The following is a 67,595-nucleotide window of genomic DNA, read 5'->3' on the forward strand; positions in this document are numbered from 1 at the left end:
AACAGCTGAGACAGACAAATTTTGGTATTTTCTTTTCATTTCAACTCTGCACAATCAGTTTGGAGAGAGGAAGTCTACAGATTGCAGTCTTGTTGTTATTTTCTACTGTGCTGGGTGGCAAAATGATAATGTGAGGCAGGCTGGCCTTACCAGGGTGGCAGCTGGTGTCAGAGTTCTATAATAACACTTCTCCCCAGCACTGAAAAGCATTCAAGACATTTCCCTTTTGTTTACAGCCCTTCCCATAAATGATATTAATCTGAAGTAGGGCTTGTGAGGCAAAGAGCACTTCAGTGTAAACCTTCCAAGGGTGATAGCAGCAGCAGAGCTGCACACAGGCAGCCTTGTTAGGAATTGTTTGCCTCTTTGCTTTTCAGTGCTTGAGCCACTTCCAGACTGTTCTCTAAAGAGCATTTGCACACAGAGTCAGCACAAGGCAGGGAGAGTTCTTTAACTCTGCTGTTCTCCCCCAGGTTATCATTGCTCCAGGTCAGCACAAGGCTGAATTTCCACAGGAGATTTGGCCCGTGGGCACACTCATTTTGGATTAGTTCTATTTGCTGCAAATTTTCCCAATGTATATCATCCCTTATGCTATGCTAAACACATTAGTGCTTTCCTTAAAAACTGTTGCATAAATTAGGCTATTACAGTTTTGATATGATGAGCTAAAAAGATTTTTTTTCATGAGAGAAACAGCTGCAATGAATTACTTGTTTGTCACTCGAGAAAATACACATATTTAAATCAACAAGAGCGTAGTGTTTGCATAGGAAGTGCTTGTATTATCTCCACATTGAAACAACTGAGGAGTTTTAACTCTATGGCATCTTCACCTTCAGTGCATGTACACCTCGCATGTTCACTTAAAAAATATTAGTCCAAGGTGCAACTCCTATATTTGCACTCATGATTCAATTATTTGGCCATTTTGTTGAAAGAAATGAGATCAAGATGTACATTTCTATAAAACTGAAGAGCTAATAATGTTGTTACAACACAGCCCCTCTGCCTATCAGCAGCATTTCAGTTCAGAGATGTTCAATGTCCAAATCAGTCAAACTGGATTTAATTCAGACATCCAACTCCCTCAGGCCTGGTTGGAAAATGTCAGCCTAAAATAGCTTGTGCCTGAGTAGAACAAACGAGAAAGGCCCTTCTGCTGGATGTATTCACATGTCCAAATGTCACAGCGTGCTGCAGCAGTGCCCGACCCTTCCTGCAGACCCCAAGAGCCTCGCTCAGCACTGGGAGAGCTCCCAGGAGCTGCAGGAGCTCCTTCCACCCACACAGAACCTCCTGAAATGAGGGAAAGACTCCTTGGCTTCACCAGGTGGAGAGCAGAGATTACAGGAGAGGCTAAAACAGCTGCCCCTGTTACAGGCTGGCCCAAATGCCAAGGCTTTGCAAGGTGAGCTAATGCTCTAAACACGACTCTGGATCTTGGGTGCCTTATGAGTCAAGAACACAATTTAATGCTCCTCAGCAACATGAACACAGAACCATCCCTTGTCTGCTTTTGAACAGCACAAAATTAAATGTTTCTCACCTTCGTTTTCAGTTAGAGGAATAGGACATCAGAGGTAAATCCACAGATAATTGAATTTTGTTTGTGTTTCAGCAAATGAAGCACAGAATTTACAAACACCTCTTTCAAGGGTCAGTTGTTAATTATCTGCTGCCCTTAAACTCTCCTGGAAGGAAGGGAAAAGCTGACCTGAAAGGTGCTGAAAGGTAAATAAAGCATTTAACATTCCACAGAAAACATAGCATAGCCACAATTTTGCTGGCACAGGGCCAGCACACAGTAGAAAGGAAAAATCCCAAAACTTTAATGGGCATTGCTGAGCAAAATCACAAATTTATACGGGAAATGTCTTTGATTTTTTTTTCACTTAACAGAAGGAAATCAGTTACTCTGGGTTTTGTCATCCTGAAGTCATTTTAAAGCAGCATGACAAAAATGTTCTAGTAGAAATAAAGAATTCAGCATTATCACCTTGATCTAATGAGCTCATTAAATATTCAGAAGCTCTTAAATATTTTTTAACTTGCTCGTCATGTTTATTTATAGATTTATTATTAAAAGCTAAGTCTCCGGACTTTCTTTTTTTCCTTTGCAATAGGTAATTTATACCATTTATACTGATGAACAGCAAATTCCTTTATTTTTCACTGTTATGAAGAGCTACACTGTATTTCACTCAGATTCCTAGCAAAGCTACTTGTAAACAATATTTGAATTAACAATTCAGGTATAAATGTACAATTCAAATTAAAATAAAATTCAAACAATCCACAGTAAAATCAGAAAACAGATTATTGAAATTAGAATTTTTTTTACTATAGGTTTGTTAAATATGTATCTGAGAAAAAAAACACCTTTTAGCTTTAAAGATTATTACCCGATATTTAGTTAACTACTAATGGATGCTTTTTTATATAATTCAAGAATTGAACTGGCTATCTCCATTCTTTTTTTTTTTTGCTATAGTTTTTCCATAGAACACCCTGGTTCTACTCAGCTTAACATGAACAGCAAAAAAGAAAATACAAAGAAAAGGACAGTAATTTGGCAGTAATTTGGTTTTTTTTCTCACACTGAATTGGAGAGAGCCCTTCCACAGCAGCAAAGTTTCACAGTTAGGTACTGGTTTTGTCAGTCCCAGTTTGCTTCTCTTGTTCCTAAGAGAGACTTTAGCTCCATTTTCCCAAATTCTGGATTTTGCAAATATTAGCACAGAAAATATAAAGACAAAAACTCTACAAATGTGAATACATTTGGATTATGTTTAAGGATAATAAGGACAGTCCCAAAGTGGGACTCAGAAGACAATGGCCAGCTCTTCACTCTACTCAGCCAGTTTGGGATGAGGCAGTTTTCAAAAGCAAGTTGGCAGAGACACAGGAAACTATCACCTATGCAAGTTAAATGGCAGAAAGTGAACTTTTAGGGGGTTTTGTTGGGTTTTTTTGTTTGTTTGTTCAGTTGTTTCCTTGGTTTTGTGGAGTTTTTTTTAATGGTTCCTGTATTAAAATGAAGAAATTGAGGTGTCATCACCTGATGTTGTCCTGCACATCTCATTTAGGTACTCATGTCCTGTCTTAATTTAGATCATTTAAGATGCAGGGAAGACCTGAATTCTGTAATAAGTAGGATTTATTTTCACTTTCTCTCACAACAAAAATTGAAGCTAAAGAGCTGAAGTAAGAGTTGGCATTTCCCCCTCTCCTCTCTGACCACCCCTTGAGTGTTTTGGTCACAGTTTCTCTCACAAAAAAGCAACTGTTCTGCTGAAAGCAGGGAACGGGGCTGGCTCCCTGCAGGCTCTCAGCCCAGGACAGAGGGGCGCCGGGGAGCAGGGAGGGGCTGCAAGGACACACAAATAGAGCACACATGAAACCCAAGCAGGTACAGCCATGAGCTGCAGAGCTGGCAGCGCCCTGAAGATGCTTTTCAGACAGGAATTTTATACCCTGGCACATCTGACTGTGGCTGCCTCTGTAATGAGCCAGGGTCCTTCATCTCAGTAACAGGAACTTGGCTCATCCGAGTCAGCCCCAGAAGCAGGGAGGTGCAAAAGCAGGCAGGGAGGATAAATCTGGATTTGTAGCTGCTGCTGACTCTGCTGGAGGATCCAACACTGGCATCTGCAGGCCGTAACTCATGGAAAAAGTTACACTTTTCAGCCCTGCCATCTGATATTAACCTGTGTGCAGCTTATTCCCTATTCCCTCAGCACTTGGGAAGGCTCTGCCCTGGGGGAGGCAGCTGCTCCTCTCGCAGAGGGGCACTGCTGTCAGTCAGGGCACGGTGGCCACCAGCAGAGCCTGGGACAGCAGGGAAGGTCCCATCCACTGGGACCCAGGACTCCAGCCAGCTCCATGGCTTGAACAGGAATTCAGCATTCCCTGTGTCACTCTGAGCTCGTCCTGACCCTCGTGACCGACCTGCAGAAGCTGAAGGAGCTCAGTTTGTCCCCTTCTGGTGTCCTTGATGCAGGAGGGCTGTTGGCAGATCACTGGGGACACGCTCCTCAGGGGACAGAGCCCATCTGCCAGAGTCTCCTACACTCCTGGGAATCTCCCTTCCAGCCCAGCCTGTTCCATGGCTCTGTGATTCTGTGAGTTTGCCTGGTGGCTCACAGCACTGATAACAGGGGGTTCCTCCCTCCCCTGCCCCCTTGCTGGCAGTAAGGGCTTCATCTGTGGTATCACAAAATATTTGCTCTGTTTCAAGACAAAAGGAGAGGGGACATCTCTGCTTGCTCTCCAAAAATAATCTTCGCAATCGTATTCAAGCCCTAAAAGGGAGTTGCTGAGTTCCTTGGTGATGGTGATGTGCTTGATCATCTCCTGTATGAAGTTAATGCCCCACTTATTTATTTTAATGACATGAGACCAGGGCCCAAGTATGAGCCCTTCTTTATTAGTCACACCCTATTAAAACAACTGCTCAGAAACCTGCTTTGCCTTTTCCCCAGGCAGAAAGGAACTTGTGTCAGGATCAGTAAATCATCAATACATTGACTGGACTGCCAGCAACTGCTTTACATGTAACATTATACTCAAATTCAGCAACTCAGAGCATTGATTGTAGTAAGAAGCAGGTCCTTCCTAAATTTCCAGAAAAGAGAGAACAAATACATTCACTACAGAACCTTATGGCTTTGTTTTGACAGAGAACTAGATCCACTGAGAAATCCTAGCACAGTTTTACTGCCTTTTTTTCCCTCTAGCATTAATGCACACTAAAAGTGAATCGATTTTCAGCTACAAGTATGCAAAGTAGCAATCACTGGTTACAAATATTAAGGTAGCTTGATGGATTTTATGGAAGTGCAGTCTTTATCTTCAAAACAGAAGCATCTACAGCATCTAAGAGATGTTATGGCTCACTTCATTTTTAAAATACACAACGGTGTAATTATTTTTTTTCCCCCATTACACTGCTCAGCAGCTGATTTTTTCCTATTCTACTATCCTACACAATAATGTGCTGCTACTGGTCTAACTGGAAAAGATTTATTAAACTCACCAAATTTCAAGAAGGATTTTTCAATGAGAATTGTGCAATAACTCATCTGATGCTGAGCAGCAGCATCTAACAAAGAGCCAGAACTTGCAAAGCAGAGTCCACGCCCCAAAAGTTGCCCAATTCAGGACTCAAAGAGCGAGGCTGGTCTCTCAGCATGGGCTGCTTTTGTGGCTGCTGTAAGAGCCCGTTCTGCTTTGTACCAGCAGCTGCTGGGGCAGTTTCCAGCAGAGCTCTTTGGAAACCATTTCAATGGAAGCTTTTCCAGATGTAGGTGTGAGCACGCCAAACGCTCTGGCTCTTCAGTGGAAAAAGCAAACTGGGAGCTCACCCTGGGGTCTGAGCAGAGAGCAGCTCCAGGCAGTGCCCAGCTCCAACATCCTGCTCTGAAACACTGCTCACCCTAACCCTAAACCTAACCCTAATCCCAACCCTAATTCCTAACCCTAACCCCTAACCCTAAACCTAACTCCAACCCCTAACCCTAAACCTAACCCTAACCCCAACTCACTTTGGAGAGGGGCACAAAAATGGGGCAAAGTCTTCCTACCCCTCTTTCTCAAGTTTTTTCTTTTTCTCCCTCCCAGTATACAAATTATTTAATAATCTGCATAGAGTGATTTTATTAAGGCTTCAGAAAAATGATTTAACAGCCATAATGAAGAAAAAGTACCTGCTAATACTGTGCATTAAATGTAATTACTCTCTCACACCAGGACAGAATAGACTGCCAGCTATCCAAGCCACCAAATTATTTACCATGCAATGAGACAGGCTCTTATGGAATAAATAAACTCTGCAAAGGTGCAGCTTACCTAGCATTAAAGCATCTTTATAACGTTGGCAGTCCTTAGGTTACAGGAATTCCAAACTTTAACTCTTCCTCTCTTCAAAGAAACAGATGTTTAGCAAGGACTGATGTCAAGGCATAACTGTACAATTACAGGGCTATGCTAGAGTAACATCATGATGTCATCTGTAAATACTAGTGGGAAATACATATTTTTGAATTTTCTCTATCAGTTTACTGATAGAGAGTCTAAGAAATCTGTATTATAGAATTGCACATTGTATTACCTTCACTGCCAGATCTCATTTGGCACCCACAACAAAAAAAAAAAAAAAGGACTGACAGCAACTCAAGAACCCACTGACATATTCAGAGCAAGGTTTTAATTAGATCCCTTCTTGGCTGAGCATCTCCTTGCATCCTGTTAGAATCTCTATTCCTTTGCAGTTCTCAGAGATATTTAGGCCCAGGCAGTCACACAAATGCCTGACAGAAAAGACAGATGAGTCAAAGTGTTGGAAGGTTCCCCGGGCAGCAGCTCAGATTGCTCACTCCCTCCTCAGGCTTTTTCCTCCACTAAATGTCAGATGTGTCACCGATTTAGCAGCCACTGCCTGAAGAGATTTGATTATGTGCCACCATTGCCATCACTGATTTTCTTGGTTAATTCTTCTGCTTAAGTGATAACAGCAAATAGTGGCAGAGGTAGTCACAGAGCATCTCTGTGTTTTCACAGGATGAAGAGATGGCATTAAGTGAAAGCAAAGCCAAAATTAAGAGAAAATGCAACCAATCTAAAGCAGCACTTTCCAATTATGCAGAGAAGTTGTCTTTTAAAAAATTTGTATCAAGTAGCTGGGTCTCTTACAGGCACTCGACAAAATTAAAGTGGCAAACAACCTTGGGCTGACAATAATCAACAGCCTGCACCTCCCTGCTGGCTCTGCAGGGCCACAAAAAGGCTGACAAAGCAGAGGTCAAATAAAACAGACTGAAACATCAACCCACCATGAGTCTCCCTCTGACTATTGACCCAAATCACATCATGACAAATATAAGGAAAAGGAAAATAGACGTTGCAGCATGTCAGAAGCATTTTGGTTACAGTGTATTGCTCTTCCTATCAGGTTTATAAAATGTGAAGCAAATTCTAGAATCTGCACTTCCCCAGTGTTAGGGTTCAGCATCTCTTAACTTTCTCATCTTTAACAAGCAGGTTTGATTCCAGCAGTAAATTCCTGCCACACCAACCTCACGTTATGATTTGGAAAAGGAAATCAAAACCAATACCAGTGGTTTGGGAAAACCCAATAGCTGGAGATAACATCTTTCAAAACCCAGAGTTTTTCCTAGCTGAAAAAAAATTTGTTCATTAGGCAGGTTGCTTGTTGTTGGTTGCAGAGATACTTCAGGAAAAAGAGTTTTTACACCTTTTAAACTATTTAAATTTTGAGTATGACCAAACATCTTCTATTCCCATTTAATTTTAAACTCTCCTTTGTGGAATTTAATATTGAGACACCCCCATATTTGCATCTTTATCAAGTTATCACAACTGAGAAGTGTGTAAAAACCAGGAAACTGAAATTCTGATGTATTGAAAACCAACCCATTTTGAGTCCCATTCCTCACTGCTCAGAAAAACAGTTCAAGTTTCAGAGAAATCAGAACTTCACCACTGAGAGTTTTAACAGCAATCCTGCTTCACTTAATAGCCTGAAAACATCTTCTGACAGAGGCCATTTTCAGTGGAAACTATTTTGCTGATCACTTAACCATCTTCAAATTATGCTGTGATTTAGACAGTGCTTTCAGATACTTTCTTCCCTGTTTTGCAAGATATGGAGAAGTGTGTGCTTTTTTTTTTCAGTGTATTAAAAATGGAGGATCTCTTCAGAAAGTCTCACTCTTTCACATGAAGAACTCATTCTGACCCATTTAATTAAGAGAAAACTGGGTTAAAGGTATGATGTTTTCATTACAAATCAAGTGTGTGGTTAAAGAGAAGAATGAACTTTACAGTACATTGAGAGGTGCCATTTAAATATATATATGTTGTGTATATATATAGATATATATATATACACACACATATTATTTTCCATTAAAGATGTAAATGGGTGTAAAACGGTTTTCTTTGCTAGAAAAGGATAAAAGTAGAGACGTACCTTGGTCAGGTGCCAGGCTCCAAGGGCAATTATGCTGCTGACAACTCAGGGAATTCCACCTTCTGTGTTGCTTTAAACTCTGCCTCTCTCACTACCTGTGGCACCCCACAAGCACTGCTGGTCCACACGTGCTGTGTGCAGCTGGAATAAGGAATGTGCCTTGTCCTGCCACCATTTCCATTATCAGCCTGAAAGAGGTGAATCTTTGCTGGAATGAAAAATCAGGTTCATTCTTTGAACCAAAATTAGCCCAGCCTGGCAGCAAGGTATTTACAGACATCAAGTCCTTTTTTTTGGACAGTGCAGCCTTTAAAACATCAGACAGGAAGACAGAGAAACGTCTGCATTGATTTTTCATTGTTTAATACTCAAGAGTGAAAAAGTGTAAAATCACAAAGCTTATACCACCACAAAAAAAAACGCAGTTTCATTGCAAATGACCAGAACACAAGCTGCCTGCAAAGTTTCAACAGCTGACATCAACAAACCCAGGTTCAACATTCTGACCGTCTTTTGAAACACCTGCTGTTCACAAACATCACAGCACAGAGCTCTCGCTAGCTCACACACCTTTCTTCATGTTCTATGCTCTGTTTGCTTCCTAGACCAGTGGTTTACACATTTGAAAAAAAGTGCCCCACTTCTGATCCATACCAGCATAGAAACACACAGTTTTTACCCGCCTCAAAATAACTAATTATATTTGAAAAGCGTTTTGTTTAACCCAAACACAGCGGTAAAGTTTATATTTCTATTTAATGAAAAGCGTAATAGGAGTAAGCTTCAGAAGTGATGCTGACTGAGGGTGTGTCACCAGCCTGCTCAGCCACAGGATATAATTCTGATGCAGAGTGATCACCTCGGGTGAGTTAGTGCACCTAGGAGTAGGTCATGTTTGCTCTCATTACTAATTCGTGTACCTACAGCCCCACTTGTGCTCATGCAGCCACGGGGCCTGCTGGGTACCACTGTCCACCTAAATACACTTTGTTGTCTGAAGGTAGAATTATCCAAAAGTTATCACTGTGTCTAAATGTCTCAGGTTAATAACAACTAAGCTGCTTATATTAAACAGGTTGCTTATATTAAAACCTTTTTAAAACTTAAACCCTTTTATGTGAGGCACCTTTGTTTTCACAGCCTTTCTCTATGCAAAGGAACTGTGCCTATAATGTAAAAATCTTTTTAATGTCATGCTAATGCACATTTCCAGTTCTCTACAATAAGCTAGCTTCCCAATAATTGATTAAAATTCTGCTCTTAAATAGAAATAAAGGATGCTGAACAGATTTTTCCTCCAGACTATCAAAACAGAAATGTATCTTGCATAACCTACTGCATCTGACAGTGATGTGCAAAGGAGATTCTGAAGAGCTGTTGTTGCCTCAGTGGAAACTATACTGATTTTTCATTTTTTTTTCATCCTTCAGTGCTAAGGGCACCTGCATTTTATGAGTCACTTGCTCCTCACTGGTTTATCCCCTCACCTGACATTATAATCCTCTCGGCAGGTGAAGATAAACAGAACAGTTTTGGCATCACTGTTCCTGGGGAGCACCTCTGTCAAAGACTCCACCATGTATCAATAAGTGGGCTTGACATTGTAAGTAGCTTTTTGTTGGTTGCTAAATACATTTTCTGCAGATATCCTTGTATCTGTTTTACAAAGAATGGTAAGTCTTGAATAAAATTTCAAGAAAACTTACACTCATTATTTTTACCTCTGCTGCTTACTACAGATCTGACTTCTTCCTTCATTCAGTTATTTGATACTTGAAGTACAGAATCTGGTTGCTGGCAGTCTGGCATCCAGCTGGAAAATTCTGGCTTATACATGATTATTAAACACAGAGATGTTGCCACCTTTAAAATCCTACAGTCAACTAAGGAAACAAAAGTATAGGATGAGATTAGAAGTATTACAATAATTAACATCCTATTTATAAATGGAAGCACAACATCTTTTTTGAGCATATTGGAATAATTCTGAAAAAAATATTCTCTATTACACAGTGAACAGTATAAATAAGCTTAGATTACATGCCTTTAGTGCTTCCACACAGCTCAGGTTCCTATTCATTTTCCAGCTGCTGGTGGAACTCCCAATTTCAACAAAAGATTCCAGAAAAAATAAGGAACACATTCAGGAAATTTTGCAGTGCGGACCAACCTCACGAGTTAATGGTTGGAACATTGATATCTTTGTGCAGGTTCAGTCTTAGGAACTAAGGCACACATGGATGACACTGTCCCTGTGTCTGAAAGAGCAGGATGTGTCAGTCAGCACGGAGCTCCTCAGCCTTGCGTTTATGTTCAGAGCATAAAGCAGCAGTCAGCTTTGAGAAATCTACTTCTGTTAATAGTAAGGAATCTGAAAAGTGACTAGTCATGCCAGCCTAAGATAGTCTCGCTGGACTCTAATATGGAGCAGCACACACAAAACTAGGCTTACATAACCACAGGAAAAATAAAAGTGTGGGATTCAGCCCTCGCTGCTCACCACCCCCAGCCAGGTGTGTGTCTGCTCTGCAGAGGTGGGACACGGGGAGTGAGGGTGTGCTTGTGTCTGTGAGCCTGTGTGTGCACAAATAGCAGCTTCTCACCTCTCTTTGTTGCTTCCATACGTGCCCAGGATGGCATTTCTTACCCCAGTGACGATATTTTGGCTGCTATTTTTGCTCCTGCCAGCACTGCCCAGGTCAGGCCAGCCAGTGGTGCTGTGCTGGCTTCCAAACTGAACTTATAAAGTCACTGGATTATAAAGTGAAATGATGGCCTTCATTCAGCCAGTGTGCAATCCAAGTGAAATTAGCTTATTCGCAAATGATTTAAGTAGAAGGCAACTTTGGCCTGAGGCACGTGTTACATTCAGAGGAAAAAAAAAAGGAAGAAAAACATAAATCCAAACCTCAGGTTGGGTTTGCAGGGGGAGTGGCTGAAAAGGACATCTTGTTTGTAAACAAAGCATTGTCTGGGAATGAGCTGACACACAATGATCATAAGTGTCACCGATGTCATTTGTAAAAGTTTCCTTCTAGCAGGACACACATCAGCTAATTTCACTGTGTTAGGAAATTAGGCACTGTGGAATCATGTTTGACACTTCACACTTACCTTTGGCAATACCTAGTATCAGGTAACCCATAAACTGCAAAATAAGTTGAGGTTACTAATGTACACAGCCACTGAACCTGTAAGGAGTTCTCCTTACCTCAGTGGGAACACTATCCAGTCTAGTTTTTAAATCTCTTTTCTTTTTAGAGATATTAAATTACTGTCTAACCATAAAATTCACTATTTCTCACCTGGGAACTGTGAGAAAGTCTTACCTCAGTTAAGTTACCTCTTTCTTTTTTGCACTGCATTCAAGTTATACAAGTAATGTCACTTTTGTCAATCCTTGCTATGCTTAGTTTGATCCTACAGGACCATATTTAATTTTATAGCTGTAATAACTGTCTCTTATAATGTATTCATTAGGTATTGCATATAAGTACACAGAAATGGAACTGAAAATCAGCTACTACCACTCATTAGTCTCATATTCTGTTAAATTTGTGGTCAGTAGCTTGAGATTTAAATAGAATTGCATAGTAATGTTGTAGTAACCAAGTACAATACAGTATTAAGAAAAAAATAATTTGAAAAGTCCTATTCAAGCACACATTTAACAGTTGATGTGCTATAAAGCAAACAAAAAAATAGAATTCTTTGAATTCCCCAGTAGCAAATTCCTGTTTCTATGGGTGGAAAAATCTGAAAATATTAGACACAGAACTCTGAGGAAAAAATATTAATAGCATGATCTCTGCCAAAAATAAAATTTCCAATAAAATAAAATGTGCTGAATAGAGGCTTAAATTCAATACTTCTCAGTCCACCATTAATAATCTAAATAGTTGGAGCGGTTCTCCATCCCTTTTTTTCTCTTTAAAAAAAAGGATAATAAAAAATACGTATAAACAAATTGCTACGTAGGCTTCATCCCAGAGTCCTTTCAGAACCACTGTCCATCATTATCATTATCATCATCATCTTCCTCGTGGTCCAGGTAGACAAAAGCCACTTTCTTCCCTTCAGAAGTGTCTGACCTTTGGTCGACTGTTCTTTGCAACTGCACAGTTTGATCAAAAAATGACTGTTCCACCACCTTCTCACCCCCATCTTGGGAAAAACTGGAGAGGACGTAGCCACTTCTTGTGCTCTCATTTCCTGCCTGGTTGCTTTCAACCATGACCTGTGGCTGACCAGCAGAAGGGTCTTGCTTGCTGGACACCAGCATTGCCACTTGCTGCTCTCCGCTCCTCACTGCAGACATTCCACCCAGGCTGGAGACATCCATTTGGAAAGTGTAAGCTGTTTCCCTGGAGCCCACTTTAATGTGCTTCACAGAGCTGCTGCTCTCAGATGACTCTGCTGTCTGTGAGAGATCTTCCACCACTCCAGCAATGGGGCCTGAGAAGATTATTTCCTCAGCATGAGTCCCTGCAGGACTTATTTTAACGTGCCTGAAAGCTCTTGAGCCTCCTGAAAGGGTCTGGTCTTCCACTTCAGTGATCTCAGTGTGCTCGGAGACAGGCCCCTGGTAGATGATCTCTTCAGCTGTCATAAAGCCCTGGGGACCCAGCTGGACTTGTCTGACTGAACTTTCTGCCTGTGAGAAGTCCCTCGTGCTGCTGACCTCCACTTTACCAGAGATAGGTCCTTCAAAGATCACGTGCTCAGTATGAACCTCTTGTGGGCCCAGCCTGAAGTGCCTCATGGACCTGCTGACATCCACAGCCCCTTCGGCCTGGGAAAGCCCATCTGAGCTATTGAGGGCCAGAGACTCCGAGCCCGACCCTCCAAAAGAGACTTCCTCAGTCACCTGCCTTGATCCTACCGTGACACGCCTTGTGGCCCTGCTGAAGTCTGTGGAGACCTTCTGAGAAAGATTTCCAGAATCCATCTCTTCTACAACTGTAGTAATAGGGCCGGTATAAATTACCTGTTCTGTGGTTTGGATTTCCTGGGGGCCCAGTTTAAAGTGCCTCACAGATTGGCTGAATTCTGACGGCCCCTCTCTCTGAACGAGATCTTCTGAAGCACTGAGCTCCAGAGCTTCAGAACCAGCCCCTTCATACAGGACCTGCTCCAGCCTCTGGACCTCTGCTGGGCCAACCCTGACACGTCTCTGGGACTTGGTCTCATCAGCTGATTGTGATGAGTGAGAGGCCTCTCCATAATCTGCAGTTTCCAAAACAGAACCGTCATAAACGACCCTTTCTGTGGTGTGATAGCCGGAGCCGCCGCTCCGCCTCGTCGTGGAGGAGCTGTAGATCTCCTGGTCAGCAAAAGGAGCGTACCTGTCACTGTGGGAAGAAGCATCTACATTGCTCCCATCCGAGCTCTCTTTCTTCAGGGAGTGTATTGTTGCCTTCTCCTTCTCGCTTGTGATTACCTCACCAAGCTGATTTACATCAAATTCATCAGTGTTGAGGGTCTGGGACAGATTGACTTCAGCGACAATTGTCACTGAGCCCCCCTCCTCCTTCTGATCAACTTTTTTGATATCAAATGCCAAGTTACTAGCGTCCACTTTGTTGTCTTTTGTTAATGCAAAGAGCTCCTCCTTCACACTTTCTGGGAGGCTGCCCTCCAGCTGCTCCAAAGCTTCCTTCAGTTGATGTTTAGGGTCCTTTGTTTCCTTGGATAAGAGCCCTTTTATCGAAGTCTGAAATTCATGGGGAATTTTAATTTCTTTTTCAATAACAATGGATTCAACATGTGATCTTTCACCTTCAGGATGTTCTTTTAAAATATGGGCACTTGCTTCCTCCCCCACCACTTTATAGGTTTCCTCTGGGGAGCTCACCCCGTCCTCTCTCTTACTTTGCGTGCCCTGCAAAAATTCATCTTGCCAAGAGTATTTAATAGTCGATTCCTCTTCAATATGAATTTGCCCATATACCGAGTCATCATCTTTTTCATTGATAACGGGATGATCATCAGGAACAGACACAAAATATTTCTGTTCAATAGGAGAGTCATCTTCCTCAGTTACCTCTTCCACGCGAGTGAAGCTCTCGTGGCGCGGTTTCTTCTTTTTGACATCCTCATAGGTGAAGGTGATGTTTTGTTCCTCTTCACCGTAACGCCTCTCCCTCTCAGGGAATGAATCCTCCACTTCTTCTACTTGGAAAGGTGTTGAAAATTCAGTCCTCTCGTCGGTGGTGTAATCCAGTGGCTCCTCTACAATCTCCACATTCACAGACACGTTCTTTCCGCTCTCGCTTCCCTTCAGGCCGTGATGGACAATATCTTCTATCTCCTCTTTGGAAGGAGTTCCCTCCACGCCCTCTCGAATCACTTTTCTAACATCCTGGTTTGACAGATGTCCTAAGTCACCTTTATCAGAAATATCTATGTCTTCTTGAACTTGAGACTGCACTGTGAACTCAGTCTTTATTTTCCCTTCATCTTCCTGTTCTTTCTTATCAAAATAGGTCACTTTGGTGTCTGTTGATACCTGTGAACTAGAAGACTGTGTGAAACTTTTAAGAATGTCAGTAACAATATTCTCTGCTATGTTTTCAGTCGGCAGAGTTCCCATTTTATGGCTCCCATCCCTAAATTGCTCTTCACCTTCCAGACTGGACTCTGCTTCTGAAATCCTCACTTGGCGAGTTTCAGCAGACTGAGTTACATGCTCATCCATTTCTCTTCCTATTTTAACACCTTGTACCCTTATTTCTTTATTTCTCTGAGCTCCTTTGTCAGGAGCAGGCCTTTCAATAGTGATTGGTACCTCAATGACGTCTTTGCTTCTTGATTCCGAGGTGACAGTTGCATCTTTTTTGGTTGATTCACTTCTCAAAGCTCTTGCAGTAGAAATATCACTCGCTGTTACCTTCTGGCTATGTTCCTCACGGATATATTTCCTCTGCTCAGTCTTCCTCCCAAAACCGACACTTTCTTCTGTAGAAGATTTCTCATCTGTTTTCTTTTTCTCATCCTTTGTTTGTTTCTCCAGCTTATCTTTTTCTTTCAGCAGAGATGTCTTCTCATCAGTTGGTTTGCTGCCTCCTGTTTTGTCTTTCAGTATGGTCCGAGTTTCAATTATAGTTTCTTCATATTTAGATGGTTTTGCGTTGGTAATCAGCTCATAAGCTGGAAATCTAGTGAAGCCTGGTTTATCTCTTGTATTTTCAGCATCAGGCTTGTGGTCCTTGTCTGATCTTTCAGTGCGTGCTGACTCTTTTGAAAAAGATATTGTGGATGAAGTCGTAACTTCTGTTTTCTTCCTTTCTGGAATCCTCTTTTGCTGCGTTTCAGTGCTTCTCCAGCTGCTGTAGTCTGGAGTAAATGTTCTTAGCTCTTTGTGGTCTGTTACAATCCTCTCATCCCTCGTGACAGTCGTTGAAGGGCGATACGTTGAACCAAGCAGGTCCCTTCCAAAAGTTCTTCCCCTTGTCGCCGCGTGTGATCCAGCCTGCGTGGAGCGAGCTGAGTAATGTGCAGAACTGCTCATATTTGTCACTGGCATTCTGTGCCTCGTGTCAGTGATCCTGGCAGCTGGTGGAGCTTTATTTCTGTTTCTTTCTTGGTAAGTAGAGTAAATATCAGTGTAGTTATATGAAGTGTTTATAATATCTGCAAAGAGAGCACAGGCGACCAAGCATTAAAATAATGGTTTGTAGCTAAAATACTAGCAAACAGAGGGCATGAACTAAGAAAACATGCACTATGTTTTTTTAAAGGAATAATGTCTTCATTTTCAGTGTAGCTTTGTAAAGGCATTCCTGTAGGTTTTGCCTACAGGTTAATTAAGTCTATGCATAAATTACATTAAAGCTTAAAGCAAAGCTTTTTCTGAAGCTGCAAGATCTTGCTAATTTTACCTGTTGTGCACTACTGGGTATTGTGGCATTTATTTGTATTTATACCAATGTTAATTTACAACATCTTATTAAATAATATATGCTAATGTCATAGGCTGGGGTTTTTGCTTCATTAGCCTAAGTGGCCTGAAGTTTCTTAGTTCCTATTGACATTTAATGGCACACCTGCCACCACACACTAGAAACTGCAAACACACAAACAACCCTTCATAGCCACACAATAAAGCACAACTAGGGGAGAAATAAAGAACCTTCTAGGCTCTACCTATAGAAATTGATACAATGTGCCAGGAATATCTGATAGTTAAGACCAACCAGTACTGCACCACTCACATTTCTCAGTCCTGAGAAGCTGCCTCATCTCCTCTGACTTTGGGTAGTGTCTCCTGTATTATTTCTGTAATTCCTCCCCTATTCTGTGAATATGCCTGAGCATTGTCTGCAGAAGTCCAGATCCCAACTGTGCTCTCCAGATCCAGGCACAATGTCACAGTTTAACAGCACAGGCAGACCTGTGTGAGCATTTCAGCCTGAGCCTGTTGAATTTCCTGCTACACTCACAGCCTTCAAATGTCTTCTGGGACTACAGTAATGACCCCACACTGTTAAACTCATGAGTATTATCCAGATTAATTCTGTTATTAATGACAATGGCCACAGCAGTCACAATGAAGGCCCATCTTATCTCAAATCCTGTTTGCAAGGACCAAGAGTAGATACACAGGGAAGAGTATAAGAATAGGGCAAGTAAATAGTGATACTTCCCTCGTATACTCTCACAGCCTCCAGAGATTTGCAGCTCCTAAGATAGAAATGGTATCTTTATGTTTAGTAAGTCTTTGATTTGTCTTTCATTACTCTACTAAAATATCTCTTTAAACCCACGTGAACTTTTTAACACTCACAATGCCTCAGCATGATGAACTCCATGGTTTTAACTACATGTTCTGTTCAACACCTCTTGCTTTATACTTCAAATCTCTCCAAAGACCTATGGGCATCTAAAAGTTCTTTAGAGCTGCAGAACACCACTCCCTACGTTCTCCACTCAAGCCATGATTTTCTGAGATAGCTCATACAGAGGAGCAATATGTTGATTTAAAATATTAACACCCCGAACTAATTCAATATTCACTTTGCAATACACCCATTAAAATATACTTCAGGAACACTACAACATAATAATCTCCAGTTGTATTTAATTTAATTCAAAATTAATTTTTAATATTCATATTTTACCTTGAGGCAGTTTCCCTGCATGCTCTTCTCTCCATATAATCCACGGCTTGCTCTCCCCTTCTAACAAGGCTCTGCAAAACACAAAAGGCATTTCTTTAAAATACTGGGAACAATAAGCATAATATTTTGCATTTATAAGTCTTAGAAATTGAAACAATTATCCTGTAGTTGCCACATTCCACTAGACCAGGCTGCCCCAAGCCCTATCCAACCTGGTCTGGAACACTTCCAGGGATGGGGCAGCCACAGCTTCTCTGGGCAAGATGTTTTATAAAGAAAAGGCAAAAGTGAAAAAAAAACCCAAAACTGCAGCAACCTTCCTGTTTGTAAAAGAGTAGTAAAGGTGGTGTTGCAGTGTGATATGAGGGAACTGTCACAGTTCTATCATTTTCAAATGAAAAATGAAGGAAAGTATAACTTCTACTCTCAGACACAGCGCTGGAGGAAACAATTTATAGTATTAAATTAACTATTCTTAGTTCCTATTCCATTGGAAATCAGCACAACACGTTTCACAACAAAGGAGTAGGAAAATTCTCAATGACAGAAACTACTTGGTTTCCTTTAATGACACCTCTGTCTGTCCCTGTTCCAACAGCCCCCATAGTTCCAGGAAATGCTGGTGCAGCAGCCTGGAAAAGCTTAGTCAGGTTCTCTCCCTGTGCAAGGACTGTCACAACCAGCACAGTAACTTGGGTGGGTTCATGGTCACTTCTACCAGTTCCACTGCTGGCTTTGGGAGTGCCAGATGTTCTGCACTGATAAGACACAGCTGCAGCATCAAAGCTGGCAGGAGCAAGGCTGCAGGACTGTGATAGCCAAAGGCTTCTGACTCCCTGGGGCAGGAGCTGAAAGCCACTCAGGATTGGGGTATGAACACCTCTGCTGGACATTTATGTCAAACTAACAAAGCAGGTGTTTTAAGCATCACCTGTGTATTTCACACTTCACACAACTGATCACTCTGGCATGAGCAAAATATCATTAGCAAGATTTTCTTTGCTGTCATGGATTTGTCTAGATCCAGAAGAAAAGCTGGGTTAGGACTGCCTAAAATGGGCTCAGATGGGCATCTTTCTATTTTGTGAGTTGAAAAAACCCACAGTAAAAGCCATTTATCTTTCTCCATGTTGAGAGAAGCTTGATAGGAATTAGATCCCTTCAACACATACAATATTCCCAAGACCAAACACCTGATCTGATGATGCCAGTGAGTGCCAAACAAATTTCTCTGACAGCCATGCCAGAGAAGCTGGTGATGACACTGCAGAAACACGCCCAGGAGCTGGCAGTGAAAGTGTTAACCATGACGAAGGAAAGCAGGAATGTGGTGAGTTTGACTAAGGATTTCTGGCTGCTGTTAAAACAACAGTTGTTCAGTTGCTGCAGCAACCTATGAAGTCACTAAAAATAAGTTCCAGGAGGTAACTGTATATGGCAAAGGGCAGCAGCCCACAGAAAAGCTGGATCTGGAGTGTTACTACTGAAAGTGAAAGGCAGAGCTTCCTGAAACCTCTGTAAAGCTGGACAGGGAATCAGTATTTTACTGGACACCTCATAATATGTGTGACCTCACTTCTCAGAAAACCAAGAAAATGTTAATGCTTGGCTTACTGAACTGGCACAAGAAATGGCAGTGTACTGTACCATGCCAGCAAACTCAGGTGGAGTTTCTCAGCTTGACCATAGCTGGAGTTTATGCAAGTCACTTTGCTTCTCTATTCCTCTGCATCCTTTCCTAAGAAAAACCTCTCGGAGGTAAGGTCTGCTTTTAAACTTAAGCTGCCTGGAGAATTAATTTCAACTGTATGAACTTTTAAGCACTTATAGTAATAATAAAAATAACACTACCCCAAGCAGCACTAATCTTAAAAAAGAACCCCATGTCAGCTTCTTCCTGGCAATCAGGTGCCAAATGACATATACTCCTATTTTGTTAACACTTAAGTGTTACCAGAAAATAATCCAACTGCACTCTTAGCTCATCTCATTATTAATGTCATTTATCTGAAGTGAGCAGGGACATGCTCATCAGCCTGTGCTGGATGACAACAGAAACAACCAGCCCATGAAAGCAGCAGGAGGAGGAGATAAAGTGGTTGGGGTGGGGAGAGAGAACAAAAGGATGTAGTACAAATTTTATTATGGTCATTCAAGGACAGTAATGACTTTGTTCCAACTACAGAAACCCAAAATCTCAGATGGGGTAGTTGGCCATCCTCTCTATCCTGGGATTTGCTAAGGAGTTACAAAAATCCCCCACCTCTCCAGGAAGGGGGTCAAGGCCATTCCACATCCTTTTTCCATCACACGATGGGAGGACAAGGAGTGTGAAGAACAGCTTGTTAAATTCCCTGGGTGTTGAAAACTCAGTGTCTTCTCAAAATAAAACCCATACAAGCACTAGGACCTATTGGATGGTACAAGTTAGGAAGGAGACGTAATGAGACTGACTGAAAATGCTGTGGTGAGTAGCTCAAAAATCTCCATAGCTGGTGATGCCTTCACCTTAATGGTGATGATTTTGTGAGAGGAAAGCATGGAAAGGGTCAGAAGTGTTGATGGAAGAACACAACTGGAAATTCTACCTGACAAGTGTGCTCAGAGATCCTAACAACAACCATGGAAATAAAAAAAAGAAAAAAGTTGTGTATCCTTTTGTGCTTCAGAATGCAAGGTGGTAACTTTAACAGAACATTTGCATGACTGGAATTTCCAAGTGAAACATTTTACCCTTCAACAACAACATATCTTAGAGAGGACAGAAAACCTCCTGAACCTCTTGGTACAGGCTTTGGGCAGCCTCTGCTATGTAAATTTCTGCTAGCTAAGGAGAAAGGCCTGAGAGTAATTCAGATTCCAGGCAGATTTTCTATCTCCTTTTAAAATCAAGAGTTTTACAGGGTGAGTAATTCACCACTTCTTCCTGGAAATAAAACTTGAGCACAGTGAAGTAGCTGCGGTTCTGAAAGGTTCCAAGGACACAGAAGAAACCTGTGAGGCACTTGATAAATATTTACTTCAACAGTGAGAAGAGGGTGTAGGAATGGAGATTCCATGAGGTGCAGCTTCACAAAGCCACGTAAGGCACATATTGCACATCCTGAGTGAATCTCAGCTCCTAGAGCAGGAAGGGTGAGCAGAGTCAGAGAGGAAATACCCTTGGACCTTAAGGAAGGGTGTTCCTTGCCACAGTGATCCTTCTTCCCACTCCAGGAGCAGCGGTGACTAACGGGAAGAGCTGACCTTGGAACAGAACTGCAGCAGTTGTGGAACAGAGAAAACACAGGGAGGGAGGCACCAAGAAGGCTCCCAGACCAGCTACCACACCCTGAACCTAGGCCAGGAGGAGAGGAAATGCTTCGTGGGAGCCTCTCCATGGAAAGGTCAGGATGCTGGACTGGGTGTCAATAGGTACCTTTTATTTCCAGTATGCATAAGCAAGGGTATTTGCCAGCATCCTCTGTGAAAATCAACTGAAGCTGCATTCACGTGCCCTTTTTTTTTTTTTTTTTTTTTTTGGCAGGTAAAAAGACCTGGGGGAGGAATAGGATTTGAAAAAGTACATGAGTGAGCTGTCCAGAATTCTCCTACTTCACCTTACTGACTGGCTCCCCTCCCACAGCAGGGCTGATAGAGACACACAAGGAAGGAACTATTTTCTTCAGTAAAGGGACAAAAGGAAGAAAATGGGAATAGGTAAACCTGCATAAATGTAAAAACACAAAACCATCACTTTTCAGCTTCTGGTATTTTTAAAGAATTCTGTTTGCTGGCATCTGCATGTTTTTTATCTGCAGCAAGGCCCATTCTCTTGTTTTTATCTACAGATCATCTTTAGTGGGCAAATGCTCATTTTTCTGACATCTGCCTGGCCAAGGCCGTCAGTGACACAAGTTGCATTCACATTCATCAGATGAAGAAACCCTACAGATTAATGAGCTTTTTAACTGGACAACAAACACACTGCAGGTGATGCTGAACTGTTTTTTCATTAACCAGGGCAGGGAATCCTTTGACAAACCAATAATGCTCAGATAATCAGTGATACAACTCTGGAGAAGTTCCAGAATTTCATGGGCTTACAAGGTTTTAAAACAACTGAATATCTGGGCATTATCATTCCTAGCTCTGGATGAATACTAATCATCAAAACAACTCTGATAATTCTGTTATTGTGACAGTGCTAATCCTGTTTTGCAGATGAATAAACCAAGGGAGAAAGTTTAACGACAACAGTGAAAGTCAACAACAGAGCTGGGATTAAATTCAGAAGAATCATGTTTTTTAGCAAAGTTAAGAGAATTAACACACACAGATAAAGATCACAATTGGCCACCACTTCCACACGAAAGCTCCAGACACTACTGGGTTTCCAAGGATCACAGGGATCCCACTCCACCAACAAACATCAAGGCACTGTCACTTATCAAGTGACTGCAGATACTTGTCCCACACTGCTTGTGATTTTATCTCATCCAGAAACCAGCCTGGTCTGTGCCTCCTTGCAGGCACTCTCAAGGCATCTTGAACAGACTCTTGGTGCTCTTTCACGAAGACAGACATTCTCTGCTCACTGCTCTTTTATTAAGCTACTCAGAAGTTATTTCAAGTTTCTCATGTTTTCAGTTATGGAACTGAAATGACATTTCACATGCATCAGTGGATTGAGAGTACACACACTTCAGTCTACACACCTCACCCATAATTCAGCTGGTGCTGTCTTTGTCCAGACTCACTGGTTCACACTCAGGACACAGCATTAATGCTTTAGGACACAGCAGCATATATTATATTTATCTGGAAATACCCTGTCTGTTTACATTGGTTGAATATTAATAATGTACCCAATGTAGACAAGGTAGTGACAGAGGCAGTCTCCTTAAAAAAATACCAAAGTAGCCTTACATGAAATTTCTGCAAATTATCCCTTTGCTCAAGAAGAATTGCACAATTCTATATTTGAAGATCAGTATCCCAATGAAATTTGTTGAAAATATTGTGCTATTTACAGAAAAAACACATCATCTTTACAAGAAGGAAGGATCTTCCTCCAAGTTATCTGCTTGGGGCTATTTAGGATTTTTTTCATTCCAAATCAGTTTTGTGCCATGTACATCATGATTCTCCAGACAAGAGAATTACTCTGGCTTTTCAACCCCACAACTACCTAGTGGCTAGAGAGAGGTACAGTCCTGAAGATTCATTAGCAGTGATGTTGTTTGCTCTTATCTCACACTTGATCTAAACATGTTTTCACAACAAATCAAGGATGGAGAAAGCCAGGACTAAATCAAACAGACTTTTCTGGTATCTTCCCACTGTCCTACAACTGCAGCAAGGATGGGGAACTCAGTGCTTACATCAGTGCTGCAGGTGGTCACTAATCAACATATTTAAACAATTAAATGTGCCGTGTAAGTCGATGGCAACTACATAACCTCAAGTTTTATGGATTGCAATTTAGGGATATTGTCTCCTCACCTTGTAACCAAATGCTGCCCCAAAAATTCCCATCAATCTGATATCCACTGACCAGGACTAAGAAAGTTTCTTGCATACAAGAATTTGTACCAAGTTAATAGGATTCCTATGGATTATATTGGCTTTAGAGCCTTGAGACTCCCCAAGTTGCTGTTTATATTTTAAATACTGGAAAGAGCATGAATGGGGCTCTTGTATCTATAAAAAGGGATTTAAATTATCCCCTGCCTAGACAATAGAGTGTGACCACAAATCTTACCTGTAGGTTTCAATTTCAAGGATGAGGCCTGCTTTCACCTGCAGGAGTTCTTGGTAGTCCCTCAGGTAATCTGTGATTGACATGGTCAGGAACTGCTTTTCTTCTTCCAGGGCGTCAATTATTCTCTGAACAGAAACAAAGTATTTTTAGTTTTGAAAGAACATAAAAATCTGCACACTTGAATGCCTTAAAACCTAAAATTTTTAATTTAAAAAAATGGTACAAAAATACATCAGTGTTCTATCACTTCAAGAACCAGAAGCAATCAGCTCTGTGACCTTCCTATATACAAGCTGAAATACATTGTTCCTCAAGCAAGTTTTATGCTGAATTCACTTTATGCCTTACTAAACTGGTTAAATATTTCAGTAAAACCCATTCAGATGCCCTGTACAAAAGTTATTAAGCACACATAGCAAGGAAAATCCACTTCTTTATATGTGACACATTTGGTCGTTTTAAGACATGCTTAAATCACACAACAGTGTATTTTAGACTTCATCTTGGCAACTGCTTTGCAATCAAACTGGAAAATCAAGGCACTGATGGTTTAGTTTTAAAAAATTCAAAATATATCACTTATAGGCAGCAAGTGCTCCAGTATGACAGTATGAACAACAGCATAAAAATGAAGATACAGCAGGGGACTCTGCTGTTAATGCCAGCATGATGTGCTAGGCAGAAGTAAGAACTAAGAATATAAAGTGCTGGCATGTCAAACATTAATAGTTTTGAGGTTTTTTTAAAGTAAAGCTAAAAAGAAAGCTCTATGAAGGAAGCTGCCTATATTTGCCTTTACATGTGGGTACAGTTCTGATATATATAACACATTAACCTCTTTCTTCATCTGCTTCTAAAAGGAAAAGGAACCCAGAAAGAATGGCCAGGGTGCAACAGAACCAGGAGTCAGCAAAAGGTGTAGAAGAAAACCAGTCCCTAAGAGCTCTGATACAGAAGTCAAATAATTCAGATGTTTCTTGCCTCCACAATTAAACACAGAATAACCTATACATGCACATGCATTCCTTAAAAAGAGCTTTAAAATGCTGCTGTGCCAGGAAAATCAGTACAGGAAATTTCTCCACTGGACTACAGAGTGTGGGGAGCTCTGAGAGATGAGGGCTGTCCAAACCTATCTAAAAACACAGGAGCTTCAGTCCCTCACCCCCAAACTCTCTAGTCTGGGTTTGAAAAGCCACCTGGATTCCACCCATGGGGTTTGGAGAGCACTGCGGATCCAAGAGCTGCAGTTAATGATTACCATAAGGGGCCACAAAACTCAGCCAGCTCTGCAGCAGCTCCAAAGGAATTAATTCCAGCAGGAGCAGACACTCTATAGACTGGGTGGCAGACAGCCAGGCACCCAGCCCTCCATCAGCGATGCTCAAACGTAAAGCAGAAGACAACTGGTCCCAAGTCCTGCCTCCAAGCACGCCAAAAAGCACAGAAAATCCATCAGAGTCCAGGAGACTGCGAGCCAACAAACCCATTTTGCAAAAGGTAACCTCCACTTGGCAGATCCTGTGTTTTCTTCACACAGGACTCTCTTGGAAAGATCTGTTTCCCAGCCACATCAATCACAGCCCCCAAACCTCAGTGATGTCCTGCTAGGACTAAGGAACAGAATAGAAACTGTTTTCTCACCCTTCATATGCTCCTTTCCAGGCAGCACTGGGAAATTTTAGAAGGGCAGGAGGGGGGAAAGAATTTACTTGGGTTGTCCAAGCTGCACCTACTGAGGGAATAGAGGATTCCAGGCCCCAGCCCTTTCCATCTGGTACTATTTACTGATCCCAAAGCTCATTCAGTGGCTCAGCAGGGGAGGAACTCACTTGGCTGGCTCGAAACTGGTACACAGAAAAAGGCACATGACATATCCACATTAGATGTGCATTTGACAAGATGTTTTCTCCTTCTCTTGAGCTCACAATGCTACCACAGGAACTGATCCTAAACCCACTCTTACAAGTAAAATATCTGTCTCGTTTCAGGGCAGCAGGATGGGCCATGGAGGGGTTTACATCAAAATAATTCAGTATTTTCAAACCACCAGGAGTTTTTGCATCAGTGTTCTCATAGCACTCAGCTAAAATTATGGAAGTAAGAGACCAACTGAGTTCATCCCTTTAGCACTCAGGACCAGTGAAAATTTTCCAGTGTATGATTTACTGCCTGCATGGTTCAGCCACATTATAACTCCAAATACTTATTTCTATTTAACACTGCTGAAAGCTTCAGTGAGGATAAGGACAGCTCAGGAGGCAAAGATGAACATATAAGGCAACTGGATGATATATGGAAAATATGAATAAATCTAATTGGATTGCAGCTGCAATGAACAATAATAACTTGACTTTAATCTCTACATACATATCATTTCTACGTGACATTCTACAATAAATAAGCATGGAATTGATGCTCTTTAAAGAGTAGTTTAAAACCCATGCTGAACATACTTCAACCAGTAAAAGAAATGAGTGAGAAAAAAATAAAAGCTTTGATCCCAAGAACGAAATCTAAAACAGTTGCTCCTACACATTCTGTAATTTTTCTTCCTGGATAAGATTTTATTTCTCATGTACAGGAGACTGGCAACTGCAAAAAAGGCCTTTCTCATTAAAACCCAAACATAAGACCATTCAGAATTAATACACCTTATGAAATATTTAAATATACACCTAGATAATATTTAATTTCTGGTGAAAATGGTCAGATATTTTCAAAACATTTTCTCTTTTTCTTGCATTACTAAGATTTGAAACTATTTTTCCTTTAAAATCTAAAGATGCCAAATGTTCATGAGAGTAACTGTGATGTTGGTGTCAAAATAACAATCCATTTTGGAGCATTGCATCAGGACCATTCAAGGGCATCCATTGATTTTGATTATTTGACTTCTGCAATAGATTGCTGTCATCTGCAATGGGTTTCTCCAGTTGCTCTTTCAAGGAAAATTCTTTAAAAATACAACCAGATACAGAGATAACTGATTTAAAAATACCATGCTGAGCTGAAAAAGTTAAATAAAAGCCATTCTCACTGGCTTTAGAAGAAAAACTTGTGGCACGGACAGCAAGCTATACAAAATGCGCTCTTTACTCCATATTTAGAGGTTTTCAGTTTGAACAAGATGACTTTCATTATAAATCCTTAGTAAAAATATAGAGAGCAAGAAGGGCATGTTTTGGAAATCTAAGAAACTTCATATATAAGAAGGAAAAAAATGAAGAGATTTCTTTCCTCTTTACATTTTCACCTGGTTTTGACTGTTGGATAGATTTAATTAATGAGGGATTTACCTATGTCATGTTCTACAGTTTGGGAATGTTTACATACATGATTGTGAGAGTGAATTGTCCTGTCAAAAATGGAAAAAAAAATATTTAAAAGTTAAGAGCCTTTCCAATTACTTCTTACATACCTAATCTGTCTCAGTTCACAGCATCTGCAAACTATGCAACTTCCAAACAATCTAGCGGAGTACAAAAACCAGACAGCAACAGGTCCCAGTCCCTGCCCAGTCGCCAACTTCTCCATCATCTACCAGGGCTGCTGGACACAAAGCTGGACAAAGCACACGGGCTCCAGGCACACGCCGAGCTCCAGCGGGGTGTTAATAAAGGGTCTAACAATGAACAAAAGAAATGTTGCCCTCAGGAAACGGATCGATGGGCTGCATGATCTAATATGTGCTCTGCACTCCAGGCTGGACGAGCGGATGCTCCGCTGTTCCGGCAGGAGCTGATCCCTTCCCACGCACATTACACCAAACATTGTCCTGACACCAAACATTGTCCTGACACCAAACAAATCCTCAGCTGCAGATGCTCTAACCCTCAGCATCCACCTCCAACATCTTCTCGCCTTTACACAACTCAAAGTTTTCTTAACTACGCTGGGGACCACAAGCTTTTCCCGGGGCTCAAGGCGCACTGCAATGGATGTAAAACAGGAAGAAATTTCAGATTATGTCTCTGGTTGGGACAGGCCAGCCCGGGACCCGGTTCATTTGCTCGCAGGGACTGCTCCGTGTCCCAAGCGCTCCTGCCAACCCTGCCAGGAGCCCTGGCAAGCCGTGCCTGCTCCACGCTCCTGGGCACTTGCCGAGGGCAGGTTGGGAAGGGAGCACCTGTCACCACGCTGATGTCCTCGGGGTCACTGTGTCCCTCCTGATTCACACCCAGCTCTCTCCCGGGGGGCTCCAAGGACTCCCCGCCCCACACACAGAGGAGCTCAGCAGCAAAAGGCTCCTGCTGGGCCAGCTCCTCTTCCCGCCTGGGGAAAGCGCACTGCCAGGAGGCAAAGTGGGGAGGGCAAGCCTGGACCACACCGAGCCAGAGGGGTTTGATCACCTCCAGCAGAGCGAGGAGGAGGGATGGGAAACTCGGGTTCACATCGCGCGATGGACCAGAACCGAAGGAAAAAGGCAGAAGGAGAGTCAGGGGAGCCCCAAAACAGGCCCTGGGGGGCGGGAAGGAAGCGGGAGAGTCCCGGGACCGAGGGCAATGTGCCACCCACCTGGTACTCCTCCAGCTCGGCGCCGTGGCGGTCCTGCAGGGCCAGCATCTCCTGTTCCAGCCGCTCCCGCAGCGCGCACAGCTCCTGGCCCTGGCGGTGCAGATCCTCCAGGTGCTGCCGGCACTGCCGGCTCTCCTCCCGCAGCAGCTCCAGGTTCTCTCGGTTGCGCTGCGCCTCCTGCTCCTGCAGCACCTGGATCTGCTCCTGGTAGCGCAGCAGGGTCTCCCGGCAGCTCTGGTTGAGCAGCATCTCGTAGGTCTCCTCCAGCTCCTCCAGGCTCAGCCCGGCCAAGGGGGGCGGCAGCGCGGCCAGGTTCAGCCGCAGCTCCCGCATCTCCACCGCCTCCCGCCGCTGCCGCTCCGCCATGTGCCCGTGCTCGGCCTGCAGCTCCAGCAGCAGCTCCTCCAGGGCCACGCACTCGCCCCGCAGCCGCTCCAGCAGCGCCCGCTGCCCGGCCAGCTCGGGCTCCAGGCGCCGCCGCATCCCCAGCACCTCCGCGCCCAGCGCCCGCAGCTCCTCCAGCTCCCGCCGCAGCCCGTCCCGCTCCAGCTCCGCTTCCAGCTTCGCCCGGCTCAGCTCCTCCAGCTGCATCCGCAGCCAGGCCAGCTCCTGCTCGGGCACCTGCAGCCCGATCAGCTCCTGCTCCCGCAGCTCCGCCAGCTCCTGCGCCAGAAAACGGTTCTCCTCCTCCAGCTCCCGCACGCGGGTCACGAAGACCCGCAGGCGGGAGTTGAGCTCCTGCAGCTCCCTCTTCTCGTCCCAACCCGGTTCCCAGCGCCGCCACATCTTGCCGGGGCCGCGGGGTCGGGGCGCGGTGGCCCCGGGGCTGCGGGCGCTGCGCGGCTGCCGCGGGATCCGCGGGGTCTGAGGGGTGCGCGGCACCGGGACAGGCCCCGCCCCTCGATCGGCCCCGCCCCTCAAGCCGGCTCCGCCCATCGACGGGCCCCGCCCTAGCTCTGTCCCGCCCATTGGCCCCGCCCCTCAACCCGGCCCCTCCCCTCAGCTCGGCCCCGCCCCTCAACCGGCCCCGCCCCACTGCGCCGCGGCGCCCCCTGGCGGACTCCTGGCCGCGCCCGCCAAATTCGTGCGCGGGAATCTGAGCTCGCCTCAGGGAGAAGGACCCGGCTTGAAGAGCCAAATCCCACTCGGGGAGCAAAGCCTCGTTCTGAGAGCAAAGCTCTTCCGAGGGAGCAAAGCCCTTCTGAGGGAGCAAAGCCCTCCTGAGGGAGCAAAGCCCTTCTGAGGGAGCAAAGCCCTCCTGAGGAAGCAAAGCTGGCCTTGGGAAGAAAAGTCGAGCTCAGGAAGATGGGTGCCGTTCAGGGAGCAAGGCCAGGCTTTGGAAGTAAAGTCAAAGTCAGGGAGCCAAATCCTGCTCGGAGAACAAAGCCCTGTTCAGTCAGGAGCCCAGCCCTGCTTAGGGGGCTCCCAGCATTGCTCTCCTGATTCCCCTTCCTTGGCATTCCTGCGCTCTCAGCACAGCCCCGGGTGCTTTTCTCCCCATGAGGGATTTCTGGATTTACCCTGTTTGCCACCACCTGCTGCTGTTACTGCACCGTGGCTGGGCTTATGTTTATATAAAGTGCCAAATGCCACTTTGTAACACTACTTTTAAGTGGAACACCAACAATTTTGACCTCGTGTCACAGCCATAAACCTTTGCCCAGCAGAAGAACGTCTCACCTCAGGGCCGAGGCGCCTGCAGCCTGTGCCCGCTTCTCCCGGCCTCATTTTGCACCATATAAGGGCTGGATCCAGCTGGATCCTTTCATTGACTGCCTGGAACTCAGCGAGGAGGCAGTGAAGCATCACACCCTGTATTATCTACCAAATTAGACAAAAAAGACGAGGAGTGACTCATTTCAGCCTTTCTCATCTCCCCAGGCATTCTTCTCTCCCTCTCCCTCCCTGACACACACACATTTATATTTCGCCCAGTGCTGCAGCACTGGGAGTTTTGCAGAGATTTGCTGTTTCATGTAAGGCAGCACAGCTCCCACTTCTGTGTTTGCCCCCTAGGACTGCTCCCAAAGAAAGCTCTTGTGTGGAAAGGACTGGAATTGGGCACAAGCCCCACAAAGCTGGGGCACAGATGTACCACACTGACCTGCTCTGGGCACTGCAACTCCTTTGCTGCTCTGTGTCAGCCTTCCCACAGCACGGCACCTCCCTGCCCCTCAGAAAGGCCAAATTTTGGCTGCTGCTTTGCTCTCTGCTGAGTAAGTTTTCTTCTAATCTCAGTAAAGCCTCCAGGATTTGAGCCTAACCAACACAGATAAATCGTTGGCTTTGGCCTAAAAGTCAGCCAATTTAGCCTTGGCAGATTTGCTTCCTCAGAGGTCACTGAGAAGCTGAGATTTACTAAAGGCACTTGTGTTTCCTTGGCTTTGTGGTAGAAGTCGAGTCCCTCGGTGACTCTCTAACACCTGCTGTTCTTTTATGAGGGAAACCACCGTGCTTCTGGGAAGAGGTACCTTCCTGTGGTTTTCAAGGCTTTTTCTTCCTCTGATGTCACTGCTGTCCTAAAAACCCCGAGTGACACTGACGTCCACACGGAGCAGCACCAGAGCCGGGCGGCCGGGCTAAACAAACTCCCAGGGGTTCACTGTGGGTGTCCAGCCAAATGTCCAGCTCTCAGCACATTGTCATCTCATCCTGACAATTTGACTGTTTTCTTGCTGCAACTGTATTAATAAATTTTTTATTATTTCATCATTGAAAACAGTAGATGCTGAATATCTGTTTTTATGAAAAATCTCTGGTTTCTTGGAAAAACACCATAAATAAATCTCTTTAGATGTGGGACAGCTTTCCAGGCTGGGGGATCTGCTTTTCCATATGGTGCCTGCTAATCCTGGGCCTGGATCAGCAATTGAGCAAGGCATTTGTGGGCTAGGACAGGGAGTCCTAGAGGGGCAAAGTTTGGGCAAGGCATTTCTGAGACAGACCTTGAAGTTTTGTGCCTGGGTTCCAGCACTCAGTGGACCATTGAGGATCCCTGATGCAAACATGTGGACACCTGAAATGCCCAGTAAATCACCGGAGTCCTTCTCCCTGAAAATTTTAATGAATTCATTTGCATCCTCAGAAAAAGGGAAATAAACCTGACGTAGTCAACCAATGGTGGGCAAATTAAAAACTGCTAAAGGCTTTTGCCACCACAGTTATTTCTCCTTCTCTGTGGGAAGAAACATGTTGGAGACCTTGATGGAAAGTGAAGACCTTCAGCACTTCCAAGGTGGAGGTGTGGAGCATCCCTCTTCCCGAGGTAAATCCCTGCTGCCAGAGGCCACATCCTGCCCCTAGGAATTCAGCTGCACAGGTAATAGAATCAAAGGCCTGGGGAGGGGGAATTTACAATCTTCTTTGGCACTTCAGTGACAGCTGAGGCAAATTGGGTCTCTGTGTTGCTTTGGCTCCAGAGAAGGTCTTGTGCTTTTGCGAGGCTCCTTGTCAGCATCCTCCAAACTACAAAGTGTCACCCTGGTAACTCTTAATCCTGCCTCAGCACAGCTTGTTCCGCGTGCTCTCTCATCTGCAGAGTTTAAAGGATGAAGCTGTCACTGGGGAAATGTTCTGATTCCGACGTTCCTGAGATGGATTGACGCGAGGAAAACAGGGTTCATTAAAATGGTGCAAGATGTTGTGATTTCTATTTATATGGGAGTTTCAAAACAGGTTTTTGTTTACAGACAGTTCCTGCAATTAGATCAGTGGAGGAATATTCCCCTGTGGTGGGTGGGAGGGAGTGTGAAGTGCAGTATTTCCCATCCTCACCTTTTGGCTTCCATGGCCACCCTGCTTTATGTTATGTTTCTCTGTTTCTTTACAGAGAAAATAAAGCAAACACCAGCAAACATTTATTTCATGTTAAATGAGTATCAGGTATGTCACCAGTAACAGGAAAAGGTGCACTTCAGCTCTCTGTTTCCCCTTTCTGGGGCTCTACAAAGCCTGGAGGCTCTCAAAAACTGGCTAAAATGTTGCTGGGGCAGGGAATGATTCTCCGTGGGCTGGAACTGAGGCTCCTCTCTGCTTCCACACCAGGGGAATGCTTTGCCACTCCTGCAATCCCTGCAGCACCTGCACCGTCCTTTCTGACTTCACTGGGAGTTTCACAGTTTATGGATTTACTCTTTCTTTTAGGAAGATCAATTCCCTATACGCCATCCTGTCATATTTGCACTGCTTTGGATAAATCCTTGCAGAGCTATAACCCCAAAGCAAGGGTGTGTCAGCAGAGTCATTTGTGCATCCCTACCTGCCACAGCCCCCGAGCAAAGCTCGTCCTCCTGTGACCTTCAGATGTTCGAGGCACCAGCAGTGACCTGGTTCTCTTTCTGAAAGGCCTTTGAAAACAGCAACCTTATTTGACTTGGCGCAGAAGGGCCTTTTTTTAGAAAATCCCTCGGAAATATTAATTTTAAAGAATGCAGGGGTTGTGATTAAGGCACTTTGTTGTCTCTATCAAGGTGATTTTCCTTCTCGGCGAGCGGTTTAGTCACTTGTGCCTGCGTTTTGCTGAGGAGCACTCCCAGCAGTCGTGGCCACCTCTAGATGGTGCGTTTTGCTCAGGAGAACTTTGTGCCCGGTCCTTTACATAAGTTCTGCTCCTTGTCTGAGGTCCCAAACACTCTCCAACCAAACCACACACGTTTTAGTATTTCCTCGTTTTCCTAACTTGAGAACTTGGCTGCTGTAGTGCAAAAATAATAAGAATATATGCCTTAGATACTTTAAAAAGGTGTATTATGTGTATTATTTGGTTGGACCTGTGAGGTATCCACTGTGTGGCATATTGGCTGTGCAGCTGTTGGTATTCCCTGTCTTCTGGATTCATCCCTGTGCTAATTAAATTAAAACAATCTAACTTTTTTAAATACAAATCTTTGCTCTTGTACTTGAATGCAAGGAAAAAGGGAAGGAGCAAAGATGCATAATACCACAGAGATAAAATGATGGTGGTGTTGCAATAACTTACTCCATCTATGGTATTTATATTCTTTTCTCTGGACAGCATTTCCCTGCTTGAAGGAAAAACACAAGATAATTTAAGTGCCTCAGTTTTGGTCACTTTAGAAAAGCCATGAGGAGGACATAGAGAATTAATATCACAAGTTTGGGGCTGGGGATAAAGGCCATTTGGCTTTGCTGCTTTTTGTTGTGGGTTATTTTATTTTATTTTTAAGAAATTGAAAGAACATGTAGTTGTATCCAGTGTTCTTAGGCATAGGAATGATACAGTTAAATTATCCAGGAGCAGAAAAGACACCAACCAAATTGCACTGTCCAGCTCTATAGACAGTAATCAAAATGGAATAAATGATAAAAATTAAATTAGATCAGAAAATCTGCTGGGCTTTCATAAGCTAAGATATTCTTCATAACACAGGTAAGGAAATTGCTTATGCTTCTTCAATGGGTCCAAGATTTTCTCCATGATTTCTAACCTAAAATTGCTGCCTTTAGAAGCTTTTTAAAAGGCCATGTATGGAATAAACTCTTCCAGTGCATTATGAGTAACATCCACTGCTCCTGCTTTATATCTCAGCCTAGCGACAGAACTTTCTTGTAAATAAGGGTTATTTCCACTAAAAGGCTATTATGAAGTTATCTTTGATGCCGAGGCTACAGTCTCAGCTCCCAAGCGTAAAAGAACACTTTAGGATATAAATAGCTTTGTTCCGCCCGCTTAAATCCCCCGTTTTCTGCAGGAGCAGCCCGGGGAGGAGCGGGGACACTCCTGCGCCGCTTGGCTGCTGCGTGCGACATTCCGCGACAAAGGCCACGGGGCAGGACCCGGCCTTTCATGTGGTTATCGCAGGGTGTTGCTACAGGGTTTCGCTGGGCTTTTACGAGGAGATTGCTCCTCCCGATAGCCGAGAGGCCCATAAATGCCATCAGGAGCACCTCTCCCGCCGGCCCCTCGCCGGGTTTGTTTGATGTCACCGGGGCTGAGCAGCCTCGTGGCTGTTGCTGGGTCCTGATCTAATGTGATGCTCTCTGTCACTGCTTTTGGGTGCTGGAGGTGGAAGTTGAGATTCACTCTTACATCATTTGCGGTTTTCTTCTTCTTCTTTTTGTCCCTTTTTTTTTTTTTTTTTTTCTGGTTTATATCCCCCAGTTTTGGCGTGGATGACAGATATTCCTTGCTGCAACACAGGAGCCATTGGGAGAAGATGGCCCTTGGAGCCTTCTTGGAAGGAACACCTCTGTTCCCCTCCCACTTCTTCTTGGTCTTTTACAGTTGGACATTCCTCTAACACCCCTTTTTGAACCTCCCATCATTTTGAACCTACCTCCCCTTTCCTTCTGGGACTGCAGTCCTGTTTTCCTTTTACTGCCTTTTTTTTTTCTGCCTGCAACCCTGTTTTTAATCTGGCACCCTATTTCAGCTGTTTTTCATCCTCTCACCCCTTTTTAGCCTTCTACACTGTTTTGGCCTCCAGCCTCCTCCTCCTGTCCTCCCACCCATGTTTTGACTGCCCCAGTTTGGGCGTTGGTGAAGGGCAGCACCGCATCTGGGCTATTTTAGATTCTGGAAAACACACCTGAGAGGCTGTTGATCACATTTTTTAACAGCAGGTTGTTTGCAAGGAAACTGCTGAGAGCATTTGCACTCGGAATTTAATCAGTCCCAAAATATTCAGAGGAGCCTCAGCAACAGCGCTGCTCTTCTGCTGTCTGTCAGGCGGGCGTCTGTGCAGCGAGAAGTGGTAGATCTGCTCACACAGATGCACCACCTCTGGCTTCAGCTGTATCACCCTGTTTTCCTGTGTCCCCACAAGCTTTTGGCAGTGTCTGACCATCTGCTGTAATTGTTATTTAAGGTTAAAAGCCCCTGTACTCTCAGGAGAGGGTGGTAGCTCTGACGTGGTGATCCTGCCTCAGCTGCAGCAGTGGCACAGGGACAGGAGAGCCTGGGAAGGGCAGCTCACAGGAGCCAGGCTGGTCTCTCATTTCCTCTTAGCCCTGGTAGCTTGGGTTTAACCTTCAAAATGGGAGTTTCCAGCCTGTTTTATGATACAACATCTTCACCAAATTTTCCACACCCCATTCCACCCTCAGTGCTGTTCTGGTTGGGAACACACTGGCTATTTCCACATAGGAGATAGGTTTTGAGGTTCTTCATGCACAAACAAAGGTATTTCTCAAGCCATGCAACTATTTTCAGTGTTCTGTAAAGCAGTGGTAGGACAGATCTTTTCAAATTCATCCCAGTTTTGTCTCAGACTTGTTTCAACTTCAAGCAATTGATTGGCAGGACAAATCTTAATGTTCCTCCTCCCATGCCCTTGCCCATTTTGACAGTCAGCTAAGGGGGATGAGTTTAATTTGTTATTCCAGTCATACTGACCATTAACCCATCCTCATTTAGGACAATATTTAATCACAAGCTCAAAAAGCCTTGAAAGGAGTAATTTTTATAAATGATAGTCTGAGCCATTTGTCCTGCTGAAGGCCTTGAGGGTTAACAACAGGAACATCTGCAAGGCAGTTATTGTGGCAATCAATCCCAAAATACAAATAACTCAATAATTTATAACAGACCCCCACCATTAAATTGTACTGTGCTATTTTCATTTATCTCAGTGCTTATTATGGTGTTACACTGATTTTTAATAATCTCTCCGGCCTTTTTGTTTGCCTGCTGGTGCTCGTCGGATTTAGCTCTGGTTTGGTATTGGGGAGCCTGTGAGCCGGGCTGGATCTACCATTTTAATTATTCCAATTCACTGGATGAAAAAAAAATCTGAATTAGGAAGTAACACTTAGCCATGTCAGAGTGATGAATTCCTGTCATTCAGAGGAACAAATACGTGCAGTTATTTTGTCTTTTCAGGGTTCAGTGCTCCAGTACAAATGTTAATTTTTGCCCCATTTTGCCCCTTATTAAGTCTGTCTCAGATAGAAAAGTCACCCGGCCCTTATCTCACCTCTGCCAGCACCTCTGAAGCAGCACTTTTTGGTACATTCAGAACCAAAACAGTGATCTGGTTCCTGCTCTGAGATCTTTTGTAACACCAAAGCTCTCAACATTCCTGTGCCCTGGACACGGCCCCAGCTCTCAGGTGAAGGCTGCAGCTCTGTGCTCTAGAAATCCAGAAATTCTGGAAATCCAGCCCTGCGAACAGCGGGTGCGAGGATAAGCAGACAGAAAAGAGGCACAAAGATATACTGAGAATTTTGGGCATTGATGCAGTTCCTCTACAGCCTGAGGGCATCTGCATCCTTAGTCATGCAGCAGAGGTGGCTTGTGCAGGCTTTGTGGTGCCTGCATTTCCCTGTGCTGGGGTTCTGTCAGGTTTTCCTCGCTAGACAACACCAAAGCGAGACGGGCGTAGGGTGAGAGCCCTGGGACAAACGTGTGAGGTGGTGCCAGAGGTTTCACGGGTGACACTTGTTATTTCTAGCCAGGGCAGAGGCGGTGTTGGGAAGGGCGCTGTGCTGTGCAGGCTGGGGTGAGGTGGGAAAACGAGGTCATTGGGGATGCAGCACCCGGGAGGTTTTACAGCTCCACAGCCTCGCCTGGGCTTTCTGGCTCTTACAGATCCAGGAGCTTCGTGCGAACCCTCATTTCCCACAGGAGTCAGATCAGGTGCTTGCTCAGGAGCAGTCAGTGATTTGGTTTCTGGACATCTTTCACCAGAGGGTTAGACAAATCTGTTTTTTAGAAGGGAGGTCTTTCCACAGCCAGCCTTCCTCACGTTCCCACCTCCCGGCAGCCAAGGCTGTGCTCCTGCTCCCTTGGCATTTCGGAGGGGTGGGCTGATCCCTGCCGCTGTTCGCGGAGAGGGCTGCGCTCCAGTCCCCATGGAAACAATTTGGAGAGTTTTCCAGCTTGTGTAGCATCGCTGAGCTGTGTTTTGCCTTCCTTTTCACTTCCATCGGGAGGGTGGCAAAGCTTTAACGCATTCATGTTTGAAAAGCACTTGGAGGTGCTTGAAGAAGGTGCTACAGAGGAGAGAAGTGTTATTACCCAGATTAACTGTTTCTGTTTCGCCCTGCAGTCACAGCCGGGAGTGTCGCTGTGCCCGCTGGAAGCGGGGTAAGGGAGCGAGGTCGCCGTGTGCCCACGGCCTTCGGGGCAGCTCTTCTGCGAGTCACCCCGACACCGATGGGAGGCTGAGCAGAACCTCCACAGCTGCAGTCAGGCAGGGAATACATTCTGGGAGGCTCAGCGGTCCGATTTACACAGGCAAAATGGAGGGAATTCACAAGAAATGGCTCCACACGTTTCAGGTGCAACAGGAGCACAAGCCAGGCCAGAGCTCACGGCGGGGGGAGCTGGGGATCCGGTACTGCCTTGGATGTGTGAGCCCCCCCAAAGCTCTGTTAGGAGACACTGTTTATGCTGCTAAAATGCCCATGTCAGAACACACTATTTATGCTGCTAAAATGCCCATGTCAGGGTGTTTATCCACTCCAGGCTGCTCCTGACTGTGTGAGTGCAGAGCGCTCCCAGACTGCTCCAAGCAGGCTGCACCCCGATGCTGTGGCAGGGTAAAACCACATACTTGTCTGGAACTCAGGAATGTAACATGCTAGGGCCTAAGGGATTTTACATTTCTAATCCCTACTGAGAGCCTCAGCACCTTCCAAGTACCTGCTGTGCTCCAGACACACCTAAACTCTGCTAAACTCATCTGTGCTTGGGAATCACTGCACAGCTCTGGCCACTTCTGCATCTATGAATTGGGCTCCAGTTTCCCCATCCCTCATTCCTCTACCTGCTTCCCATAGGGTGGGTCCCCTGCAAAATCCTCTCCTGTTTCCAGGCACACTGGCCTTCCCAGCTCTGGAAGAGGAGCCTGGAGCTGATGACAAGGGTTCCTGAGGGTGCTGCCAAGGGGTATTTTGTCTGGGCTGCCTTTTTCTTCCCCTTCTTCATTTCTGTTTTGGTTTGATTTTCTCATTTTTTGGGGGGAGATTGGTGGTTGTTTGTATTTTTCTAAATTATTTTTCTGAACTTATTATGTGTAACTTCCTGAAAAACATTATTAACAAACACCAGCTGAATCTGCACTGCCTGCCTTGTTAAGAGTACGGTGAGCTGGGACCACATTATCCCATCCCTGCTCTTAGTTCCAGCAACAATTTAAAAATCCAGTTATAAACTGCTTGTTTTAACATTTAGAACAAATCTTTCCCCATGCATGCTCTCTCCAGTTCAGTGGGATCAGCTGAAAACAAACTGTACCAAAAAATGAAGGGACCCCTTTCCATCCGTCAGGCCCTCACCTGCCAGGCTGCCCAAATCCTCGGAAGGGAGAGGCCATGGGACACACAGAGAGTGAGTGCAGGGGCCCTTTCTGTCACAGTGAGCTTTGCTACACCCTGACTTCATCCTCATCTCCCTGGAAAGGTCCTGTCCCCTTCCAGCCTCTCTCTCCCTTTGCTCCTGGCCCTCAGCGGTGCCAGCTGCTCCCTCTGCCTGACCTGCCTCAGTTCCCCTCTCCCCTTCCATACGTCCTCCCTGCGCTGTTGCTGTGATTCATTAACGCTTCAGAGACACCAGTCTGAGTGGAAAAAACCCAACCAAGCACCAGGTTGTGCCGCTCTGTGCATTTTCTATAGTGACTCACGAGCCTGACCAGGTAACTCCCCTTCCCTCTCACTTAGTCACTCTCTCCCTGCCGGATAGGCCGGTCTGGCTCCTCACTTCACTTTCTGCTCTGTTTTCTTTGCTCTTCCCAGCCCATGCTCTACGTGTGAGCTCGAGGATGGGAAGTTCTCCCTCGCTGACCCGTGGCACACAATGAGGAGCAAAGGAAAACACTGACTGCAGCAACTTTGCCTGCAGAGGGACCACAGAGCCCCCCCTCTCCCCGCTTGGGCCACGCACAAATTACTTTGTCATTGTGGAGAAACAAATAAGGCTTCGTTCTCATTACCATCCTGATGGGAGTAAACAAGTTTATTTACACTTGAGCACTGCTGAAGAATAAAGTCATAGAGAAAAGTTCAGGGTAGGTGGCCTGTCTTTGTCATTAGGGCCAGCTTTTACAAAATCGCTGCCCGCTCGGCCAGACAGGCTGCTATTCAGGCAGGCCCGGGTTAATGAAAGTACGGTGTGTGCTTGTTAAAAGGAGGACTACAACACTTGTAATCATGGGTGGTCACATTTTTATTTAATGATACGTATCTTTCCTTTCTCCAGCCTTCCCTCGTAACCCTTTGCCTCCCACTCACCCATCCTTTCGCAGTGACTAATTATGAGTCGTCGACTAAAATCTGATTACCAGGGCTACAACCAGCTAAACACATTAAACAAGTGATTTTTATTTTAAAATAATCTTTTCATTAGGAGCCCTGGGATTCTGTCAGAGCAAAAAGCCCTCAAAGCGTGAGGGGCCCCACATGTGTAATCGCTGGAGCTAAGATAATAATAAAAGGACAACTACAAACAAACTTTCGGGAAGAAAGGGCTGCGGAACAGAACTGCTTCCTCTCTTCCAAGGCCTTCGTGTGGCCCTGGTGATAAATCTGTTGGGACAAGGATACTTCAAAGGCAGGGGTCGAACTCTGCTCTCGTTTGTGCAAGTCTCACAACTCGTGTCAATGGAGTTTCACCCAGGCAGGAGGCTCAGACCTACTGTTCTGCTCTCACGAATGCAGGGAAAGGCAAAGCCAGCCATGATGGGGAAAAATATCTATTTATCCATGGCACGACCTTGCTGAAGTGCTGAGTAGAATCAAGCTACCCCAGGAAACCTCCTGATGTCTCCCAACTTTCCTGCTCTTTCTAAAGACTAACCAGTCTGAAGTGCTCGTGTCTGGGCTGAGGAGAAGTTCAAGCTCAAATGTATTTTTTTGGCCTCTCTTGGGTGTTTCAGCGATTTGCACAGAAGGATGTGCTCACACAAAGGCATCACTCACCCAGCATTTTCACCTGCCTGCTGCAGGATGTTGCTTCTTTCTGTGGTCATGGATGGAGAGTTTGTCTGCCTATACCCCACAGTCATTCTTGAGCTTCACAGTCATTTTTGACAGAGAAGCAGAGATCTGAGGACACTGAATTTTTCCAGTTTTTAGAAAACCCGCAGCTGTGTGACAAGCTGATGCTTTGGTACATGTAAATTATCACTGTGACTTGGGTATCTTATTCACAAACATTTTCCACTGTCACTTAGGAAACTAAAACCCAATTACAGGCAGTTTTGGGAATGGGGAAGGATTGCTCCTCAGTGAGACTTTCCATCTGCTGGTCACCCCTTCCACTGAGGACAGGGAGAGCAAAATGCTTAAGACAAAGTGTTGTGCAATGATGTTACTTACAGTCTTTGTTTCTTTAAGAGGTTGGGAAAGACCTCACCATGGTGTTCCTGCCCTACCTTGTGCTTCTCTCAGCCAGGAGGGGCCAAAAATATCAGTCCCCACATCCCCATCTGAGGCCTGGGGCAGCACTCGAGCAGGAAGAGCTGCCTCTGATACAGAGTGCAGAAAGAGCAACATGAACGTGTCACTGCCTGCCCCAGTGCTCCCAGCACCCTCTGGCCCTATTTTAACCTCTGTTTCAAGGCATATTTGTTATTCCAGAGGAAACAGCCTGTTGGCTTTATGAGTTATGATAAGAGGGTGAAGGAAGGACTTCCAAACTTGGGTCAGCCTGAGCCTCAGCCTGTTTTGGGTTCAGCAAGGGAATCTCACTTGGCTGAAGGTACAATCCAGTGGTACTTGCCAAAAATCAGGGGGAATTAACTCCAGCAAGGCTCCCATCACATTCCAAAGAGCTCAGGGGCACTGCTGGTGATGGGATCACCAAGGGGTTTGGTGGGATGGTGAGGCTGTCCCAGGCAAGAGGGGAAAGGAGAGCATTGCTGGGGCTGCAGGTGGCAGGCAGGGCAGTGTGGCCTCTGAAGTAGGGCAGACTGATACATTTATTAAATAAATGCGATGAGATAACAGGCAATGCTGAAACAATGTGCATAACTAATACCCATGGCTTGAAAATCATCAAGCTCCCCAGGCTCTTTGCACATATTAGTGAGCAACCCGTGGAGCACTGCTGCTCTCCCCAGTGGGAGGCAAACTGAGAGCCAGAGGGTGAAGGATTCCATTCCCTGACTATGTCCCTCAGTTTGGGAGCCCAATATGAGCCCCTCTAAACTCAAGGGAATTCTTTGAAAAAAGGAGATGAGCACAAGGGGGTTAATGCAGAATGACAGGAGCTGTGTCTCTGTATTTGCGCAGGGATTAATTTGGGTGAAGACATTTCAAAGTGATAATGTGAACCTCTCCCTTTATTTACTGCTTCGTGCTCAGAGGCAGAAACAAACCCAAACAGAGAATCAGGAACAGCCAAGTCAAGGCCAGGCTGGATGGGGCTTTGGGCACCCTGGTCCAGTGGAATGTGATCCTGCCCATGGCAGGGGTGTGGAACGAGATGAACTTCAAGGTCCCTTCCATCCCAAACCAGTCTAGAATTCCATGATTCTATGATTCAAAGGCCTCCCCTGAGCTCTGCAGCTACCAAAGGCACCACCTGAGTGTTTTCCTTCACCTTTTCCTCATTTTTTCCTGGCCTTTTCCCCATCATTTACAGAAAGCATCACCGGTGGTGTGAGGGTTAATGAATGCTCACACCTTGCTACAGCGAGGCAAAAACTTATGAGTCTTCATGTTGTCACGAAGGTGTTGCTGAGCTTACGCTGCATGAAATATCCCAGAACTCCTGCAAGCTGTGGGATTCAAATTCACAGGCTATAATTACAGAGTCTCCAGCACCCTCCCACACTTCGCAATGCCTTCACAAGCGGGAGCAGCAGGAACACCTGTCCCGGGCTCCTGTGGGCTTGTAGGTCCTTGCCCGCAGCCAGGCAGGGCTTGCTCCCTGTCAGAGGCTCCCAGCAAAGCCTCCTGCCACGCTGGAATGATGGGTTGGGAGTCTGGACTCTCCCAGCTGCCCTTAGGGAATGCCCCAAAGCAGAGTCAGCACGGTCACGTTTGCTAACAGGTGCTCACAGCCAGGTTAATTCGATGCCATTTCGCAGTCAGCTTGATGACAGGCTTAAACACAAGGTTTGCAGGATTTAGAGAAGCAAGGGAATGAAAACAACTTTCTTGGGATTGCTCCTTCCCAAGCAAGCCTGGGGAACATCATGGAGTGAACCCCAGCAATGCTCCCAAGACTCTTGGGGCTCCCCCAGATCAGCATCAGCACAGCAGGCCTGGTACTGAACTGGTCCCCAGGGTCTGGTTCTGGTCACAGATGCCGTGGTGTAAATCAGGTGCACATAGAAGGGGCAGGTTCAGCAGGGGGTGAGGGAATGGTTAAATTAATATAAAATCCCCAGTTACCAAAAATGCCATCCTGGGATGATCTTAGCCTTTGTTAGGCCAGTGCTGCTTGAGGTGAGGATCACCATGCATAGAGCATCTCCTGTGCCCTGGCAGGGATTTGGGTGTCAGGGAGGGTCCCAGGGGCTCTGGGGACAGAGCAGAGGGTCCCTCTGAGCTTCCAGGCTGTTCTGTTTTGCAGTGTGGATCCACCACAGCCAGAGCAGGCTCCCTCCATGGCACAGCAGGGTCTTCTCAGAATGTTGTGGAACTGCTTGGGAGCTGATGTCATGAGGGCTCTGCCCGGGCTGGCACGGGCAAGCTTTGCACAGAGGTGGTTCTCTCTGCCTCTGGGGCACTCTCTGGAGAGCCTTCCACAGCATTCTCCCCTCCCTGCCCCTGCAGCTGAGCAGCAAGGCGAGGAGGAGGAGGAAGAGGCAGAGGAGGAGGAGGAGGTTTCCCAGGGCCACCTCAGGGATGTGGCTACAGCCTTACCCAACAAGTCCTCCTGCCAAGTGGGTAAATGTAGAGGCTGGAGCTGCCAAGGAGATCCACAGCCACCAGCCAAAATGCAGCAGCTCTGGTGGTGGTGGAGCCTTGGGTTGTGTGGGGACAGGGACACCCCCATTGCGTGGGGTGAGTGCATTCATGCTGAAAAAGCTCCTCAGTTCCTTCTCTATCCTTATGTGCTGAATTTTTTTTTTTATCCTGTGCTGGTGCTTATCTCATCTCATAGTGATACGGGAGGGTGTTTCTCTCCATAATGAGTTTGAGAATTAATATTGGGTCCTCCTTTGTGGCAGAAAGGGCATTTGGAGCAGCCTTGCAGCAATGCCTGTCCCTGTATTTGTGTTTGCCTCCCCCCTCCAGCCCTTGGACCCTGCTGCAGCCCATCCTGCCAGGACCTCCATACCTGGATGAGCCTGGTACTTACTGGTACTTACTCCTCAGCCTGCAGCCCACCTCTGCCCACAGCCATCTGCTCTGCCACCCCCTGGCTGCTCTAGAAACAAGTCCTGAGCTGCAGGAAGGACCTGCACAACCCCTCTGGCATCCCTGTGCACAAACATCCTCTGCATCCCAGAGGAGCAGAGGGAGCCAGGGCCCTCAGTGGCCCCTGCTCCAGCCTGTGCTGCTGGGACACGTGCTGGGCCACTCTGCCCAGTCTGTGCTGGCATGACCCTGCCTGACCTTTCCACCACTTGTGTCTCTGACTCCTCTCTGCCTGGATTTGGGCTGACATGGAACACCCCAAACACGGCTCTCATTTACTGGCAGCCGTTATCACTGCAGCTCTGTCTTTATTAGCCCTCAGCAGTTGCTCCTCTGTGGTCTCACTCCACATGCAGTGACTGATGCAGAATCTGATAAAAGGCACCTGATATCACTGTGAATAGCTGATGTAAACTTAGCAGACGGTCCTGTGACACATCATGTGGGCAAATTAATAAACCCCTTCCCAATAAATTCAGCATGCGTCCTATAATCCCAGTTCAAGGGCATCTCTTATGTCAGCATCACTAAGTTAGCTACTCTGCTCCCCTGGGAATGCAGCACTGGGACTGCTCTGGTCAGAGGAATTCCTGCTCTTGCTGCTGTGACCACAGAACAGCAGCTCTGACCGGGGGTCAGGTTTGTGCTGGGCATTGGACAGCTCAGGACAGAGCAGTTCCAGCCCAGGGTTCTGGTTTCTGCAGGGTTGCAGGCTGAGACCCCAGCAACATGTGGGACACCAGGGTCCCCACCTGCCACTGGGGTGTTCAGGGGAATGGCACCCTTGGGACCAGCAGTTCCCACTGGTTTCTCATCCCCGATGCTGAGGTTCCACCCTGCAGAGCTCCCGTGCTGCCACCGAGGTGGCTGAGCCCCTCTTGACCTCAGGTGCTCTGGGGCTTTCCCAGCAGGATCCCTGCATGGCCTGGGCTCTGCTGGTGACCCCGGCCCCACTGCACTGCTCAGGGTCTGCTCTGGGCACCCCGGCCCTCAGCTGTGCTTTTCAGTGGAAATAGCATCCAATCCCTTGTGTGCTGGAGCAATGGGCAGCATCCCTCCCGCGCCAGACATCAGACACTTCTAAAAGGGCTCATTCTGCCCCCGGATTCCCACTGGGATCAACGTGTTGTGGCTCCTCAAATGAACTATTCCAGTGATTATTTTGCCCTTGCCCAAATAAAAAAGGAACCAGAGGGATATGAAGAAGGCAGAAACAGCATTTTGTTTTTCAGAGTCCCCCGATGATCTGATTGAGGAACCTAAACGTTGAAAGGAGGACTCAAACCCATTCGCTTGGCTCTGCATTTCTCACGGGATCCAGACGCTGCTTTGTCACTGTTCCAATGACCCTCCCACCAGCCCGCAGCTCTCCCGGGGAGCAGCACGACCCCACGGGGACCCAGGGCCACCCATGGAGCTCCGCCTGCCTCACCCTCGCTCCAAAGGGCTGAGCCCAGCCCTGGGTGTCCCATCTAAGCTCCTTCAGGAGCAGCGCTGAGGTCCAGGGCTCTCTGCAGAGCCACCACCACGGTGCCTGCTCAGCCCTCACATCCTCCCCTGCGCCCTGTGAGATCCCCCCTCAGTCCTGTTCTCTCTCCAGGACCTCCTTCAGCACCCACAGCACCCCCGGGAGTCCCTCCTTGCACACCCCGCTTGCTCCTCGGCATTGTTCCCCAGCGGATATTTATTTGAAGGGTTTCATTAAATTATCGCACAACATCACTCGGTACACAACTACAAATTAATTTAGTCAGTTTGCATTTGGCTGACCTAATATTCATTATATTCCAGTCAAGTGGATGTGTTTGCTCTTTGACGGGTTGTTCCACGATAAGATACGTGGTCCAAAGTACCGTACTTAGAACTAGAGGTAATATTTACAGACACTCCATGCAAATACTGCAATTACCTGATTAATTATAGCCCTTCTGTTTAGTTCTGCAGATCACCCTCTTATCCCTCCCTTCCCCATTGCCATATTTGTCTACAAGACATGGGAATAGCCTTTAGGTCTCTACAGAGCAGAAGTGGATGTTTTTTAAAGCCTAAACACTCTGTGGTCACTCCCAGCCCTGCTCTCCCCAGCGCTGCGCCCGCCTGCAGCGTGTTGTTGTGGCTGGGATGCGTGGAGCATCACCACTGCTGCATTTTAATAACAATCTCAGTCCAGGAGATTGGAAATTGGAATCTAAACATAGCCCTGAAGAAGGACGAAAAAGGAAGTCAAGAAGGACTTGGAAATAGTGTTAGATGTGCAGGAGTGCTGTGACTGCAGTTCCCATTAACTGCACACTCCGACTGTGCTCTGGGGATGGACAGACAGACAGATGTACAAAGAGATCTGACTGTTATACAGCACTTTTCATCCTGGGATCAGAAACACAAACTCTGTGTAACTGAGCAAAATGCAGCTGCTGCAGTCACCTGTCCCTGCAGCACCAACACACATCATCAGCCACTGCCTCTGCCCATGGTTTACTTTACTTTTTTTTTTAATTTAAGGTTAATTAGAGGGGAAGATTCAGGCATCAACATTTGGCTTCATTCTTGTCTGACACTGTGTTTTGCCCTTCCAATGTCAATGAATTAATTGTGATGGAGCGGAGTCACTCCTCCAGTTTAGGAGGGTCTGGAGGTGGGGGAGTTTTGCAACCCGAGCAAAGGCAGAGGTCTCCTCTGGCTCAGGAGGGAGGATGGCTCTACCCACACCCCACTGGTGTTTTCACAGGGCAGCCTGGGCAGAGGTGACCCTCTGGCCCCAGTGGAGGACCCTAAAGCAGAGCAGTTGCCAGTGGCCCTTGGCACATTCCAGTGAACCCCCTGTCCGCTCTCCTCAGAGCACAGTGTGACACTGGGGCAGGCAGAGGGGAGCCATGCCCGTGCCCACATTCCAAATCCCCATTTCACATGGGAGAGCCACAGCACCTCTGTCCACTTAAAAAAGGTGATGGGAAGGGCTGGAGGATTGGAAAGGGCTCCCAGCTTGATGGCACTGGCACGGGAGTGGGATTTGCTTAGGAGAGGTCCACAAAGGAAGCAATGGAAAGGAGCACTTGAGCTCAAATTTGTCCCATCACCCAACTCAACATTTTTCTTGCCTTTGTAGGATCATCTCATCCCCCCTCTGCCACTTCATCCTCCCCTTGCCCAGCTGGGACTGGGCACCTTCAGCCTCTGCTCTTTCTCACCTGCTTGCAGGTACAGCTTTTCCCTGCCACCTCTTCCCTGATCCCTGCCCAGTGCCAGCCTTCCTGCCCCCTGCCAGCAGGCTTCCTGGGGGCTTCCTTTTGTGCTTAAGCACCTTGCAGTCAGGGACCCTACAGCAATGCAGCCTCATTATCTGCCTGCCAAGCCCATCAACGAGAGGATCTCCAAGGTGAAATAAAACCATGCATTACAAATGAAATACTCTGCTGCTCTCCTTTGCCTCCTGCCATCACCGGAGATCTTTGTGGTTAGTCTGCAAGACAGCTCTTCCCTGCTAATTAACATTTAAAAGTCTTCCTCTCTCACCCTGCCACCATGACACAGGGGCTGCTATCTCACAGGTTGTTCCTTGAAATAATTCATCACTTGGGAAACATCAGAGCCTCATTGTAATCCCACAGACCTGGCCTAAAACCAAATCTGTCCTCCTGCATTCCATCCCGTAGCCTCTGCAAGGACTGGCTCGGGATGTCAACCAGATTTAGTTCTCAGAAAACACCTTTCCAAACTGTGTGTGTCTGATTTTATTAGCAGGATTTTGTTTTTCACATCAGTAAATAGTCTGAGCAATGACAACACTCTCTGTGACCTGTGAAAAATCACTGAATATATGCGTTTCCACCTCCCTGTTGCAATTCCACCCGTTTTTGTAGCTGGGGAGAGAAATTGCCCTTTACTTTGCATATTTGCAGTTCTTAGTGCCAGGGTCTAATTCCTCAAAGCTTTTCTCTTGTCTTAAAAAACACATCAAATATATTTTACCTACATCTTCAGCTACCATAGAGGAGCAGAGAAACTTGGGGGGCAAAGGGACTTGCTGAGCCCCATTTGCCCCTGTCAATGAGTCCCACTGACACCTGCTTCTGCTGCCAGGTCGTGGTGTGCGTTGCAAAAGGGCCCTCAAGCCACCCTGGGCATCAGCATCAGAGGGATGGTGCTCACCCCATCCCCATCCTGGGTACAAACCTGCAGGACCAGGCAGAACCCAATCTCCCCAGCTCACCCTCCGTATCCTCAGGGCCTCAAACCACGCTGACAGATGCTCTCTTCTCTCTGCTCATGGACTCCTGCAGCAGCAATGAGCTCTGGAGGTCTTAACAGTTCTGGTCCTGCCTCCTCTTCCTTCCAGTGATATTCCCACTGCCAGATGGAGAACAGATTGGTTTTCAGTGTAACCCAGCCATTACCCACCAACCACTCCTGCCACAGAGCTGGTTGTGCTCAGGCTTTATGCAAACACCTCAGAGGCTTTTATCAGCAGACACCAGGGGTTTTGTACTCGGACCTGTGCTTCGTTTATTCAGGGGAAAAAAACAACAGAGGGGATCACCACAGCACTGGCTCAGCCTTGGGAGGGGGAGGAAAAGCATTAAATCAGTGACTGTCAGTGTCTCTGGTGTAAAGCAGCAGTTCCCAAACCCGCTTTGCCCAGGGATTATTGACAGGACAGCAGGAGTGCTCTGGATTTGCTGCACCCGTGCAGCTCTGCTGGTTTGCCATGGGATGTGACGTGGGGATCTGTGGGCAGGACCACCCACGGCGCTCACAGGGCAGTGTCTGTGCCACAGAGTGGGCAGCCCTCACCTCAGGAACAGGCCTGGCAAGGAGGCCTCCCTTGATTTTTATGTTCTTCAGCCTGGTCTTGGTCTTGCAGTGATGGCCAACAGCAAAAGCCCTTGAAGGCTATTGGAAATAATCTCATAAATAGAGCAGTACCTTCTGGGAATATCCACCCGGGTCCCCTCAGGCACAGCAAGCCCCATGGCTGTTTTTATGGGATGTGTTGCTTGGACCAACAGTCCTCTCTAAGAAGAAGGATCTTGCATCTACATGTGCTGTATAGGAGCCAAAACCTGGCCTGTCCCACCAGGAGCTGCCTCTTGCTCTCCTTAGTGCACAGGAGAGTCAAGTTTAATCCAAACCAGCTGCACCTGTAAAGATCCATGATATAAGACATGAAGGGCCAAGTCTTGAGGATTACTTGTATCCCTGGAAATGTGAGCCTTGGAGAAAGAGTCACAGTTTTGGGAGCAGATGATGACAGAATGGTAAATTACATAATGTCCCATAAATGGAGCCCGTTCGTAGCCCAATTACCCGTCCCAGCAGCCCCATGCAGTTGATTGCAGGATTATATAAAGGGCTTTTCATTAGTCAGAGAGTCACAAAGGGAGCTCTTTCCACGTCCTCCTTAGGATTACTTAACCATCACTCTGGACAGGACCAGCAGAGCATTATTGGGATGTGCCAGAACAATACCCACCAACCTTTCCTCAAGCACGTCCGCTCCCCTCGAGCATCATCCCACAGAGGGTGCAGGGACACGGTACCGTGCTCCCAGACAGGGTTACCCACACACCGTGTGCTGGCGTGGAGGGAGGTCTGCTGTGCCTCTGCCAGGGCACGGCACCTCCAGCTTGGAGCACCTGGAGCACTGGTGTGGGCTGAGCGAGGGCGGTGAGCCCATCCTGCACCCAAAAACACCCCCTGGGCATTGGTGAGCTGGTGGAGCTCCTCTGCTCTCACAGCCAGACAAACGCAGTGGCAGCACTTTGCAGGTATCCCTCCCTGCTTCCTGCAGCCCAGGGAGCGACAGGCTTTTCCAATGTCTTTTCCAAAGGCTTTTCCAGTGTCCCCTGACCTGGTGTGTAATAAAGATGCAGAGCGCTTGTGACAGCGGCCCTGGCGTGGTGACACTGCTGCTGCACTGGGGGCCAGGGCAGCAGGTCCTGATCGTGCCCTTATCTCTGCTGTGACCTTAGAGAAGCTGCCTAATATAGCTCGGCCGCATTTCCCTCTCCCTGCTGAGATAATAACAGTTCCTGGGTGTTGCAGAACTCATTCATTCCCATTTGTTTCTGGTATCTTGGATTATCAAAGAGCAGTCAGGAGGAAGACTGGCAAAGAACAAGCTCTTATTCACTTGTCAGTTAGGAACAGTACCCTATTTTAGACTAAGAATGGGGGGAAAAATAATCCTGAGAGAGGTTGTTCCTTGGCTTTTCCTGCTGCTCAATTTAAAATCTCCCCCAGCCTCCACCCCGCCATGGCTGGGGTGAAATGTTGACCATTTCACAGAGCACCAAATTGGTGTCTTCCCTCCCCTGGCAGGAATGACAATGCAAACAAAAATAGATAATGCATTTAAAAAATCTCCAGTGGATCGTCATGGCGATAAATAATTGTAGCATGTTGCCATAGTAACTCTGGCTGTAATAAAGAGAGGCCTATCTGCAGCTTAGCTAAATTTAGTTGTTCCAAACTATTAAAAATATTTTCAAATACTCTGGTAACTCTTTTTAACATTTTCTGGGGCTGGAAGCAAGACTTAATCTTCATTCATGCCTTTGTGTTGTCTCCATATTCCAAATACACTTCATCACTGAAATAATCAATGCCATCCAATTAAAAAGTTGTTAAACTGAGGAAATTGCTGAGGATCTTTCTGTTTCCCATCTCTTCAAGCCTTTTCACCTGGAAGTGTAAAATCTGTCCATAGAAGATTCCAGTTCTGCCAGGCCTGGTGGGAGCCCAGGGTCCGGCCCCAGCATGTACTGGTGGGCACTGGGAGATGAGAGGGGAAAGAGCTTCTGTATGGGGTTTTTCTGGGGGGAATGGATTCGGGGCCTGAGCCCTCAGCTAACACAGAGGAGTGTAGGGGTGCTCTGCAGAACAGATGGGATCTCTCCAGTCCCAAACTGGGTTGGGTGGAACTTTCCCAGTTACCTGTCTTGTTTAAAACAAAGCCACATCTAATGACATTTAAACACTGCTCACAAGTCCCGAATCCCTCCCTGCCTCTCTCAGCCCACTGCCTGTTTGAACGGGCAGCTACATCCTGTCTGGAACCTTTCCTGTACCAAATGGGCTTTATTTTCCTAGAAGGAAGCCTTAACACCTGTAATTCCTGATTGTTTTTCAGGCTTTGACGTGAGTTGTTCTGTTTCAGCTATATCTCTCCGGAGGGAGGAATGGCAGCACACTGCAGGGGATATTAAATTTGTTCATTTTCTTGGTGGTGCTGCCTTTGGGCTGAAACCCCCGGAGTTCCCCCTCAGCCCCGCTGTTCTGCTGCTCCTCAGCAGGAAGGAGCTTCACCCCAGGGACAGGGTTTGCAGGTTGCCAGCTCTCAGAGGCACTTACTGCCTGGCTGGTTCTGCCTCCTTGGCTTCACATTTCTGAGCTTATCTGGCTCCACGACAGCAAAACTTCCGGAGCCGGAGCCTTTAATGCGAGCACTCAATAACCCAGAAGGTTTTTGGTTTCCCCAAAAGCCATCACCAAACCCACGTGGGACCCAGAGCCAGGGCTGCAGGATGGGCCCACTCCCCACCTTCCCCTCGGGACCCCCCGCTGCAGCTTCTTGCAGGGTCGGGTTGCTGGAGTTGTCTGGGATTTCTTCACTCCTCAGTGAGAAGGTGGTTTCCAGCTGCACTAATGTAGGTTTTTTCCTGCAGAGAGTGAATTTAAGCCTCGTGTCTGAGGTGTCTGCAGAGCAGCAGGGAGCCCGTGCCACGGCCTGGGCGCTGTCCTGTGAGTGCTGGCAGCAGCAGATCTCCCTGGTTGGGATCTGCTGGCTTGGGACCCCCTGGTTGCTGGTGGGACCTGCCCTGGACACCTCTCTGTCCATCCCAGGAAGGTTAAAATCAGCCCATGGTGCCTTGCTTGAATTTTCTAAGCCACAGAGTCAGAGAATCCCAGAATGGTTTGTGTTAGAAGGGACCTCAAAGCTCATCTCTAATCCCCTGTCAGGGGCAGGGACCTCTCCCCTAAACTAGGGTGTTTAAAGCCTCATCCAGCCTGGCCTTGAATCATGTTAATGACCCTCTTCCATGAGCAAAGCGTGTTTCCAAAATGCACTTTGCAGTGCACTGGTATGGTGTTGTGTGTCTGAAAAGAAACAAAAGCAAGTCATTCCATTGTCTTCTTACTGACAAGAGACTGCAGCCTATGGCTTGAAAACAACACAGCATAAAAACAGGATGAGCAGCTCCTTAGGCAGAAATACTTAAATTCCAAATAACCGCATGATTTAGGAAAAAAAAAGAAACTATGCATGCCTGCTTGCTCCGATGCAAAACCAGAGGAAAGCATTTGGAGTGCTCTTAACACATCAGTGCCTGTAATTATGGAAGTTTTCTTCCCTGAGTGCCCTAAAAATCCACTGAAGTCAAGGAGAGGGCAGGAAATGCAGCCGCCAGCTCAAGGCAGGGGGAAGAGCAGGTGATGGCAGCGCTGAACAGCCCCAGAGGTTTCTTCAACCTTTGTCTTGGACTTTTAGTAGGACCCTGGGGAAAATCACCTGCAAGTGTGCTGCTGCTGCTGCTGCCAAGCTGCAGAACGAGGCGGGTGCATTTCCCTCTCAGCCTCCGGGGTCCCCGGCAGGGTCAATGCAGCAGGGCAGGGCTGGGTGTTTGTCCATCGCCTCGGCCACACCCTAAGGGACAGTAAATGACAACCCTGGGGTCCTGCTTTCCCTGCAGCAGCTTCGTTTTCCCCATCAGGACCCTGCTGACCTCCCTCTCCAAGCAGCCACAAGCTTTGTGGCAATGACTGGGATGTGTCCAAGCACTTGTTTGAGCTAACAAATGGCCGAATTTGCTGCTGCACCAGGCAGTCCTGGGCTGGAGCCTTCACCCCTGGGCGGGCGCTGCTCATTCCCGCAGCCCGGGGCAGCTCCCTGGCAGTGCAGGCTCAGCCCTCCCAACCTTTGTGCTATCACTGCCCCCCTTGTCCTTCCTGTCCCCCCCTCGTGTGCAGTGACACCCCAACAGTGACATCCCAACAGTAACATCCAGCAATGACACCCCAGGAGTGACACCCAGCAGTGACACCCCAACAGTGACATCAGCAGTGACACCCAGCAATGACACCCCAGCAATGACACCCAGCAGTGACACCCCATTAGTGACACCCAACAGTGACACCCCAACAGTGACATTGGCAGTGACACCCCAACAGTGACATCCAACAATGACACTCCAACAGTGAGACTCCAGCAGTGACACCCAGCAGTGACACTCCAGGAGTGACACTCATTAGTGACACCCAGCAATGACACTCCAACAGTGAGACTCCAGCAGTGACATGCCAGGAGTGACACCCAACAGTGACACCCCAGCAGTGTCACCCCATTAGTGACATCCAGCAGTGATGCCCCATTGGTGACACCCAGCAATGACACTCCAACCATGAGACCCAACAGTGAGACCCCAGCAGTGACACCCAATAGTGACACCCAGCAGTGACGTCCCAGAAGTGACACCCAACAGTGACGTCCTGGGAGTGACACCCAGCAATGACACCCAACAGTGACATCCCAGGAGTGACACCCCATTAGTGACACCCACAAGTGACATCAGCAGTGACACCCAGCAGTGACACCCAGCAGTGACATCAGCAGTGACACCCAGCAGTGACACCTCACCCTCCCCTGGCACTGCCAGCAGCTCCCAGGGCCGGACCCCAGCCCCCTGTGAGGCAGCAGGAAGGGCTGCTCTGCCTTTTCCATAGGACAAATTCCATTTTTAGGGACAAAGCAGGAGGTGACATGTGGATGTGAAGGCTGTGCCCGGGCAGGGCAGGGCGAGCTGTGGCACAGAGGAAGCCCCTGCAGTGTGGGCAGGACAAAGCTGCAGCTCCCCCTGCACTGCCGGGCTCCCCACGCCCCCATTTCCACCAAAAACCACAGAGAGAGAACACAGTCCTGCCTCATTCTCATGTTCTGTTGTGACTGATATTTTGGATATCAGCTCTAAATTAGGTTTTAAAAATAGAGCAGTGGTCTTTTTTTTTTTTTTTAATTTTTTTTCCCTGTCTTGTTATAAACAGAAATTATTCTCTCATGGAAACATTTAACCTCAAATGGAACCTCGTCTAATTTTTGCTGTGTTTATTATAGCCTGTGAAATAGGAATGAGCATCACTGATAGAGCTCCATATGATTGTGGAGCTGTGATGGGACAGCTGGAAAAGCCTCGGCTGCTTGGATAAAGAACTGAAAATTCTGATATCATCCTGATCTTTATTTGGGCAATCCCAACCTCTGAGGCATAGAATATTGGCTCAGAAAGCTCCGGGAATTGTCCCTTCTCGTTGAATTTTATTGTTTCTGACCCTGGTCATGGCTGCAATCAGGAAACACAAGAGTCAATGGGAAAAATGCATAACAGGTGGAAAAGTTACTAATTTGCTTGCAAAAAAAAAAAAAAAAAAGGAAAACTAATTTTAAAAAATAGGTTTACACTTTAATTTTTTCAGGTTACTAAAAATTTCTCTAATGCAATGTGTTGGAATTCATATTTCCCTTTTTGATGCAACCCTAAGTAGTATATTTATTATTACATTATATAAATATTTATCATAATGTATACTGCATATATGAAATACATAAGAAATACACCATATTAAGTTGAATGTGGGTCCCTCCCAACTCAGAATATTCTGTGACTCTTTGAATATAGACAATATATAAAATGCATAAAATAAAACTGTGATGGGAAAATGTTGCCTGATCCTACAGAAAATTATGGGTTTTGTTTTCCTTTCATTTTAGCCAGTAGTTTTGACATTACAAATTTAAAATCAAAATAATACTTCAAGCAAATCTTGCCAATCCTGCAAACAGTTCCTGAAAACCACTGTGACTTAATCAGGTTGGGGAATTCAAGGATTATCTTTTTGGCTCTGGATCCCTCCAGCTCCTGGGACACTGGCATCACATTTCATAGCTGGGTTTTCCAGACATTATTCTAAGAATCATCGAATCAGGGCCTCGTTTAGGTTGGAAAAGACCTCTAAGATCTTTAATCCCAATGATCATAATCCTAACCAAGGCTGATAATGCTGGCTAAGGACAGTATTAAAGTGGAAAAAGGGAATCAGGAGGAAAAAGGGAAGTTTTTAAGAAGTTGTCTTAATTTTTGAGACTCTTTAAACCTCAAGAAAAATTTTCTGACTCCTCACTTACATCTGCAAATCTATTTATGCAATTGGGGAAAAAAAGGTGTGTTAATCAATGTGTACAAAGTTTGCCACTTTTAAATATTCCTTTAATATTTTTTTTGAGTGGAACAGTCACAGATCATAGGATCAGCTGCTCTGGCACCACGAGAGCCACCACTGCTCCTCCAGCACTCAGATTTTGGTTACTCCTTGTGCCACGTGTTCCAAATCACTTTGAGTTTTGGCCCTGGTTACCCACGGGAGGGACACAGAGATTTAGAATCTGCCTCCTTTAAAAACAGCCCCAGCACCACCGTGGGGAATGTCCCAGGAGTGAGTTCTGGTTGGAAATTTGGAGGCTGCAAATAGCAGGGAGGATTTAAAAATAAAGGGGTACAAATTCCAGGGAGTAAATCAGAGAAAATCAGTTTTCCAGTTGGATTGCTGCTAAAAAAAGCTGCATTTCTGATGCACTCTCCCTGCAGGGTTCCTCGCAGTGGCTCCACACAAACACAGCTCCACTGGTGCAGCAGTTACACCTGATTTATTCTCGTGGTATGAGGTGGAAATTGGATCTATCTCAAGGCAAAGCCTGGTGCCCGTTTTCAGATAAATCCCTGTTACACTCAGAGGAAAATTAACTTTGTGAACAATCCACGTACAGCACTGATTTTCACAAAGCCTCTGCAGAAGCCTATTGGAAAATGTAATAGGTTTGATTCCACTTACTGGATATTTCCTGAAAAATCCTAAATTGGAAAACCCCAGGATTTTTCTAAAGGAAACAAAGAAAACAAAAATATCCTGTTAGTCTGAAAACAGAAAAAAAATAAGAATAATCAGTACAGCTCTCTGGTCAATTGACTGGTACATCCATTGTGAAGTGGTTTCTCTATAGAAATTGATTGTAGTCTTCATAAGTTTTACATTAAATCTGTGCTTAAAACAATTTAATTTTAAAAAGAAAATATTAAAATAAGTTACTGTTATTAAAAATATTAAAATAGTTACAATTAATGCCTCTTCATGAAATGAACAGATAAATATTTCCATTGAAAATGGCAAAACTGTTCTGAAGCATAAATAAAATACTGCAAACAAAAGACCAATTCTATTGGTCTCTTTCCACTGGAGTTTTCCTACTTTTACACATGGTACTTTTAAGGCAGAAATAATGTAACTTAATTTCAGCAATGCATTAAAAAAATCATTTTGCTTGTGGGCAAAGTGTTTTAATATAGAAATAACAAAATAAAATTATGTTGGGTTTTTTTTTAGAGCAAGAAAATAAAACAGTTGAATAATCAAAGAGCTACATATGATGAAAACAGAGATAATTCTGTGGGACATCCTTATTATTAGTTATGTTATTTAATAATCCTATTGCTTTTTGGGTGCCCAGCATTTAATTTTTAGTGGTATGCTCTCTGCTTAGCTAAACAGAGATTAATTTATATTCTGCAATAAAATGTTATCTACTATCTTGGGGTTTTTTATTGTCTATTTAAAACCACCCAGAGATGAGAAATCGCTCCGTGTCTCGTGTTCATTTTACACAGCATATAATTTAAAATATACTCAGGGGCTGAGCTCTCTTTGTAGGTTCCCCAATACCCAACACCCATGATTGCTTTGAAGCAATAACAATAATAAAAAATTGCCATTAAGCCTTTTGGGTGCCAGAATCATCCTGCCAGGGAAATAATTCTCCACCCCCGTGGGGAGGGAGCTGCTTTTGGGGTGACCCCACCCCTGGTTCCCGGGGGCAGTCTCCAGTCTCTTTTTGCTCTTGGCATCGTGAATCTCCATCCCAATATCCCATTTTTCCTGGAGCTCCCTACGGTGCCTCCCAGGCTCAGCAGGACCAAGGAAATCCCTGCTGCCTCTCCAGGGTGAAGGGCAGCACAGCTTCCAGCTCAGCTAGACAGAAAAGGGTGAATGGGGAGAAGTGTGTGCTTGATCTTGCTGTCCTCACAGCTAAAAAACCCATTGAAAAGTAAAAAAAAAAAAAAGAAAAAAAAAAGAAAAAAAAAAAAAAAAGAAAAAAAAAAAAAAGAAAAAAAAAAAGAAGAAGTTTATGAGCAATTACAGAATCACAGAATTGGTAAGGTTAGAAAAGACCTTTAGGATCACCAAGTCCAACCATGAAATGCTGCTCAGAGGTATCAGATCCCCCTGGCTAAACCAGGGAGAGGATGAACACGTTTTGAGAAGGGGATGAAGGCTGCAAGGACAAAATTTAAAGCACCCACATGCTGTGTGACTGGTCTGTGCTCTGTTAAATGTATAAATTTAATTTTCTGAGTATCTCAGGCTGCTGAGATGAGCGATGTGCTGAGGGGCAGAGTTGAGAGGGCAGCTTGGAGAGCTCAAGGATGGCGTTCAGGAAAGCTCAGCAAGCATGAGTGCTACATCAAAAAATAACAGAATAATTGAATCACTAGAGTCAGGAAAGACCTCCAAATCACCAATTCCAGCCTTCAGTCTGATGGAGGAAGTGACCCAGCCAAAGTAAAATGCAAAAAGAGAGAAGAATTTTTAGATTATTTTTTTCCCCTCAGCCTGGTGCGGAAAACTTTCAGAAAGAACCCAAGTTTGAGTCACCCCGTGAGATGGCTCCAGATGAAAGGAGATCTGGGCTGCACCAAAGTGAGAGCTCAGGCTGATGGGATCTGTAGGAAAGAGGGGAGGAGGAGCTCGGGGAGCGAGCTGCTACCTGCAGCAAGCGATAATCAGCGATAAATGGTGTCTTGCTGATCCCCACGTTCCTTTAGGGAGGATCCTTCACGGCCAGTGGGAGGGAACCTGCCAGTGCAGTACTCACAAGGCAAAGCTGATGGCCCAGTATTTAAACACCTCATTGATGGTGTTTTAATGAAGCAGGAGGGGTGTGCAGCCCCGGGCTGAGTCCCAGGCGCTTCCCGGGATTTGCCAAGCACTTGAGCATTTGCTGACTTGGGCTTAGGGAAGGTGGAGGCACCCAAAGAGCCTCATTGACTCATGATATTTTCCAGCCCGGCTTGTTTGTTTTCATTGTGCACACAAGTCCTGTTTACCTCGATCAAAGACGGCAAAATCAACAACAACACTATGCAGACAGGGACTTGCAAAATTCCTACCGAAGGCACGACTGTGCCCAGACCTGCAGCTCCTGCTCTTCCCCCCGTCCTCTCTCTTTGTGCCATCGCATCGTTCCTGCCTCACCCAGCCCTCGCTGAGCCCGGTCTGCCACCGCCCAGTTGTTCTTCTCAAGAGTGGCACAATGAAATCCAAATTTCCCTGGCAGGACCAGCAGCAGCAGATGGGAGGAAGGAGGTGCACGGGCACTGCAGGCTCCTGCAGCCTGCTCGTGGTGTCCCTGCTCCTCTCAGCCCTCCGGGCTCGGCAGGCACCACTGCATTTTCAGCCTTGCTGTAACACCTCCCTGTCATGATTCCTGGAATGAGGCCACTGGAGTGGATTTCCCACTAAGGGGTTGAGCACACAGCTGGCAGCCTGTCTTCCCTGCTTTGGGGTCTGCTCAACTTTTAGGGATCAGGGAGAAGCAGAAAGTTAATTAGGACAGTCCTGAAATTCCGAGCTTACAGTTGGTCCCGAGCAAGTTTCTGCACAACCTCAGAGCACAAACCCTTCACCACCCAGATTAGGATCTTCTGTCTGCTCCAGCCTCTGGAAAGCTTTAGCTCCTGCTCTCCTTGGAGGAGCCATCCCAGACACCCAGAGGTGGGGAAACAACAGAATTCAAAGTGGAGAGTTATGCAAAATCCTTGTGCAGTTCATGTCTGTGATGCAACGGCGCAGCCTCGAGCGGCTCTTGCACTGGTTTGTGCAGGGCTTGCAACGCCAGGGACCCACCTTGGGCAACGTGAGCGGCCTCGAGCAGCCCTGCCAGTCCTCAGAGGGGAGACACCAGGAGAGAAATTCCATTTCTTTTTAAAATTCTTTGCTCTCTAGGCCCATTTTAATTGTTTAACTTTAGAGGCTGTCAATACTTTGGTTTAGGTTCCTTCTGTCCAGCTGGAGTCTGTGGCAGCTTCTCCATCTGATCACAAGGGTGATTTTGGGAAAGGCACTGGGGAAAGTCGTGCTCACGCTGAGGAAGATGTTGCCAGGAGGATGCCCTCCCGTGCTCCTGTCTCAAAACTTTACAGTTCCAAATAATTCACACCACACTCATTTAGTTTCGTTTCCCCTTAGCATTCCAGCTTGGAAGATTTTATGAATAATCACAACAAAACAAAGGGACCCAAGGCAGAGCCCGCTGGCATCAGCACCCAGGGCAGAGCCCTCCTGCCCCGGGGGAATCGGCTGCAATAAACGGGTGTGAGATCAGCAGCACCTCTTTGCAGCGGAGCAGGGCCTGGGCTCTTGGGGATTTTCCTTCTCCTCTCTCGGGATGAGTGAATTTCCCTGTGAGGCTCCAGGTTCCCCCGGCAAATCCACCCCGCGTCTTGGTGCGAGCCCCCGCTCTATGTCATGGGCAAAGTATGCGGCGCCCCAAAACCCGGAGCGGAGCCACCCGCGGGATCGGGACCCGGCAGGAGCAGCCGGGGGCAGTCCTGGGGCAGGGACCAGGGGGAGCCACCCGGGATCCCCTAGTATTCCCCAGTATCCCCCAGTATCCCAGCGCCCCCTCCCCAGCGAGCTGCGGGCGCCTCTCGCAGCCCCCGAGCGCCCGAGGGCCGCTGGTGCCCCAAGGGTGCGGGGCTGACACGCTCGGACACAGACACACACACACACACGGAGCAAAAGGATTTCCACGCCTCCGCGGCTTCCATCGGGTGTGGGTGGTCCCCCGGCAGGAATGAGAGCGGTGGGATTCGGGAACACCGCGCTGGGATGGTCCTGGAGGCGACCGAGCCCGGAGCATCCCGGCTGCGGCGCGCTTTCCACGCGCTTCTGACCAAACTGGTTTGTCCCAAAGTAAACTTCCCGAAAATCACAAAAGAGAGGGGTTTGTTTTGGGGTGTTTTGGTTTTATTTTTAAATTTTTTTTTTTTTTTTTTTTTTTGTCCCCCACACCACCAAACAAGCCGGAAAGAATAAAGCATGGCGAAACCCCCCCGGTGCCTCCCCACGACACAGATTTACATCTCTGAGTCAGATCTCTGCAGCTCCCTGCATATGGTCCGCATGAGATGCAGTTCCTGGCTAGTGACTCACTCAGCGCCGATAGAAAGGAGCCGTTTCAGACGGTTCCAGCCAGCGAATATCCCGAATTTTGCCATCTGGGGCTCCGCGGGATGAGGGACACAGCCCGAGCCGGTCCAGCCCGGCCCAGCTCCGGGGATGAGTCAGGAGCGGCTCCCGCGAATCCTCTCCCATTTCTTTGAGAGTTTCTTAAAATCGCCCTTCTGCCTGATTTTTTGCTGTGGTCAATACTGATGTCTAAGGTTACAAAAATTGAAAGAGATAAGAAGAATGGGTTTATCTCTTTCTTTGCAGGTTGTTTACTTGGTTAATTCGATATCGCTTTGCGGAGAGGGTGTTTGGTTTCAGTGTTTCCACTGTGCGGTCACTCGGGGAGTTTCCTTTTGTTCTTCGTCTGGGTTGTTGTTTTTTTTCTTTCATAAGGATGTAAAGAGAGTGAGAGGGAAAAGCCTTTTAAACCTGGTGGTTGAAGCCACAAAAACTGGCAGGTGGACTCACACATGTCAAGTCACAGAAACCAAATCCAATCAGCTACTCATTAATAAAAGAAGAATTTATTGTGGAATTGATTAAATTTCCAGTGGACATTATGTTAGATGAGCTCATGGTCAGATCTGTGGTGTCAGGTTTGCATGACATTTAGACTGCACTTTTTTGGAGAGGGGGTAGTTTTGAAATTTTTAAGTCACTTGAAATATGTGTAATTCAGTTGTCCTATAAAAGAAAAATAATCATGGTAGGGAAAATTGCTGAAATCACATAATCTAGAAATTTTCACAGAAAAATCAGAAACACCACAGAAACTCATCTCTTGATTTTGTGGGCTGTGCTGGTTCCCTGCACTTTTTCCCTTTGTACACTCAACAATTCCAAATTCAGAACCTGGAAATACTCCTCTGTAACTGAGCAAACAGACTAAAAAAAAAGTCTCAGGAATCCCAGAATTAATTCACATAACTATCTTTAACCTCTCTTCTTTTTATTTAAAAGAGTAATATGAGATCCAAAGCCATTTAATTAATTGGAAATTGTTACGCTTAAGTATGTGCAAAGGAGGGATCAAAAGGGATGCTACAGCCATTAAATAATGAAATAACAATACCATTAAGTAAGTGATTAGTATGTGCAGTAAATGGCCAGACTGTGCTAATGAGATCTCCCATATATCCTAAATCGGGTCTGATCCTTTGCACAGGAAAGATCACCTCGTGTGCTGAGGGATGAGAGCATTTCCTTTCCTTTTCCAGGATATCTCCTACCTGCACAACATCTTCTATCCAGCCTCAAGTCCCAGCATTTGTACTCTCAGCAGTCCTTTCTCTAGGAAAGACTTCCAGAATATTTCTGGAAATTCTGGCTGAGGAGAAAATCTGGATCCTCTTTTCCTGAGAGCATTCAGGGATGAAGCCCTGCCATAGTCCCTGGTGGAATAAACGGTGGGGAGGTGATTTCTGTGTTCAGATCCCCAGCCAGTCACTGGTACTGAAGAAACAGAACATCCTGACCCCTCTGAGGGCTCTCCCACAGCCAAGTGTAGGAAAAGCCACAGCAATAATAGGTGCTGACAATAAGCAGGTGGGATAGATTAGGTGAATAAAGGAATGTTAAAAAAAAAAAGAAGATGATTTTGACCATAAGGTCTGGGGAAGAATCCCTGGCAGTTCAGAGGATGATGCTTCAAACTGTGCCCAGATGAGACAGTCCTGAAACCTCCTCAGACTTGATTCTGTGTGTTGTACTCCCCTGAGCTGCATCAGCCCCTCGGTGTGCTGGCTCCTGTACAGGCAAAGTGCACCTGCAGAGCCCCAGGACCACGAAAATAAAGTTTAGGGGGCATGGGCAAGGACAGGAGAAGTGTCTTGGCTTTGACCTGTTTGGCAAAACTTGACAGGAGAAGTTTTGCCAAGCAGGTCAAAAAGGAGCTTAGCAGCAAACCCCAGGACTTGGAAATCCTCCTCTGGAGGTGGTTCCTGGGACCACGCTGCTTTCACATGAGCAGCCCCACATACAGAGGATAAATGACAATTTTTCATACAAAGAACCTGGACCCCATGATAAGGCAGCTGTTGGGATATTGGGAAAATTACATCTTTTCTGCTAACCAGTAAAAAAGCCCTCAGGAAAAGATCTTCAAAAGCAACCCAACACCTCTTACAAGCAATTTCCTGGTCTTGCCTGCTTACAGTCTGCCACCCTGGCTCTGGAAAAGTTAATCCAGGCTATGCACATTCCTGGGAGTGGATCCCACCAGACAATGTAACACTCTAATTAGTACCAAGGCAACTGTTTACAAGTCAGTTCCAAGTGCCTCACTTGCGTTTGCACCCTCCTACCACACCAGCAATATTTAGTAGAAGCGTCCTAGGTATAACTCTCCTGGGGCTTATTCACATGTCAGTCAGCTCAGCACAAGCACACTGCGAAAAGGGATGAAAACAATAAAGGATGAATTTCTGCCTTCCTTGGGAAGCAGCAGGTTTGTCAGGAGAAGGTTTTGGGTACATCAGTGAACGTTCTCTACCAGAGGCTGTGAGAAATAAAACAGGATCCATTGTGGGAAGGGCTCCCCTTAGCCCAGGCCACATTCCCAGTGAATATTCACTGGTGGGACAGAAGTTTTTGCATCCCTGTGCCACCAGTCCCTTCCTACCTTGGAAATTTCTGTGTACAAAGGAGAGATCAGCTTTGGTTGAAACCCACATAAAGGAGGATGGGAAAGCACAGCCACCTTCAGGAATGTTTCCTCTGTAGCCATGATGCATCAGCTTTCCTTGCATTTGGGAGTGGATTCTGCTGAGCTGGGGCTGAAACAAAGCAGAAGATGGGATGTCTGGGCTGCTTGAGGGACACTGGGAGTGCTCCTGTCACTGCACATCCCGGCAAGGAGGAGATGGTGAGGGATGGGGAGACAGGAAAATGCTGCTCTGGGAGGCTCAGGGCGTGATGGATGAGGCTGTGCTGTGGCTGCCTGCAATGCTCTCCTTTTCATCCACCTCACACCATATGCTCTTGGCAAAATAGCTGTGATATAAAGGAATCACTTCACTCCCATTGAAATGCAGCTGTGTTAGACTACTCAGCTATAATCAATGGGAGAAAAATACCCGGTGCCTTTTAAGCTCCAAGGGGAATTTACAGAGGCATAATGAAATTATTCAGTGTGAATTCAGCTGGGCTGCAAATACGGGCAAAACCTTCCCCTTCCAAATCAGGAAGCAAAACTTTATCCAGAAGTTACTTTAGTTTTCTGCCATCACCAGAAGGAAAATGACACTAAAAGGTCACGGATATTTCTGAGCTGATATGACTAGGTCTGACTCAGACCAGTGGAAACTACAGGATATTGTCTTGGAGGGCTCTTGTGAGTTAATATAAAGTTTCCTGGAATGATTTACAAATCTGAATTGCACAAAGGGATACAATGAAGGGAAATGGGGAAACTTAGGTTACACAAAGCACTGCAGAACATTTGTGAAAGTCATTTTCTAACAGTCATGAGTAAAGAGTGGATGTCTATGAGTTTCTGGCATTTTGTACACTGCTAAGCATTATTTACCTTAATAAGTAACATTTCATTACTAAAACAAGTAGTTTCACCTCTCAAGTTTGGTTTGTTTTGTTTTAAAGGAGCTTTCTTAAGTGTGTTTCCTACAGCTTGTGCTTCATAGTCAGGCTGGTGCATTCTTTTAGAGAAGAGAGTTGGATTAGAACTGCAGGCTCGCCTTGAAAATAAGTTGACCTTCAAACACTTGTTTGGGTAAGGCATGGAATAGCCGAGGAGGTAATGGAGGGCTGGAAGAAAAGCCTGGTTGGTAGAATCTTCAAGGAACAACCGAATAATGATCCTAACATCTGGCTTGCCACTCTAATGCAAATAGCATGACAATAAAACCTGCCATTAAGTTTTTACAATGGAATATCCAGGAATATCAGCAGGCAGGTGACTTCAGTGGGTCTCTGATGGGTTGTGGCAGCTTTGAGCTCCTCTCACAGCACAGAGAGGGGTTTGTGAGGAGAACGTGCAGGTGTGGAGGGTGTGCAGCACTCCCAGCCAGAGGGATGAGCAGCAGGAAATGAGTTTATCTTTGTGCATATGGGGGAGGAAGGGAGCAGGGGGTGCTTCTGTCCAGCACCGAATTGTGGGGAGTACAGAGGGCATCTAAAGTGACAATTCTTGGCTCAGAGTGAATGTGAATGGCAGCTGAGAGCCCAGAGGTTGATGATGATGGGGTAGGATGCCATGGTGGGGCAGGGCTGGCAGGTAACAAAGCTGCACTTTTCCCCCAACACCTCTGCAATTATTTTGTTTTCCTTCCCACGTGAGGCCCCAGAGCTCAGCTCAGGGTCTGGCCCCTGAGAGCTGCTGTAAGGCTGCCACCAGTGAGCTTTCACTGGGAGGAACTGGGCTCGTGGAGTTTCCTGTGGCTGAAATGGCCTCAAAGGCTCCTGCTACCTCCTGTGGGTTTGGGAAGGTGCATCCCAGCTGTTCCCTCAATCTCTACAGAAGACTTGTGTGTGTTTTCTTCTCCTTTTCTAATCACTCAAATTCAAATAAGAGTCAGATAATAGCTGTAAAATATTAACCTGTTATACAACACCTTCTGTGGCAGACAGTCCTGGTATGAAGGGAATTTCTTCAGTGTTACACACTGGTGAGAAACGCCAGGCTTACAATTAGGAGGAAAAAAAAAAAGACTGAAAGAATGGAGTAACACAGCTGGATATTCCCCTTCTTATTTAGAAGCAGGCAGCTAACATTGGACTATTCAGAATTCTGGCATTAGTATAGAAAAGCCCTAATTAATATGCATGAAAGTTTTTTCATGGGTTTGTGGTGACAAATTTATATAAGTTTATCTAGAAGATTTCTAAAACTAATAGCATTTGTCGTATGAATATTATACAATTAATGTCTAGCTGAAATACCAGCAGTCTACTATTAATTTTAACATAAGAATGGAAACGTTAACATTATCTGAATTCCAATTAGTGTGGGAAGGAGCAAAATACCACTAATGGGGAAAAAACCTGGTCTCTACTATTCCCTTCTGTCCTGTGCTCACTGCTCAGGTGCTGGGACCTGTCTGCTGCTGGGGAGTGGTTTCAAGGCACTGGGAACTCAAAAATAAAAAGGATTTTCTGAGCACGATGCTCTCAATTTGAAAATGTGATGGCATTTGGTGTATCACAGACTTAATTTGTGTTAGCCCTGCATATGTGACAGTTTATTACCAGTACCCAAATTTTCCAAAGTGGCAATGCATTGTACAAACACTGTTCCTGTCATTTTCCACTGCTGTTCACTCACCTCTTACTGATGGCAAATAAGGGATGCATTGCAGTCACAGTGCTGCTTCTTGCTCAGTCATCCTTCCAAAAAAAAAAAAAATCTGGGAAAAAGAGTAATTTAACCCTTACTTTTCCTAAGTGCAGGAACATCCCATAAAACCACACAGGCAATGTGAGCTAGGCTTGATCCTACCCACCAACAGTGACCTCAGAAACCTTCTCCTGCTGATTTTTGGGGGGGGGTTGTTTGGTTTTGGGTGTTTCTGGATTGGTTTAGGGTTTTTAAAAATTTTTTTTGGTGAGTCCTTCCACAGGAATGGAATGTCAGGAAAATATTTCAGGCACACCAGCCTGTGATCAGCTGCTAAGGCTTGTGTAGTGCCAGGAGGCTGCTCTAGGCATGATGCTCCTGTGACTCCTATAGAGAGGCAGAGGAAAGTAAAGCCCAAAGGCAAGGCAGTTTTTAACCTTAATTTCCAGCTATTTTCAGAGAGCAGATGGGAAGATGGAGACAAGTTCTGCTCTCTGGACCCTCACAAGAATCTGGAGGCTGCAGAAGTGCCAAATGCCAGAGCTGAGAAGAGCATCATCCATGTTAAGTTGAGTGGGGAGAGGGCTGTAATACAGCTCAAATCTTGATTATTCCCTTGCAGGAACAAGGACAAGCTGATTTTGAGGAGTGGTCTCATTGGGGCAGATGGAAAATAAGTTCTCAAAATGTTGATTTGATCTGGGGTGTTGGGTACACATTGTGGGATGTGCCACTATGGAGGTGGCCTTGAGTCCTGACTTGGGGTTAAAGTGTGGAGGAGAGCTTGTTCTTAGAGGAAAAAACCTGGATGGGTGCCACGAGCAAAGAAAACTTATTCTCCCTTTGAAAATGTCTCTGCTACTGCAATGTAGGTCATCCCTAGCAGCAAAAAAGCCAAATTCCCATCGTTGGCTGTACCTGCACCACTGCAGAAAGCTCCCCCTCAGCCTCACTGGCACTGCTGCAGCCCCAGCAGCCCTGCCCAGCTGCCGTGGGGAGGATGACACCAATCCTGGGGATGGGAGTGCTGAAATCAGCCCCTGGTGTGCCAGAATTCGGGAGCAGCAGCCCTGCCCATTGTCTGGTGTTAACTGTGATCTGAAGGGGCCACTGCCACACCAGGGCTCTGAAGTTATACAGCACCATCAGCTGCTGAACACACAAAAACCTCACGTTACCCTCTGAGACCTTGAATGTCCTCAGTTTACTGTGCCTGCTCCACAGTGCTGGGCTTTACAGGGGACAGTACTGCAGCACATGGGATAAAACTCCTGTATCATCACTGCAGCCAGAGTGGCTCCTGCTCTGCTCTGCAGGGACATGTGGAGAAACCAGGAGGTTTCAGTGTTTAAATGCCAGCATTAATATCTGGGATCCAGGGGGAAGAAAAGTCACTATATAGACCTATTCTTGTTCTTCAGGAGCAATGACACCCCTGGCCCCACAAGCTGATATTCTTCAAAGCCTTTTCTGAGGTGTTTCAGACTTGGTAAAATCAGAAGATGCTTTTCACAGTAATTTATGAAATACTTTTCTCTCCATTTCAGGCTTTGCATAAATATTTCTAGTGGGGAAAATCTTTGGTTTGAGCTGATGCAGGGTAGGTAGGACCACGAGCAGAAAGCTTGAAAAGCTCCTTTACAGACCACATCTTCTAGCATTGCCTGTTCAATCTTCTGACTCAGAAAACTCACCATTTATCCCCTGGGCATTCTGTTCATGGTTCCTCTGGGTTTGCTGAAGAGGTTGATATTTCTTTAATAGATTTCATCAGTTAAATGGTGTGTTTGAGGTGCATGATGCACCAAGTGACACTGCTGGATGACACAGTCCTGCCCTCTGGCTCCTTGGAGGAAGGTGCTTTGTAGAAATCCTTTCTCTTGCTCCAGGTTCATTTCTCCTGCTCTCCAAACCTTTGCCTTGATTTCCCCTCAACACACTAGGCAGGGTTGGAATTTATATACATTTGTTCATGGCCCTTGAGACAGCAGAGCTAATGTGTTACACCAGAAATCTGCTCTGAGGAGCCTACCTATAAATGACAATAACCTGGATGAAAAGCAATTTAGAAGATCCCACAATTATAGCATGATTTTGTTTGATTTGTGAGCAATAGCTGCTACTGTGAGTATTTGGAGTGAAGGAAAAGCCACCACCTAGAAAGAAAAAAAGGGAGAAAATACCTCGAATCTCCCTAGAACGCCTTCCACTCATCTCTCTCTGACGGAACTGCCCTGCTGCCTCCTCAGGAAAATTCCTGCAGTTTTCCTTGTTGGAAAGTGAAAATAACATTTCATAAACGTCCACGGGCAGATTTCTGCCAGCTAGAAGCCCACGAGAGGATTTTTCAAAGGCATGTTTGACAGTGAGTGTGGTGGGACTAAATGATGGGAAGAACATTTTGACAACTCCGCTCGAGCAGGTGAGGACGTGGCCTCACCTCGGTTGTTTCTATCTGGATTGAGAAGGTGGAGAAAGTAGCCAGGCATCCTCCTATCTCACTCAGCAGTTTATCTCGAATTTGCATAAACTAATCTATGCCAAACTCCTGTGAGAACAGCCCTGCCTGATAAGATCCTGCCCCTACGATGATGGACATCCCCCTGAAAAATCTGCTCTCACCAGATTTCGCTGACGAATCGGAATCTCATGCCTTAACCCACACATAATTTTGCCTGGAGATTATAATGCTATTTTAATTTTTCTACACTTGCTGTTGCAAATACTACAAAATGCAAATCCTCTGGTATGAAGATACAGTTATGTAAGACCTCATTCAAAGGGTCTTATTTAAGAATGTACTTAAGCATATGTTCAGTTTCAGCGACACATCCCAAAATGTGAGGGTCTTAAAAATGCACCTGAGAGTTCCCCCCCGCCTCAGGGATTAAAATAAAATGTTATCTGATGCTATTTTCCTCTGTAGGATGACTTAGCAGAAAGAACATTTCTTCAGACAAAATCATGCTCCTTTTCAGGAGAGATTCTTTCTGAAATTATTTGCATTCTAAGGTTTTTACAGCGATGTTTAAAAATCGTTGCATAAGAAATACTGTGTCATGAAGGGAAAAAAAAGACAAAATGAATTCTGCCTTTGAAGCCTCAATTGAAAAAGAGAAGGGATATCTTGGACAGAGCATCTTTAGACAAGGGGAAGTGTGAGTTCATGAGAACGTGTCAGATATTCACACTGGGGCACAATGGCAAAAGCAGCTCTGCAAGACTGGCAGGTATTTTTTTCTCTACAATCTGTTGAAAAGGCCGACTGATTCCTTTCCTAGGGACAGCAGAGAAGTGTTTTAAGCTTTGGTTCATTCCCAGCATTCAGTG

General features: G+C 46.0%; 1 protein-coding gene across 1 annotated transcript; it reads right to left on the reverse strand.

The window, feature by feature from the left end:
• Positions 1-8,333: 8,333 nt before the first annotated feature.
• On the reverse strand, positions 8,334-28,263 carry SYNM (synemin). Its single transcript, XM_063413085.1, has 4 exons — positions 27,374-28,263; positions 22,856-22,980; positions 17,113-17,183; positions 8,334-15,625 (listed from the first exon to the last, which is right to left on the reverse strand). The coding sequence occupies exons 1-4, from the start codon at positions 28,157-28,159 to the stop codon at positions 11,991-11,993; spliced, it is 4,617 nt and encodes a 1,538-aa protein (XP_063269155.1). The 5' UTR covers positions 28,160-28,263; the 3' UTR covers positions 8,334-11,990.
• Positions 28,264-67,595: the final 39,332 nt, after the last annotated feature.

The sequence above is a fragment of the Prinia subflava genome, chromosome 15 (assembly GCF_021018805.1).
Source record: "Prinia subflava isolate CZ2003 ecotype Zambia chromosome 15, Cam_Psub_1.2, whole genome shotgun sequence".
In the NCBI taxonomy this organism is placed as follows: Eukaryota; Metazoa; Chordata; class Aves; order Passeriformes; family Cisticolidae; genus Prinia; species Prinia subflava.

Coding starts and splice junctions, on each gene's coding strand:
- SYNM (XM_063413085.1), bottom strand. CDS start 28,159: ATGTGGCGGCGCTGGGAACCGGGTTGGGACGAGAAGAGGGAGCTGCAG. Junction 22,981..27,373: donor CCGAGCTGGAGGAGTACCAG/GTGGGTGGCACA, acceptor GTTTCTGTTCAG/AGAATAATTGACGCCCTGGA. Junction 15,626..17,112: donor TGCAGGGAAACTGCCTCAAG/GTAAAATATGAA, acceptor CTCTCTTTGCAG/ATATTATAAACACTTCATAT.